This window comes from Archocentrus centrarchus, chromosome 6 (assembly GCF_007364275.1).
Source record: "Archocentrus centrarchus isolate MPI-CPG fArcCen1 chromosome 6, fArcCen1, whole genome shotgun sequence".
Classification (NCBI taxonomy): domain Eukaryota; kingdom Metazoa; phylum Chordata; class Actinopteri; order Cichliformes; family Cichlidae; genus Archocentrus; species Archocentrus centrarchus.
In genome coordinates, this window is record NC_044351.1 from 14,647,140 (window position 1) to 14,718,419 (window position 71,280).

The 71,280-nt window shown below is 40.5% G+C and overlaps 4 protein-coding genes across 7 annotated transcripts; 3 read left to right on the forward strand and 1 right to left on the reverse strand.

Annotated features, from left to right (window-relative positions):
* The first annotated feature begins 4,310 nt into the window (after nt 1-4,310).
* Nucleotides 4,311-27,144, forward strand: prickle1a (prickle homolog 1a). Of its 2 annotated transcripts, none has more exons than XM_030732498.1 (8): nt 4,311-4,577; nt 20,502-20,705; nt 22,495-22,608; nt 23,410-23,547; nt 24,093-24,296; nt 24,465-24,651; nt 24,740-25,603; nt 25,706-27,144. In XM_030732498.1, exons 2-8 carry the CDS (start codon nt 20,517-20,519, stop codon nt 26,551-26,553), a joined length of 2,544 nt encoding a protein of 847 aa, XP_030588358.1. In that variant the 5' UTR covers nt 4,311-4,577; nt 20,502-20,516; the 3' UTR covers nt 26,554-27,144. The 2 variants fall into 2 exon arrangements, with proteins under 2 accessions (XP_030588358.1, XP_030588359.1); XM_030732499.1 differs by lacking the exon at nt 4,311-4,577 and adding an exon at nt 15,129-15,369.
* A 150-nt stretch (nt 27,145-27,294) lies between these two features.
* On the reverse strand, nt 27,295-41,680 carry LOC115781797 (periphilin-1). The gene is made up of 10 exons (XM_030731655.1): nt 41,495-41,680; nt 41,207-41,272; nt 39,737-39,813; nt 39,229-39,459; nt 38,982-39,043; nt 36,859-36,915; nt 36,271-36,440; nt 34,175-34,251; nt 33,608-33,742; nt 27,295-28,053 (listed from the first exon to the last, which is right to left on the reverse strand). Coding segments are annotated over exons 2-10 (999 nt in total). The 5' UTR covers nt 41,208-41,272; nt 41,495-41,680; the 3' UTR covers nt 27,295-27,864.
* A 1,914-nt stretch (nt 41,681-43,594) lies between these two features.
* Nucleotides 43,595-47,974, forward strand: LOC115781929 (YY1-associated factor 2-like). Its single transcript, XM_030731870.1, has 4 exons — nt 43,595-43,727; nt 44,038-44,163; nt 46,911-47,063; nt 47,171-47,974. Exons 1-4 carry the CDS (start codon nt 43,702-43,704, stop codon nt 47,409-47,411), a joined length of 546 nt encoding a protein of 181 aa, XP_030587730.1. The 5' UTR covers nt 43,595-43,701; the 3' UTR covers nt 47,412-47,974.
* Nucleotides 47,975-50,494: 2,520 nt separating this feature from the next.
* Nucleotides 50,495-58,610, forward strand: gxylt1a (glucoside xylosyltransferase 1a). 3 transcript variants are annotated; one of them, XM_030732518.1, is made up of 9 exons: nt 50,495-50,576; nt 50,711-50,853; nt 51,334-51,426; nt 52,105-52,288; nt 53,058-53,189; nt 53,286-53,537; nt 53,979-54,102; nt 54,304-54,476; nt 57,600-58,610. In XM_030732518.1, exons 1-9 carry the CDS (start codon nt 50,574-50,576, stop codon nt 57,747-57,749), a joined length of 1,254 nt encoding a protein of 417 aa, XP_030588378.1. In that variant the 5' UTR covers nt 50,495-50,573; the 3' UTR covers nt 57,750-58,610. The 3 variants fall into 3 exon arrangements, with proteins under 3 accessions (XP_030588378.1, XP_030588376.1, XP_030588379.1); XM_030732516.1 differs by having other exon boundaries at nt 50,501-50,853; XM_030732519.1 differs by lacking the exon at nt 51,334-51,426 and having other exon boundaries at nt 50,501-50,853.
* Nucleotides 58,611-71,280: the final 12,670 nt, after the last annotated feature.

Consider the following 71,280-nt stretch of genomic DNA (forward strand, 5'->3'; position numbering starts at 1 on the left):
TCTTAGATGCACCCATCTGTAAAAGAGAGTGAGACCACTGAACTCATTAACTAGAATGATGGAGTTTATCTGGATTGTAGCAAGAATTATTTGGCTTACGGGGGATGCTAGTGACACAAACAGGAAGTGCAGAGGTCACAGAGGACAAAGTAGAGCAATCAGTGACTACTGACTGTAGTCCTGTGCCATTATGGAGGTTGGTTAGTGACTTGAGGCTGTAGTAACAAAGGCTGTTTCCTGAAAGAGCATGTGGGCGACGAGAGCTGGGAGGATACACCGTCGCTAAAAAAAGGAAGCTTGTTCCAAGATAAGATTAAAGTTGTCAGAGACAAACAGGCACTCTGCCTGCAGCCTTTTGTGAAGTGGGAGCAGCCGACTAAAATGTCCAGAGCCCCAGTCTCAGGTCAACGTGTGGATAAGGTCTGAGATTAAAAAAGATGTCCCAAGTTGTTGTTGTTGTTGTTTTGTTTTTTGTGGGTTTTTTTTTTTTTTGACTGCAGCTTGGTGATGATATTTGCACCAGCACAAACGATACCATTATGGACACAGGGTGTAGACGGTTGCTGTGAAGGCACAGGATCTGCTGCAACATCTATAACTAAAGAACCTGGTAGGCAATGTGTTGCTACAATTTTGAATTTGATTTATCTTCATGTAATCTCTAATTATCAAAGAGGCAGGAACCTGCACTTGAGGGCTTGCTGGAAAATACATGATTTCATCCCAAAAGTGTCAAATGATCCTAATGTGCTCCAGATGCTTGGAATTACCTTTTATTTATATTTCTATTCACCATGTAGAACATTAGCAAATGATAACACTAGCAAGCCCACAATAGTTAGACTGGAGTCCAGTGGAAATCATGCCACCTCTATGAGAAGTTCTTCACTACTTCCACTCTAGCAATTCCATAATTAACAGTTTGCCAGTAAACGAGCCTTCTATCGTTTCAGTTTATTTTGGGAGACAAATTAGAGACTATAAAAGGCTTTGATTAGAAAAGTGCAGTGTATCACTTATAATAGTCTGGTATTAACAGGATGTGATCAACAAGCCAACCAGAATTCCAATAACCATTGTCGCTGTAACACTCGATTGTTGCTTTTCAGTGGGACAGGGCAGGCAATCAGGATCTGAGTGACTTTCAGGAGCTGCAGCTTAATAAGTGGATGCCACTTACTAGTTTAAGAAGAGATATTCAGTTTGTCAGTCTGTGATAAGGTGTACAATTACAAGTTCAAGTGCATTCCAGTGCCTTTTGGAGCCCTGGAATGATCGTTTGTCCCATATTGGTTACCAGTTTTTGAGTATGGCCAGCAGCCATGGACACTGGTTGAGAGGTAGCTTCTCTGTTGACTAGTCCCGGCTTTGCCTTCAGCCATCAGCCATCAGCTTTTGTTCTGGTCAGTTGTTTGTTTGTTTGTTTTTCCTGCCTTTGTTTGGACTGGAGATTTCCTGTGTAAACTCAACCCATCTAGATCGCTTTAGAAAAAAATAAAAGATCCCCTTCCAAATTTTTTGGCTGCATCTCAGTGTGGATTTGTCTTGTTTTGTTTTTCTCTATATGTGGCAGTAGTGGACCAGGAACAAACACTTGCCAGATATCTCAAATGGAAGTTGAGGAGAATGTGCGTGTGCAATATGTTTCTGGGGCACACGGTTTCCTTCTCTATCTCTTAATCTCATGGATTCCAATATGCAAATATCCCAGTAGGCTGCAGGAAGTCATAACTTGCATAATTAAAAAAGGAAACCATCTCAGCAAAATTAGTTTACACATGCACTGCAGCTTTATGTTCACACACCCTGAGCCCAAGCAAACACACAGCCACGCATATAACAGACAAAACATGAAAAGCAAGCAGCTTGATTAAGACCATGCTAACACTCTAGCAAATATCCTCAGCCACCCTGGCAACCACACTATAACTATATTACTGTCGGCTTGTGGTCCCTCTAAATAAAGACTCGGACTTATACAGAAACTTACTGTAATTTCAGACCAACTCTCAAATAAATCTAGTTTTATGCTCTTGAATCTGTGCCACTGTTTACTGCACATCCAAACGCATTCATGCCTCCAGAAAATAAAATCAACTGGGATTCACCAAAGCCAAACACAGAAATCCTGCAAGCGTATAGAACTAGATCTCTGGCTTAACTTTGACACATACTCAAATATTGTTTGTCCACAGCTGAAAATACACAGTTTCACATTAAACATTTTCTTTCTATGATAACAATAGAAGATCATTTCAAGTGAAAGATGTTCTGAAATACATCAGCATTCAGAATTGCAAAGTGAGTAGAAAGACAGAAATATAAGTAAGTCTACATACAAACAGCAGGCAGTGCAAAGAGAAAGAAGGAAAGAAAGTAACACTGTGAGCTCATATTAGAGGGGTTCAGGGCCATAAGTTCATAAACTTTTTAAGAGTTTAAACATCCTATCAACACATTAATTGCTGCTCCGTCACCCAAATGAATAAAAGCGAAACAGGAAGAAAAACTCCCACTTAAAATATTTGGTGAGCAGTCGATACCCCGGTGCTCAGTCACTCACCACCATTACATCTCATGCATATCAGTCAGAAAAAGGGTTTACAATAGGAAAAAAATGTCACATCAACTGAGATAATAGCTAGAAAATATGACAAGCATCTTTACAGTCCACTTATTAAAGTAAGGCTCCTTAAAGTGTTTTGTTTTGATTTTTACAACACCACCATAAATATCTCATTATGCTCTAAAGGGGACAAGATGAGTGACTAAAAGAGGCTTTAACATTCAGGTCTGACCAGTCCAACGTTTTTGAACTAAGGCAAAAAAGGCTCTTCAAAACAATTAGTTGGCTGAAATTATATTGATCAGCGCTGGCACTGGGCTGAGAATGGTGACTTACACTCTGTTCTCCTCTCACATGCTGTCCTGTAATTTGTGGGCTATTTTTTTCCTCTCTCTCTTTTGGGCCTATTCTGTCTTATTTTCAATTCAGTTTTGAAATATGAGGGAGGAAAATATAGACCAAAAAATGGGTCAAATATCTCTAAATACATCTGAGACTCTTAAAATTAGCCCTGATGCTAAAATGAGACACGTCACAAATAAAGACAAGAAAGAAGAGCGTATAAAGGTATTCTTTGGTATAGCAACTAATTACCAAGTGTGAGATCATGCGATGCCTCATTTAGAAAGCTTGAATTCTATAATATTAAAACATATGCAGCTCTGATAAATAGATGAGAGACTGCAGAAAAGGGTGACATCATTAAGCTCATTGTGCACTGTTCTCTTTACTAATGCCAAGATTGTGAAAAGAAAGGCTGACCCCTTTGATCTCACTCAACCTGTTCTTACTTTAGATGCATTCAGACAGTCAGATCTGCGTGCTGGTCACTCGTAACCCAGGTCAGCCAAAGATGTGGTGTCTATTTCAGTAAGAGCATGAGTCATAAAGGTGAAAGGCCATGCAATCAAATGGATTCAAGTTGTCACCAAAGTCTCTCTAAAACATAAGATTCTGTTTTCTGTTTTTAATATTCCCGTATGACACATAGTTGTATTTATGTTGTCAACGCATACATTCATTTATACTTCTGATGAGTGTGCAAAATAGGTCTACATAAAACTACGATCACTCCACAAAATAAGCAGGCAGACAAATGCACGAATTAAATACAGTCATCAACCTCTTTGAATAACTTTAAGAAGGACAAACCTGAATCACTGACTGTTTTCATGGGTGGCTGCTCTCTTCACGTCTCTTGCACATTTTGTCTGACTTAATAGACAGGTAGGCAACAGCTTCTTTTCAGTATTATGCACATAGACTTACTTTTTATGTCCCACTGCAAATAGGAGTAGTGTTACGGTCTGTGTGAGAGAACATAAAGCACATTGTTTGTTTGTTTTTTTGCATCGGTGGCAAGAGGGACAAATGGGTTTCCAAAAAAGAGCATATATCTGCACCAGGTTAAACCTTTAACTTTCGATGACTCAGTGGAATGCCTGATTATTTTGCAGCACAGAAATAGTGAAATTGAAAGGTGAGCTTTCTTAATTAGTAAAAACAAAGACAAAAGTAAATGCGTAGGTAAAGACGTTCTTTGGGTAAAGCCGACAAAAGTTTCAGCCACTTAAATTAAGAGCTCCCCTTAAACTAACCACCGCGGCGGTAAGAGTTAAACTCTCAGGAGCATTTGTCCACTATGCTGGAGAGACGAACCCGTCTCTCCTGGAATGGTGGGGGCTGCTTGTTTAAGCCAATAAGCAGGAAGCAACGCTAATGTCATTTTACTGTGACCGCTGAGAGGAGCACCATAGCGCACCGTGCGCCGCTGAAATGACTGGGATGTGGTGACAGAGGAAGTCAGACCAGGCTCTCTCAGCGCTGTTCTCCAATGCATCCAGTATCTGGGGTTTAAGCTTATCGGCCTGCACAGCTCTTGGTTCAGCTTTGCGGGACAGCGGTGTATCCTCTCTGGACTGTGCATCTAATACCAATGAGACGCAGCTTTTCTCACTTCGGAAATATTGGTTCTGGATACTCGGTTTACTGCGAGTGAACAATTTTGGAGGTGAGCCGTCCAAGTCATTTTGAGCTTTTAACTCAGGTCTACCTAGTTTATAAACAGTCGCACTATAAACCCCTCTCCACCCAGCCCACTCTGGTTGTTTCTAATGACCATATTATTTTTTGAAGTTTTACGCTAATTCCTCTAAATGGAGCAGTGGCAAGGGAAAAGCTGGTTTTGTTTTACTTAAGTGGCGTTACTTTAATGAGGTAGAAAAAAAAAAAAGCAGCACATTTAAGAATATTTGAAACGGTCTCCGTAGAGGAATATGCTGCTTGTGTCAGCCCCCAAAGTCAGCAAACTGGTTTGAATTTCCCTGCGCTACTTTGGGGGGGGTTTAACGCAGCAACATCTCCAAAGAGACACGTTTCACTTTCCCTGTGCGTATAGTCACAGTAACCTAATTTCTCTGACGCTGAAAAAACTTGACCAGAGACGTCGGACGTGGCGTCCCTGGGGCCTCCAGATGTATAGATTCAGCTGTCGCCTGTCACTTCGGTGACAACTGGTCGGCGCACCGTGACCGCTGCCTGTCCGCCACCACAGGCTCCACAGCTGTCAAGAATGTTGTTGAGTGAACCAGAACTTAGTCACACATCTCGGCCACTGAGAGTATGAGAAGTTAGTTCCACTTTTGCCTTTTGTTGTCTTTTTGTTTAGTTTTTTTTTTCTTTACCATGATGTATGAGGTGAGGACGTCAGCCAAAAGTGAAATTCAAGTGTTGTATATGAATACATCTGGGACCCTATTTTTAATGACTTGTTTTGAGAATATTTAATAGTTAATGTTGATCTCCTGTTATGATCTGTCTTGCTCTGTCTGGTATTAAAACTGAACCTGAAATATGAATAGAAAAAAAAAAAAAACTTTTAAAAAGAGGGAAACCATTGAAACGTTCATCACTCCTTAAGGACCTCTCACTGAGCTAAAACATGCCATAAAGCGTTTCCTTTGGAGAAGAATGACACACCCTCAAGTTTCACATATTTCCATCCTCAGCTGTGATACAAGGAGCTAAACCTACGAGACACAGGGGAGCAGATATTGTTTATATTTAACCAGGCCTGCCTGAAATAATAATTTATTCTCAATGGACCACAGTAAATATCGCCGCAAGCCATTAAACCCTATGCATGCCTTCTGGGGAGCTGACAGACCCACTTTTGGCGCAGTGCAAGAGCAAGAATCAACCTGGCCTGAAATCTGTCACTATGGGCACAGCTGATGAAAACAGAGCACTCCTGAGCCTGGGACAGTTAAGCATGTCAAGCTAGGTGGAAGGAGTGGCATGGTCTTTATTTGGACGCTAAATTGGTAGTTTGTGGGACTGATTTGAGATGTTGCATTGCAATTTAAGTAAGAGTGCATCTGAAAAGTAGGTAAGTTTACTGCAGGCTCTGCACAGTGTCATCAGTATGGCTTCACAATATGATTCCCTAGGTACAAAACTTGATATAATTGTACAAGAAGCTATTTTCAGGCAGGTCCCACCCATCTATTATTACAGCCCTTTAAAGCCCCCCCCCCCCCCCAAACCCCTGCTTGCCAGTCCAGCAAAGCATCAAACAAAGAAGTAGTCTGAGTGAGATATAACTGTTTAATGACCAGTTATAGAAAAGACAGCACAGAGAATCAAGCTGGTGGTGTCACCTAGTGGCCAGATTGCAGGTTGACAGCTTCACTCCCTTTGAGTCAGGAGTTAGGCAAATAAGGCAATCTTTTGAATTTTTAAATAAATAAATACTTATTAGCCCTTTATTACTCAGCTCAAAGTAAAAACCATGCTCTATCCTTGCCAATACAGCCAGTGGTTAAATAAAAGCATGTAATTCTACATCCACAACACAACATCTGATACACATTGTCATGCTTTTAAACTCTGAATTTGCTTTTATTCCTCTGCAAATGCTATTTGACATGTCAGACAATGCTGCACAGCCACTACAATCACTTACTTCACAGCTGCAGGCATTAATGTTTACATGATCGAGCAGAAGGGCTGAGCTTAATGCTTACAATGATCTGCTGAAGGTGAGAATTCTCTCAGAATATTTTAGGTTATTTATAGACTAAATGATTTACAAAGTGGTGTTTTTGGAGCAGCTCCACATGCCACACGGCGCTTGTTCACGTCTCATTTGCAAAGCCTCGAGGTGCTTCAAAGGTGCCATTAATAGAATCAGAAGACTTTTAAAGTTTGTTGTGCAGGATTGTGTGTGAACATAAGGGGGGAAATAGCTGGCCTTATCATCATTTTTTGGACTCTGCAGTGGAAACAGATTTGATCCTTCACAGCAAGCTTCATGTTTATGAGCACTTGCTTAATAAATGTGGATTATGTTGATGGTTTATTTTAGCACTACAGTGTACTGTTAAAAAGTGAAGGTTGTAGGACTGGGCAGCAGATACAGATAGGTCTGTTTTATGTACGAGCCCCTCATAATACAGCTTTTGACTCGATGAATGAGCTATAAAACATCAGCATACTTAGTGCTGGAGATTGAAACAAATCACAGAAATGAAAACAGTTTCTGACATAAACAGTGGCGCATGTCTTGCTGTGCATGTGTTTTTCTCTGTGATGGATAGAGACAAAGTGCTCACCTATGTGTGCGCATGAGTGTCAGTGGGTGTTGGAGAGTGCGAGAGTCTGCACAGCTGTGTGTGAAGGAGCAGAATGTAAGTCCAGTGCCCGTGTGTATATGTTTCTCACTGTTGATTTAAAAGCCCAGTACAAGTGAAATTTACACAGAGGCCTGTTTGTGCAAAGCTAGAATGAATCACCTTTGGGTCCGTGTAAATTGCCTGCAAGCCAAACACTCTGGCAGCCTTTTATCCCCAGACGTGGTCCAGCTCACCGCAGTGGGGCTAAAAGCAGAGCAGGACAGGGCCGTGTGTTGTGAGGATCTGTCAGAGGAGGCCAGTCTTTCATGGCTCTGGATGGGGAGATGTGGCATGGAGTTGAGTTGCCATAGACAAACTCCAGAGAGCAGAGTCCACTGACTGTAAACTGTTTGTGGTAGGTTGGCAGGAGATTGGAAGAAATACGGCTTGTTTAAACTCTGGTGGTCCCTGAAACTGTGGTCACTGGGCCTGGCTGAATGGATGGTGGCTTAGATGGTCAGATTTAGGGCACTGTTACAGTGTGGTTGTAGAGTGTAGGATAACTATTGTGGATGCTGCTCACCGTAGGACAGAATATATCTTTGTGCTTGCTACGCATTAAAGTTCCCTTTCTGTAACATTCAAACGGCATCATGTATGAGAGTGGGATCTGCCTGAAGCAGTGGCAAACATTGGATCCACATGTTAAGCATTATTCTAAAGTGATTAGAGGTAGTTAGTGATTTAGCGCTTCCAGGCACAACTCTGTTTATTAGGAGCTGCAGGATGATGTTAGAGGAAAACGGGTTTGGCTCACACACTTTAATGCCCCAGCAGATCTTTTGCAACCGCACAGCAAAATTGTGCGACTAACCATCAGACCACCAAGATGATGAAAGTCATACTCCACACACATGTTTCATTATCATCACCATCTATAGGCATGATGCTCAGCTTTGGATGTATACTGCTTGATAATCATGGGGCATTGCTAAGAAGCTGATTATCATCAACATGCCTGAAGGAGAATAACAGATGTAAAGATACCAAATGTCAGCAACTTTAGTGGTGGAGATTTCGGGAAGTTCGTCTGAGCCAGCCTGACACAGACCAGGATACCTGCAGGATGGCATGATTTTCCTTTGTCCTATACTTCTATAGGGATCCATCCAAGCAATCAAAGCATCACAGGACTAGAAGCAAAAGAAAACATATTACCCTGAGTTGTCATTAAAAAGCCCAGCTCACTTCCCCAGCACACAACAGGGGATTCAGTTAAAGCTTTCCGGACCCCCGGCCGAAAATATGCAAAACACAAACCCCCAACTCCCCCCTTCCTGTGGCTCTTGTTCCTCCTGTTGGCATTGTCACAGGGGTGTAGTCAGTGAGCGTGGATGATATGGAAAAGGTCAACAGGGTTTAAAAATGGACGCTGCAGGGCTGGGCAAGAGATTTTTCAGCTGACAACAAAGGTATTTCCTGAGATTTTTTTTCCCCAGAAAGGTTACAGTAGGGACAGTGGCTGAATGCATCCCAGAATATTCCTTTAAGAAAGTTTAATCAATAAAAATGTTTCCTCACTTTTTCCTCCGCCATTAATTAGATTGGAAAACAAATGTATGCACAGAGGCATATTCCCAAATTGCGTAGTGCTGACTTTGACTTTAATCATAGTCATTCAAAAATATTTCTTAAAATATCATATATACACAAAGCAATAAATCAATGCATTATCCCATTCAAGTTTTCCTAGGGGATGATTTAAAGAAGTGTTATCTTTTTAACAGGATGTTTCATCCAAGGACAGCGAGTATTTGAACGCTAAATATGTGCGCCTTACATTTGTAATGACACTCTACATCTGTTTCATCTGGTGTATTACATTGTTTCTGCTTCAACGGCACTGCTCAAGATTATCATCCATTTAAAACAGATACAAGAAAAATTTGACTCAGACTGAAGTTTAGAATAAGAACTGCCTAATGTACGCGCCCTCCTCCCCAACCACACTCTTTGCTTCTCCTTTCAGTTTAACCGCTCTCATGACATTTACAGTATCTCAATTTATGCTTAATATTTGCTACCTTTATAATCTTCTATAATCTGCTCATACTGAGCAAATGTATTAACTGAAAATGCATCACAGTAAAGGTGAATTATTGTGCGTAACATACAGATGGGTTAATATTGGCAAAGGCCAGCTGAGGACATATCTTGCAGAGCAGCAGCCTGAGGCCCACAGTGGGCTCACTGAGCTGACACAGAAACATTTCATTTGGCCGCAACAACCTGATGGCAGCTCCTAGTGAGAGGCCAGTTGAAAGAGCCAGGTTTTTGTTTGCTGTGCTCGCACTGTCTTCCTGTTAGGGGCTGGGTTCCCAAAGAAAACAAAAGCAGAGGCTCAGCAGATGTGTGCATCGTTGCATGTGACCTGTTCATACACTCACTTCAGAGAGTTTGTTGGATGTTTTAAGATCTTGAAAAGAAATTCTAATGAAAAGCCTGATATTGTGAAACTCTGTCACATGATCCATTGCTGAAGATGGTTTGGTGTCATTAGTGACCTCAGTATTAGCAGCTCCAAAAATAACACACTGCTGCTGACAGAAACAGACATATTACATGCAAGGTTTCTAAGAATAAGCTCTTCCCTGGAGGACTGGGATCTGTAATTTGGAGGGTGATAATGCAGCCAGTTGTGTCCCGTTTTCCATTCCACACATTGTGCCAACACATACATGCACACGCACACACACAGGCTGATCCCAGGCACTAATGTCTGGTCTGTATAGCTGATACAGATGACTGAGGTCCCCAGAGGGCTTCAGATTGAACCTCAGCATGTATACAGTGAAACATTCACAAGCTTTAACTTACCTGTTGGTAAGCTGGACAGGTCACTAACTCACAGAAAGCTAAACCCCCGTCCCGCTACAATGTCTTGCAGATGAACTTTATTTTAAAAAAGAAAAAAAAATTACAAGACAAATATTTCAATCATGAGTCTTTTTAGTATTTTAAAGACTTAAGTAAAAAAAAAAAAAAAAAAGCAGAGGAAGAAGTCAAATGTCAGATATCACCATTTACGGTAGTTTGTCATTCAGCTTGTCAAACAGTATTCATTATGTCAGCAAAAAGATCAGATGGAAAGCTTATTTAGAGAACACATCAAAAGTCAAATTAACACAAGGAATACAGGTAAAAGCAGTGCAATGTGGCAAGCACATGCAAAAACATCCACATATAACTTTGCCTCACAAGATATAAGACCTCCAAACGTGCATAACCTCTTGGTCTACATTATACATATTTAAATAACAAGTCAACATGGGTCTTTCTGGACTGCATTTAGCTTCAGCTGTACATTTCCCCCCTTTTTTTATGTGAGTCACATGAGGAGGTGAAAGGGTCAACAACAGCAGAGCAATGGGGAGCCTTACAGGGGAGATCATTGGGCCTCTCCTTTGCTGTTTCTGCTGTTTTACTACCACCTTAATGACTTAAATTGTGTCCAATTAAGCGGAGTTGGAAAGAAGCATCCCTGCTTGCAGTTGTAAGTTCCCTCTGTGCTGTGGCACTGGAGCATGTGTTTAATTAGAATGCTCTAAAAAAGACTGTAACAGAGCGTTTCTTGAGGAATGTTAATCATTAGTGGGATCCTGACTGAGCAGCTCTTAGCTGTTTCAGAGTATTGTTGGATGCCACGGTTTGCCTTTTGAAGCCAGGCTCAGGAAAAATGCTTCCACGTGTGGGAGTTGTCGAGCACTTCTTCTTTTCTAGGGCGCATCGTCTCCTTCTACAAGAAGGAGCTCGTTTCCCTCGTGCTTAAGTGTTGCCTGTGTTCATTCAGGTGACAGTTTGAACCCGAGGAAGTTGGGAACACACAGGAAATAGTTCTGTTCCCAAATAAAGGATATGCTATTGAAGTGGAGAAAAGCCCTTTAAGTGTGAGGCTTGTGATATGTGTGTGTGTGTTTTAGATTCAATGAAAATGTGCGGTCATAAATTAAGTTTATGGATGGATGGATGGACATCATATAAATTAGCAGCTTTTAAGGTCATAGAGATTATATTAAAGCTCAACTGAAAAAATAAGATGGTGCTAAAGCCGTTTTTTTTTTTAAAACACATTGGTTTGAGGTGTTAATAGGACTATTTAGTGATTTTTATGTATATATTCATCACAGTTTGTCCATGTAGACCACACATGACTGACTTTGCCCTTTGCTGATCCACTGCTTTTGTTAGCACAAGTGTGTAGTCTAAGAGCAGCCCATTCATCCTTAGCCTGCTCTGTGGGTTGACAGCCGCAGGCTTTTGTTGAGTTATAGCATCCTCAAATAAAGGGGCTTCCTCTCTTTAACAGGCCCAGGAGCTCTGTCGCTCCACTTTCCATTGTTCCCAATGAGGTCCGGCTTTTACAACTATGTGAGAGGGTGTCAAATTGAGGGTGAAAAATGAGGCGTCCCGATCGTACGCGTCTGCAGTGTTTGACAATAGTGTACGTATGATAAAGTGAAGAAACAGCAGGTTGATGTGGCATGCCGTGTGGTGGTTATTACAACTTGAAAACATGTTGCATTACATCATGCATGATGCAATACCAGAAAAGCAAATAAAATAAGGCAGAAATTAATGAGAAGAGAAATAGCATGTTCATAGATTGTTTCCATACAACCAGGTCCATTCATATATCATCCATTAAGTGTTATGTTATTGGTTTTAGACAATAGCATTACAGTAATCTAATAAATAAAACCAGGCGCCTCATTATAGACATTATTTAAGTGTCGTTAACTTTTGTGTTCCTATTTGGTAGATTAGAAAATTAGAATTTCAGCTGAAGTGGAAATGTTCACATGTAATCATATCTCATTAGCCATTTAGTCCAATAAATGTTTTCCAATTCAGCACCCTTGAGAAACACATGATCTCTGGGGTCAGGTATCAAGTGAGTCGATATTTCTCTTTCATTTTTACAAATGTCTCCTGTCAGAAACTAAGCTCAGATCTAAGCTTTGCCCTCAGCTGCCTCCAATGTGTCAGACTGAAACAGTAAAAAGGGGTTATGTGAGGGTTATAGGGCTAACAAGCCCACAGTCTGACCTGAGTTTGTCAGCGCCAATCTAGCTAAGTCAATATCAATGCGCTGACTGCTCCACCAGTTGACCTTTTCCTCCCTCTTTCAAGGCGTAAAAAGGATTGTTGTTACAGTAGGGTGATAGGCTTTTATTGGTCTTTATAACAGAAGCTTTTGTTGGGCTTGTGTCCTGCTAATACCCCTCGGCAAGTCATTTAAACCTTGAATGCCTACTTTTTATAAGGTAGCTCACACACTAGTGAGAGCAGTTCTCAACAATGGTCCTCAATAACAGCAAGTTAGAGACTGACCTTCCATTTGCCTCCTCTGGTAGTACTCTAGTTTATGACATGCCTTAAGACCAAAATTTGACTAATTCAAGTGGATTATATCAATGTTTGTTTGTGCTAGCACCACTATAAGAATTACTAATGGAAGATATACATTAATATTTGACTGGATTCTTAGTTTTATTTGTTTTTGGCTTCAGGGGCATGTTTGGACCAGAGAAGAATGCATGGGTGTTGGTTCTGATGATGCTCACCCCTGTCCTGTCATTGTCAGGGCATGCTGGTTCTGGACTACCTTGCCAGTAGCACAGGGTGTGTTTTTTGTTCTTCTTCTTTTACAGCAGTGAGAAGATACAGACCAGGTGTGAGATGCTGTTCAGGTCATTGTAGCTATGACAGAGGAATTGGGCTGTAAATCCCTAAGGCCATAGATTTATGGGTCATCTGGTGTTCTCAGAGGTCAAGGGTCAGGGATCCACGACTTGTCCAACTTTATATTTTTCAACTATCTGAGGCGAACCTTGAATTGCGAACAGCTAGCTACTTTTAACTTTAGAGTGATGTGATCATAAAGTAATACTCAGGTTGTCACTGTTCTTATACTCGTTCCTGTGTAAGAGACTGCGGATAATCTGTAGATGGCTTTAATAAGATGTCTCCAAATATTTATATTTCAGTTTCTGGTTGTGTCTTATAAATATGTTGCTAGACTTTCCCCTTCAACTACAAATGTGAAAAACTCTTGGAGGAAACACGCAGGTTATTCATTTCTGAGTGTTGAGGAACTAAGACACAATTCAGCTCTCATGGTGATGCTGTTGCTCTGCAACTTTTGCAGACATTAGAGGACCATCTTAGCTTTGTATTTCATGAATCTTTCTTTTAGGGGACAGGATACATTGTGTTGTTCCTCCCCTAAAAGACATGCTAATGGAGCAGGGTGCTTAGTCCTTCGGATCAGTACAAAAGCCTGAAGTTTGCTGTGAAAGGGTGCCTCTCCTCCCTGGCCTTGACTGCAACAATGGCTTTGTCCATGCACCCGAGTGGAAGAGTACTCGCAAGATCCAGGGGTTCGTTCCCATACTTTCTAAACAGAATATTTACAGATGTAAGCTGCATTTTGCTTTCATTAAATAACAGCCATTCACCACTCAGTGATATTAAAATGGTGTGAGGCATGTAGGCGTGTAGAAGATGGAAAAGGTTGCTGTCAGTGGTGCTAGAAATACGTTTTTGACCTTCTTTTCATATCATTTGTTTTAAATGATAACTGACTGACTATTTAGACAATGATGTTCTGCTGTATTAAGTTCAACTAATCACTTAAAACGTGTTTTACATCAATCCTCAAAGCAAAACACCGTTCACAGAATTAGGCCCTGACATCATATCCCCAGAAATAAACAGCTGCTAAAATGTTTATAAAGAAACCATCCTAGCTGTTTAATAGATTCATTACTTCCTAGTAAAATGGCCTACTGCTTTGTTTAACAATCTAAGTGTTTTTATACTCTAAAGCAAAACCTCACTGAAGAGGAAGAACTTCTGGTTCTCTGGCAGTTATGTCCACTGCAGTCATGTCCTTTTGGGCGAAAGTAACACTTTGACATTGCAACCAAACAACTGCAAAAGGATGCAGAAGGTGCAACTGTCCGGGGTTTGACCTGAACTGGCAACTTTTATTTTCTGAGGTAACAGGAAGACGATCACATTCTGACATTCCAGCAGAGGTGAAGGAGAGGCAGAGGTCAACCGTGCCCTCTCTGGGGAGTTTCACTGGGTTGGTGGATCTGTACATTTGGGTCATAGAGATATCTGTCATTTTAGTTCCTTCTAATTTATAACAGGCAAATAGTTAGCCAATATGGATGTATTGTCATTATTAGTAATGATTATTCTGTGTGTTAAAGATGTAATTGACAATAGATATAATATTGCTAATTGCTTAATTATAGGCAACTAATTATAAGACTTTCAAATCATTAAATAATCAATTAATTGTGAAAATTGGACTTGTTTGATTCACAGCCTGATGCTGACATCATGATGAGGTCGTGAGAAAAGTTGATCCAAAGCAATCTTTCTAGTGGGATAAAAAAAAGCAAAAACATTTTTGTTCATTTGCTCTAACAATGAGCCTGTAATCAAAATCTTTTGTTAGCAAACAGCTCTCCATAACTTCACATGTCACAAAGTCAAACCAAATCCTGACTCTTAGCGTTCACCATTGTCCACCACTGCCCACATCTTTAAGCCGCTGATAGGGACGAAGAAAGAAGAATGTCACGTGAAAGATGTTGTGGATATGGGGTGGTTAGCATGGTAAAGCAAACTGTGCCATCACTGATGTCCTGCTGAAAACAGTTGAGATCTACCAGTGGTTCTCCTTTGGTGTGTTTGAAGTATGAGGGGAGGTTCACTGAAGCAGAGACGCCTTGCTCTGCCATAGCCTGCCGTGACTCGCTGCTCTGATTTTAAGGGGCCGGGCTGAGGTTAAGAGGGCTGGGTTGGAAGAAAGAGGAGGAGGAGGAGTGTTCGATAGAGACCAGGGTGGGATGACCATCTGGTTGGGCTGCTCGGTGTACACGCACATGCACACACCTCTCTCACTCTCTGACTTTTTACGCTCTGCTCTGATATGGGCTGTTACTATGCTGACAGCTCCAGTGGAGAAGGCTGGCTGCTGCTGTCCTGGATTTAGAGCTTAGAGGAGCTTGCATAGATATGGAGCCCAGAAACTGGAGAACAATCTAGGACTGGATATAGTGGTGATAAGATCCATTTTCTCTGTTCACCTCAGGAGAGTCGGCCTACACTGAGGTAAGACCAGCAGGAAAATGATTGAGATGTAAACCAGTTCCTCTGAGAGCTTTGCTCTGGTTGTAGTGATGCTGAAAGAGAAAAAATGGAATTGAAGAAATGGAAACGTTGCAGCATAACTCCTTGATTAAATGTCTTTCTGTAATTCCACATGAACATGAATGTAAGGATGGACTGATTGTTACTATTTAATGTTTTGCCTGTAAAACATGCAGCACATCACAAGTACAGGCAGTTTCTGCTCTTTGTTTAAGTTTCCCTTTACACTGTTATTTTCCAAATAAGGTAACGTATAGAGGATCAGTGTTCAGAATTGAGGCCTCATGTACCAGTAAATGCAATTTGAAGCCTGCTGTGTGACAACAGTCTGTGTGTTGAATCTTAGTTCAGACTGGCCAGCACAGTAGTGTATATCTCTGTGGGGATGTCACTCCCATCCATTTGGTCTTGAAAAAACACTCCCCGGGCCACAAGAGGCCTCCATAAGCTGACCAAACTCCCAACTCCTTGTAGCAGCTCTACACTGCATAAATAAGTTTCGCTTTAAAAAGTGATTTAATTAGGCATGCACGTGAGGTTTCTGGTTTTCACAATGATGTAATTTTTCTAATAAATCTGATGTGCCCCACAGGTTTTTTTGTTTGTTTGTTCATTTTTGACATTACATTAAGGGCCAAAAAGTTGACAGGCAGTCATTTTTAAGTTTTGTGCGTGCAGAAAGCTAAATAATATTTTGCATATTTTTCTATCTTGTCTGACATAAAAAAATAAACTGACTTTGTCTGAGTTCAAGTAAGCAGGGACACTGAACAGAAATTCTTGTTTTTCTCTCCAACTACGACCTATCCTGCATTACTGAGCTAGCAGAAGCCAAGTTAAACAAGTCAGGCCTGCCTAAACTGACAGAGAACACTGTGTTGGGTTGTGTGCATGTCCATCATCCACTTCCTAAAGAAATAGACAGTAATTCAGACCAGAAGCTGCTTATTTTTCCTGTGCACTCTCTCAAGGGCTGTTAATCCAAGGCTCCAGTGTCTGGATTTTGGGGGACTATGGTTTAAGTGTTGTTGACCACTATTTAAAAATGTCACTGTTGGTTGTATTTATTGGTCAGTCGCAGTATGAGGTCCTGTGAGATAAATAACACATTGCACTGTAGTTACACATGCCACCGTGTCAGACAGTACAGTCAAACAGGACTTTCTTCAGGGTGAATACAAATAGGCGGTTGTTTTGTTCTTTAATGAAACACGTTTGAACCCACTCATTCGCTGAGCTCTTGTTATGTAGTGTTTGTGGGAATGTAAGCTTCAGTGTCTACTTTTCACAGAACACAAGGCTCTTCAGCCTTCATAACTTATGAGATGCTTTAAAATCAGCAATCTCTGAAAACCTTTCAAAGCAAGCATGCCTGTTAAAGCTTGCCTCTTTCACCTGGCATGACTTAACTTTTCTCTCCTTTGTGGAACAGAACATTAACATTTTCATACATGTCAGTCACCCCAGTCTTACAGCACCCCCACTACCCTCTGTGGGTAGATCAGTCAGATATGCAGGCCTGCAGCTCCCCAAAGCCATGTTAACAAGCACCTTTACAAAGGAGTGAGGGGCTGTTAAACATTCAGGACTGCAGGGGTCTGGCTAGTGTGGGAGGAGGACAGGGCAGGGGGAGTGGGGTGAAAGGGGGGGCGGGGGTTAAAACTAATCTCACAAACCATAGATCCCTTGTTAGAGAAAAAAACTATAAAACCCAGCACAAGCGATGAGTTAGTAGTTGGCAATTCAGTATGAGCACGGTGAAGTTAGCAGGCTCAGTGCTTCTGTCATTCAAAATGTTAAGGAAGTGTTCCAGGTAAAGCCAGAGGAAATGAACTGCATGACATCTAAAGGAAAAATTAGCATGCAACCAGCTGTGGTTGTATGAGAAAGGGCTTTTGCCTAACACTGAGCTGCGTGCATCCTGTATTGCTTTTGATGGCCTGGCTAAAGTTCAAGCCTGACATTCCTGTGAGTCAGGTTTGGCTGTGTGAGAGACATCCTTGCAGATGCTCGGCCAACATGCGAAAGCAAACAGCTTTCCAACAAATGCAGCACATGAGTGATTCTGTGCCTGATAAAATGTGTGGCTCTGAAGTGAGCCTCTCGGCTCTTGACTGAACCTGCCTATAGTTAGCTATCTCCCACGTGAAACCCAAGCTGTTCTCAAACAAGGCCACATTTTTGTAGGTTATTTTGGTCTCATTTGCAAGTCAATAGATGTGAATAGAACAACAGAGTGCCTTATTTTATCCATAGCTCTCTCATCTGAAGACAGGTTATCTGAGTTCGAGGGCTTCAGCTGTCATGTATGATGAGATAAAACGTGACATCTTTTTTTGGGGGGGTGGGGGGGGGGGTGCTTAAATAGAGATAAACAGACTCTTGATGGATCAAGCCTTCACTGAGTTCATTCACAAAGGCGCCATTGTTTAGGACATCGGAGGCATTTTAATGGGATATGTTATAAGCCGGTCCGCCTGACCTGACACTTTATGGTACAAGGCAGTCGCAAATTTGCCCTCCTAAAAGCCCTTGAATCCTTTACCACCCCTATCATCACACTTAACACTGACAGTCTATGACTGGACAAGCTTCACAGGGGCTTGTCAGTCATTAGCAGAGGCAATGCCACAGTGGCTCACTTGTCCTTGAGAAAGATGAGCTGATTGCGAATAGCCAGTAGCTGCCTGGACCTGCACGTGGATCAGTTAATTGTCCAAGAATAGCTAATATGCCAGAGTCTTCACTTAAAAGAATGAATTTACATAATTCTGACCAGTTATTGATAATTATTTCTGGGTCTATGTGAAGCACATTAGGTTACAGTAGCCTGTAAGTGCATATTCCCCAAAGCAGCTAGGGATTTACCAAAGCATGATAAATTATATGAAAAGCTTGAACCCCTGCCCTCTATAGGGATGGCTCTGTTGTGCTATTGGTAGCAGTTTGCTGGAATGACCTGGGTCTACTTTTCACAAGGGAAGTTAAGGGTCACAGCAGAGTTGTTCAAAGAGGTTCTGATCACCTTTGTTTTATGAAGAAATATTTCTATCATGATGGGAGTGGTCTCTTCCACAGTCGCAGTGCCTCCACCCTTGGGGCAAGACGGATCATTGAATTTGGTTTGATGACTATAAAAATCACACACTGTGGCTTTTGCAGTCAGTAAATACCTATGGGAAATTTGGACTGATATTAGACAGTGCTATTCAACACCATCATCAAAACTCAAAATGACAAAATAATGCTTTTCCATTCCTCCTTTAGAGTTCAAGAGACTTCAAGAAATTAGTCCCGAAGCACACTGAACCGGTTCTAGTGGCACTGGTGGTCATCTGTATATCATTTGAGCAGAAAGCCGATTTTAAGGCTCTGTCATCTCTGTGTTCAAAAGCTGCCCTCAAGTGTGTTTGGTTTTCTCAGCTGTCTCTCTGTGCCTTTGCTGTCCATAGGGGTTCAAGGCTTGGGGGGGGGGGGGGGGGGGGGGGGGGGGGGGGTGTAAGGGCCAGGCTGCTGGATGCTGGCTGGGCTTCCATTTGATCTCAGCTAGAGCTCTTGGCCAGTGAGAAATTACCACAACTGCGCACACATTCATCATCGCTATGTTTACTTGGTCCTAAATGTTTGCAGCAGTTCAGGAAATAAAGTTAAGGGATGATTGGATAGGGATGGATAGAGATCAGCCAGGTGGGGTTGCCTAATGATTATTTATACAATTGGCTCCATAGTTTTTGGATAGTGGCACATTCCTTGTCATTTTAACTCTGTACACCACAAAGGTGGGATTTAAATAAAACAGCGTCACTGTGATTGAAAATTTGCATGTTACTCTGGGCATCCATCCATCCACCTTCTTAAACACTTATTCAATTCAGGTTTTATTCTGCACATTAAAGACAAATAATATAAATCAATAAGTAATTGTATATTTTATCCTGCTATGCACAGATTTATTTTGTTTCTATCATATGTAGTTTATCTCATCATCATGACTATAGTCATGTCTGCAAAAGCGTGGATTTGTGGTGAGACATTAGTGACTACAGACACCATATGTACAAGTCAACACAGTTCGAGTCTTTGATTTCCCTTCTCCGTTTTTTGCTTCAGGTTACGGTGTCAGTATCAGTCAATTGTACCCATCCATGTCAGCCTCTATCATCTCTATTCATCCAACTGCTTCACCTGCCTGGCATTTCCCTCCCTGTCCATCTAAAAGATAAAAGAATGATCAGACATTCACTGCAGCAGGTTGGAAAACAAACAATCCAAAGAAAAAGAGGAGATGAAGGCAGAGAGCGGGCTTGTGGACAGTTCCCATATGGTGGCCCTGTCTTAAAACCAGACCTGTGTTTATACAGACTTCAGGCTCAACTGATCAAGCTAGCATCAGATCCCATGTGTTGTCCCCAAACGCCACCCCCGCCCACCACCCCCCACCCCTTGGTACATAGCATGACATAGCCTCTCAGCAGGGTTAAATGATGACTCATACAGACATAAACCCAACAAACACTGTGAAATGCAAAGATTTAACATGCTGATCTTCCTTTTAAGTTGACAACAAACTGAATACCTGCTGTAACTGTTATAAGCAACTTTAAAAAGTGCATTTCTGAATAGCTTGTTATTGTCACTATAATGGAATAGGACATCACCTCATGAAGCTTTGGGAATTTCCTAACGATCTCTTCGTCCACAAAAACCACATGAGTAGGGCACATGTTTAACTGCTACCATAATAGCGGTGAAAGGATGGAGTTGTCTTTATGAGTGTCTTTATGTAGTAGACTCATCACCCGAAGTAAACCAAAAAAAGCTTGCTCAAATACCATAATGGGTTTTTGAGGGGGGCTGTGAGCCTCATGAAAGAGGCGGCGATGGTGTGATTCAGCTGGTGGTTAACAATCAGTGGAATGGCACTGACATGAGAGAACCGGATAAGATGTGAGGATAGCACTGCGTAGGGACTGATGTAATGGCTTGATAACAAACATTTTGTTTTGTTTTCCTTTATATTTCAATCCTTTTCCTGTCCTCTCCAAATTCCTGGTACTTCCTCTTCTTCCTATCCTTTCATCTTGTCTGTCTAGTGAAAAGAGAATCCGATGAGCCTGGTGAGTGCAGCGGGGCCAGTGGCTGGCTCCCAGGGTGGGGCACGCAAGCGAGACTTCATGATGGAGCAGAAAATCAGTAAACTAACATCTGGCTTCCAGCGGAGCTCAACCTCTGATGATGACTCAGGCTGTGCACTGGAGGAGTACGCATGGGTACCACCTGGCCTGAGACCTGAACAGGTAACCACAATATGGTTTGCAAATGACTATTCTTTGCAGTGATTCAAGATGCTGTTCTGACCGGCGCTTAATCAAGCCTGCTCAGTTCAGATATTACCCTCTTGTACAACGAAACTACAGGACACCGTTCTTTTTAACTGTGGTATCTATTTCGTTGGTCCACAAATCATTTCTTCCCTAAATCAACACCACGAATAATGGTGTATCCTCCTGACAGTGAGTAAAAACAGACCTGACCTGATTCTAACTCCCTTATAGCCCATTTGCCTGGCCCAGATAAATGCTATTCAGCGCATTACTGAATAACACACCAAGTCTCTGGAAAATGGCACCTATGGGAGAGACAACATATTTCATTAAACCTCCGTGTACTCTTTGCTTGAGGCAGACTTTTCAGACTCTATGAGGCTGCCACTGATGGGCAGCATGAGTATACCTTTATTTGCAAACCGTGGTATGGCGAAGTTAGAAGCAGGACGTAGTGTGGCGAGCTTATTTCTGCTGGCAGGATTAGGAATCAGGGGGGCGTCATTTAAAGAGTCTTCTCCTCCACAACCACAGGCAGAGATGTTAGCTGTGTCCGCAGAGCAGCCGGTGTGATGTGGCGCTTTCCCAGATCCTCTGAATTTTTCTCCACTCTCACCACTGCTTGGTTTTCTTGCCTCTCTCCCTCTCCCAGTCTCTATCCAGGCCTTTGCCCCGTGTTAAACAACACACATGGAAGCAATGAGTGGGTGATGGGCAAGAATAAATGGGAATGCAGCAACAGAGAGACCCAAAGCCTAAACACGCAGGCTCCTTTGTTTTAGGAAATGCATAGGTCAACTGTAATGCCTTTACTGCAGCCAATTCCCTAAATGGGCTGTGTATTATGGCTCATCGTTGCAGTGTCAAAACACCTAGGGCTTCAGTGCTTGTTGTCTGTTCCTCAGCACTAGGGAGCTGGACAAGGGGTAATAGCAGCATGAAGATGTGCATAATTTATGGTGGTAGTGGTGGTGGTGGAGGTCTGAGGGTGATTGTCAGGGTAAATTGCTGTGCTGTTACCCCTCCTCTAGACAGCCAAATCTGCTGGAAGTCTTCTGACACACAAGACTACAGCATCCCACCTCTTTATCTAGCTGACTGTAATGGGCCCTCCCTCATAAAGTTTAGTCTTCCGTGGTCAGCCCCAAGGGTCAGGGTGCTACCATTATGGCCTGCTTTGTCTTGTCCCTATAGAGAAAAACATATGACTGGAAAATATAACCCTTAAACTCATTTGACCTGTTGACCTGTCTTGGCTTGTTTAGCACAGATTTATGAAGATGATGATTCTCGCATTGCCATCATCAAAGACCATCACTGTTGTGTGTTGTACATTTGAATTAAAGCTGATTTGGGGATTAGGGAAAACTCCTTGATTCCACAAAGTCATTCTTCCATACATTTTACATAGAGCTGTCCCAGAATGTGTCTCATCGCAAATTAATGTGTTCGTTCTCCAGTTTCTTGGAAAATAATTTGTGTTAATATTGGCATATTGGGTCTGAGGCAATAATGATAATATATGGCTGCAATAAGATGGATGAAAATTTGGGTTTAAAATTACTTTTGGGGGGACCAAAAACAACTATATGCTACTGCAAATAATAATTCTGAGCTATTGCTCAGTTATTGCAAATGTATTAGTTGGAATGCATGTAGTTGTCTAACCCTAACCCCTTTCAGTTCAACCAAACATATTATGTGTGTAATATATTTAGATTATTTTTTTTATTTTAATATCCCCATGCTACGATTTCCACAGGTCCAGTTATATTTTTCATGTCTGCCTGAGGACAAGGTCCCCTATGTCAACAGTCCAGGAGAGAAGTTCAGAATCAAGCAGCTTCTCTACCAACTGCCACCACATGATAATGAGGTGAGAATATTTTGCGCACACGTGTGTAAATGCGTATCTCGTGAAAATTCATCCCTCCTCTCATTTGCACCAAAGTTGCAGTAAAAATCCCCTCTCCATTTTGTTTGAGTAGCTGCTGTTGCCCACTTATCCCACAGTGTTAAAGCCTCCGTGCCATCCCACTAAAGTAGCATTTCCATTGACATCACACTGGGGGATTTTTGTTCCACAATCTTGCGGACATGTAGCGTGGGTACAATGTGACTTTTGACTTGATAATTTTATGATGTTTGCCGTGAGCCCCCACCAGTCGGATTCCTGTCATAGCAGTGGTTTTTATGAGGACTGCTCAGCGAGAGAGAGGGATGCTGGTTAAAAGAGGCTTTATGTGATGCCACCACTGCAGTGGCACCACAGTCCGCCTTGGCTGTCTGTCTTCCTTTGTTGCCCATCATCTTGATTACACTCTAAACACAGGCCTTGTTTGTGTAAACGTCTGCTCTCCCCTTGTTAAGGCCTGTTGTTAAAAAAAAAAAAAAAAAGATTTTCAATCAGAGACTGTGGGTGGAGATATGTTGGGTGGTGCAGGAAGGGAAAGTTGGGGTCAAGAGTACCTTTTGTTCAGACTGCTCTGATAAGCACTCCGCCCTCTGTCCAAAAAAGGTCACTTGAACCACTGAGCAAAATTCACACCCTTCCCAACAACTATATATTTTTCAGTAGTGGACCATAGGGAGGCATTAATCGTCCCATTTCTTGAAATAAAAGTCTGTGGTTGTGAAACTAGCCGTCAATTTCCTAACTGATCACCTTCTTTCCCAGGTTCGTTATTGCCAGTCCCTCAGCGAGGAGGAGAAGAAGGAGCTGCACATGTTCAGTGTCCAGAGGAAGAAGGAAGCATTGGGGAGGGGCACAGTGAAACTGCTGCCTCGCAATTTTCTGAACAGCATTTGTGAGCATGTACGTGTATCCCGTGCATTTTTTATAAGATGGCGATGACTGAGAAATAAACTCTGGTAGAAAGTTTTATGGAACCAAGGATATAGTCAGTATTCTTATATAAAATGATTTTCAACTATGATATTAAACAAAGGTTTGCTTCCTTTCCTTTCTGCATCTCATCATGGCCATTTAGCTAATCTAGATCTGAAGGAAAACTGGAAAAAAAGAGAGAAATGCTATCACATGCTTTCAAATGGCCTCTCCTATCCAGTCCTGTTCTTGTCAGTTAGGAGGACAGACAGGAAAGATATTCTACTAATCTGGAACTGCAGTTAGGACAACCAGATGGGATTCCACATCCTGATGAGACACTATTTACCCCTACATCAACAAAAGAATTGTAGCTAGAAGGCATATGATGTTGCAGTCACACTCAGGCTTTGTGTGAAGCTAAATCCATATCCACGTGGGACTCAAAAATTCTGACAAAAAGTACAACTAATACATTTATAATGACGTGTGTTGTTTTTTTTATAATTGATAATGAGCTCTTTCAATTACAGTGTGGCGAAAACATCAACGGTGGAGAAATGACGGTGTTTGCCTCAAGGGCGAGCACTGGGCTGTGCTGGCACCCGTCATGCTTTGTCTGCTCCACATGTAGCGAACTCCTTGTGGATTTGATCTACTTCTACCACGATGGAAAGATCCACTGTGGAAGGCACCACGCTGAGCTACTGAAACCACGCTGCTCAGCCTGTGATGAGGTAGTACTAAGAAAAAAAAAAGTGTTGCAAAGAAAACACATCTGAAGTTTATGGCCTTTCAAAATTCCTCTGGAATAGCTAGAACATTTATCTCCACTGCCTCAAATACATCTGAAATAAAGGTGGATGAGCATTTTTTTCTCACCCAGTGCACATCTTTGTCCACAGATCATCTTTGCTGATGAGTGCACAGAGGCAGAGGGGCGCCATTGGCACATGAAGCACTTCTCCTGTTTTGAATGTGAGACCATTCTCGGAGGTCAGCGTTATATCATGAAGGACGGGAGACCATACTGTTGTGGCTGCTTTGAGTCTCTCTATGCAGAGTATTGCGAGGCCTGTGGAGAACACATTGGTAAGATGAGGATTTTCTGGAGTTCAAACATTATTTGAAACAGCAGAGAAATATTATCCATTTGATGTCAATATTTCCCCTTTAACAGGTGTTGATCATGCTCAGATGACCTATGATGGGCTCCACTGGCACGCCACTGAGAGCTGCTTCAGCTGTGCCCACTGTAAGAGCTCGTTATTGGGTAGCCCCTTTCTGCCATACCAGGGTCGTATTTACTGCTCCAAAGCCTGCAGTCTTGGGGAAGATGTGCATGCCTCTGACTCCTCTGACTCTGCCTTCCAGTCAGCACGCTCACGTGAATCCCGCCGCAGTGTACGCATTGGCAAAAGCAGCCGCTCGGCTGACCAGTGCCGGCAGTCACTCCTGTTCTCACCCTCTGTCAAGTTCCCTGGCTTCAGTGGAAATGCTGACGACACCTTGACCAACAAGCTTGCCCATGTGAACTTATCTGATGAACATTTCTGGAGAGGCCGTGGTGAAGAGACAGAGGCACCTGAGGACCAGGAGGAAGAGTGGGCTGAGCATGAAGACTACATGACTCAGCTGCTGTTAAAGTTCGGGGAACAAGGGGTTTTCCAGCAAGCCAGTGACTTTAGACCTACAGATTTCTGGATTGCTGAAAAGGACACCAAGTCAAAGCAGGAGTCCTCAAAAACTGGCAGTAGTGGTGGGGGAGGAAGGGGAAGCCTTGCCTGTAAGAAGTACCAGGCTGACATGTACTGGGCGCAATCACAGGATGGCCTGGGGGATTCTGCCTATGGTAGTCATCCAGGTCCAGCAAGCAGTAGAAAAATCCAGGAGCTGGAGCTGGATCATGGGGCTGGAGGAGGTTTTCAGGGAGAGGAGCCACAATGGTACACTGACTCTTTGGAGTGTATCACAGATGAATTTAAGAAGACAGATCAGAGTGTCCGAGACTCTATGGACTCACTTGCTCTTTCTAATATTACTGGTGAGTAGACAGAACAGATATAAAAAAAAATAACAGAATTTTAAGCTATGACAATGGATGGATTTTAGTGCAGATTTAATAAATTCTCTCTCTCATTTCTAGGAGCCTCAGTAGATGGTGATAATAAAGAAAGATCTATGGTATATTCCCTGCAAGGTTTCCATGAACTGGAGACAGAAGACTGTGAGAAAAGCAGTAATATGGGAACCCTCAACTCCTCTATGTTACACAGAAGTGCAAATTCGTTAAAAAGTCTTGCATCTGAGCAGGAGGTGGAGAATGTTCTAGAAGAAGCACCCCTGGAGGAACGGCCCAAACCTCAAGTCCCTGCCCTCAGGAGGACACGTTCACAGTCTAGGCCGCAACAGGTCAAATTCTCTGATGATGTTGTGGACAATGGCCATTATGGTGATATTCAAGTGCGGCAGCCACCTATGAGTGAACGGACTCGGAGGAGAGTGTACCACTTTGAAGAGCAAGGCCAGGAACTTCATTCTGGTCATCAACAGCACCACCACAGGAGGCGTCGCAGTCGTAAATCTCGGTCTGACAATGCTTTAAACCTTCTACCTAAGGAGAGGGCTCAAATGTGCAACAAAGTGGACCGCAGAGGGAATGCCTTTGGTTCCAAGGGGCACCACGCCTTCCACGGTCACCCCCATTCTGCTGCCATGGCAGACTACAGGCTACAGGGTCAGGCAATGGGAAGGTTCTTGGGGTTGTATGAAGATGATGACGACTGGTGTTCCACATGCTCCTCTTCCTCCTCTGATTCTGAGGAGGAAGGGTTTTTCCTGGGTCAACCCATTCCTCAGCCCAGGCCGCACAGACACTATTACACTGATGACTTGCCAAGCCCTGTAGCAGGCATGTCCGCTCCTCCTTATGGCCAATGGACAAAGTCCAAAAAGAAGAAAGGCCACAAAGGGAAAAACTGTATAATTTCATAGGCTTTACTCGGCCGAGCATTGGGTAATGATTCGCCACTCACCTCAGCCCCTTTGTTCACGGTTTAAAATACAAAACCAGTTTGCTTCACAGCACTCAATTTACCAAGGTGGTTGTGTAAGACACAAGTCCATATTTGGATTTTTCATAGGTGTGTACGCTTGTATAGCATTACAAACTGCCGGTAAAGTATAATGCATATTTATAAAATATAATCTAAACTGTGTTTATTTAACAGTGCAGATATTATGTATATATTGTAGAAAATTTTTAAAAAGTGCTATTTTTGTACCTTTGACATTCTTTATACAAATGGCATTAACATTAAACAATTGGCAGTTGGTGCAGCGCCATTTTTCTTTTTTTTACAAGGGTGTCAGAAATTTAAAGACAAAGTGAGTGTGACCCATGCTCTTCAGATGTGTTTTCTTCTAGGTTTGTGCAGCACCAACATAAAAGCACAGCATATTAATTAGGCTGAGTGAACAATGTATTTATGGGTCACTGTACTGTAAGAAAATCATTGCAATCTGTAAAAATGTATAAACTGGAATATAAGGCTAAAATAGGTGTTAATTGCAATAAAAACCTCTCTATATCATTGTGGTTGTTTTGTGTTGCCTTTTTTATAAACATTTACCCCCCCCCCCCCCCCCCCCCCCCCCAAAAAAAAGAAAAGAAACAGGAGACAATTTAATTCCTGGCCACACGTTTTATTTACAAATGTTTAATTTTAAAACAGATGATATTCACAAGAGCTTTATTTCAACACAAAATTAAACAATAATGCATGATCTAAAAATGCAGTCTCCTGCCACAGGAAAAAGCACTACATAAACTTGGACCCTTTGATAACTGTTGGACAATGCCTGTGTTTGAATTGGTGTCTGTTATTAACAGTAATGCTAATCAAGCCCCTAGTTGGTGTAAATGCTCAAACATTTGGCTTTACATCAATTATAAATGGAATTTTTACTTCTCTGGCAATACAATTAATGGTTAAAAAAAAAAAAAGCATTTTAGAGTTATATGTCAGTTCACAAGCTATTTCTGATTTCACTTATTCAGTTTAGTTTTATACAGCCTCCTTTCCATCACAGTAGATCCTCTTTGTGCATAATACTGTATATGAGTGTTTTTTTGTAAATGCATTGCCTTTATTATTCTTTGAATATAGAACATGATACAAATATAAAAATGTAAAATATTATAAACTCTTATATTTTTATGCTGAACATTTTTCCACTCAAACAGAAGGTGTTGATGCTCCATTCTGTCCCCTCCTCGCCCGGTTTGTAATGTGTGGTTTACACTTAGGTGTCAGGCTGCTCTATTACTTCATCCAGCTCCTTCACAAAGTTCCTGAGAGCATCTAGGCAGCGCTGTTTGATCTCCAGCAGGTTCTTATCTAGTGGCGCTTGCAGCATTTTATCCAAACTGGGCTCTTTTTCCACCAGCATATTCACCACTGTGCGAAATGTCTCACAGTCCTGTCTGTAATGCTGTGAATGAAACAATCACATCAGGAATGTCATTATCATGATACAGTGTATACAAAAAAACAAACAAACAAAGTCACATCATAAAGACATTAGGAATTGTTCTGTCCATCTGAATGTTAAAACTGTTTTCATTGGGATTGACCAGGATGGACAGGATTAGAAATATCAAGAGGGACAGCTCAGACTGAGCAGTTCAGGGACAAGTTAGAGAGGCAAGGCTGAGATGGATTGGATGTGTGCAGAGGAGGGATAGAGGATATATTTTCCAAAGGCTGTTGAATATATAGCTGCCAGACAGGAAGAAAAGAGGAAGCTTGATGGATGTAATGAAGGAGGACATGCAGAGGGTTACTGTGACAGAACAGGATGCTAGGGATAGGGTGAGATGGCGACAGATGATCTGCTGTGGTGAGCAGCTGAAAGAAGAAGACATTTTTTTAAAGGATGATATTTATAAAAGTCTTCATCTCTTTTAGTCTCTTCAAATTTTAGCTTCGTTATGGTTTGCAAAAGATGTTTTACAAATGTACAGTTGCACTATGAATTCTATCACAGGTAAATCTAATCTAAGTGTTGCACATTTTTGTGCATGTAACACATATACTTTGGTCTTCAAATTAAGACTAAAGTCTGCATTTGTGAGGTACTAAATGTAACGTAAATAGATCGTTGGTACTTTTGGCACATACAACACTATTCTGATTCAGAATCCACTTAAAGTACTGACATATTTATAGATTGCTTGAGTAGAAATTATTAAGTTAACTGACCTGGTACACAAACGTGCCCCTTTATTTGACCTGTTTGAATTCTACAGACTAACTCCTGTACTCACAGCTAACTGTGAACTTAATGAACCCAGTCCTGGAAAATTGGTGTATTCCATGAAACAGGTGCGTGAAAGTGAACCTACATGCGTGTGTGTCGGCGTATAACTAAATGGGCACAAGGTGTCAGATTATGTTAGTGGGACAGCAGCATTCTTTCACACCACACTGCAACAAGCTCTCATGTCCAACAGAGATTTTACTGCCAGCCCAAAACAGCTATTAAGTTCTTTATTGGAGTCCCAGGTGCAAGCTGACAACACCTTTATCACCTGGGGGGAAAAGGCTAAATGCAGGGCCCTTCACTGAAGTGGTTTAGGGCTTTACCAGCCTGTTAAAGAGGAATATGGGACATTAGAGTCGTCCAGAGTTTAGCCCGAATCGCCTTTAAAATCAAGTTAAAGTCACTGAAGAACTTTTCTGTGCCTTAAAACAGCTACTCCATAGGTCAAACAGTAAATATAGTTAGTTTTCAATATATATATTTTTAAATCTGGATAAACGATTGATAACCACTTGATCAAATAGAAAACAGTCCTTCCTCAATTCTGCACAAGTGTCTGGAGACATGACCTATTTCTTCAAAGTAATGACTTAATTAAACAGTTGCAGCGTCTTTAGAGGTACTACTTATCTGTGCCGTGTCATTTTAGGATTGTGGGGGGTGTAGGCAGCAGTTGTTAAACTGAAATTAGTTAGCTGTATCTCATCTGATATTAACTGCCTGTTAAATACAATAAAACACACACCATCAGCTTTGCTAACTCTGAAAAGAAAAATGCTGCCTGTCAACTTACATGAGTGTCCAATGCTTAAACAGAATGTGAGGTTAACCGGTTAAACACTATATTCCAGGGCTCTGTCAGTCCTGGGGAAATTAAAAACCACAACTGCTGTTTCTTTGCCTAGATACATATTATGTAATGTGAGTCTAACTCAAGATTGTGCATCCATCAGTCTGCATGGTGATCACACAAGCATTTAGAAATTCACTGCCATAACCTAACCTCACCTAATGAAAGCTATAAGTGAGGAAAAAAGTGTCTCCAATATGTAATTTACTGAAGTTTTTGACTGTCATTACTGCAATCTAGAATATTGTTAAAAATGTAACATTTACCACAGTCAAAATCTGAGAGGGAGTTCAGCAGGGTGGGGCTAGAGTAGGATAAAAAAAATCCTACGTGAAATGGTAAAATTACACACAAAGATTGGTGGGTGAAAATTAACAGTCTTCATTGTATACTGTTCTTGATAATTGCAATGATGTTTAAAAAAAACTGCAATGCCTCCAGCCTCTTTAGTTACCCCTTTTATATCCCTCCTCTCTCATATCCCAGCTGAACCAGCCACAGCATGTTCAGATAGTTAATTCTCACCTATTTGTTCATTCTTGCATCTTTAACCCACTTTCTCTTCTTCAGAACATTTTGAGACAATGCTTGCTCCAGCTAAAGGGAAAATTAATCAAATAATATGTAAGAGTATTAATGCGATAAAGGTTATTATCACTGGATTTCAATCTGCATTGTACACATCCACACAAAAGGAAAGCCATTCAAGACGACTCCCGACAGAAATATCCCAGACTGTGGGAGATGTTTGGACTGCGGCGGATGCTTTAATGTTTGCAGATCATGTCATGTGAATTTGCAACCCCACATAATGACAGTCTTCAGCCCGACCACAAGGAAGTGAGCGACTCACGACACGTGTGGCCAGCTAAGCTCAGGGTCAACTTCATTCAGCAGCGTGGGCCCCTTTCTCTGTCTACCTACAGCATCATCTGTCCTTCTAGCAGTTGCGACATTTTCTATTAAACAAATTTATCTTGCAAGAAGAGCTCTGTCCTTCTTAAATATTTGCACAAAGTAAAATATCATTTAGAAGAAAAAGCTGGTCCAAATATGCGAGGAAACACGGGCTGAATGAGACACAAACATGTGGTATATTGCCCAACGCACCAATACCACCCCTAATCACCTTGGGGTTGATTATGTTTGCCATCTTTCAAAACAAATCCACGTCTAAGCACTTCCCAAGTTACAGCCTTTCTTGACAGTGATTACATTTTGACTTTATTATATCCCACACTGTTTTACACAGTTGAAAGAGTCAAAATAGACTTGGAAAAAGTGTTCTTAAAATGAACTCAGAGATTTTTCTAAAGGATTAAAAAACTGTGAGCTATCATGGCTACATGTACAGTTGTGTGAGGTGAGGAGGATCACTCTAACATACTTTGGGATGACTTAATACAGCCTATTCTTTCTGTAAGAAATGCTCCTGTTTTATATAAACTAATAGGAAGTGTGTTTTTGACCTTAGCATGCTCTTTATGTTGTGAGAATAGGTTGTGAGGAGGTTCTGCCTAAATTCCCTCCCTGGAGTGGGAGCCATTGGCTGATTTTTAAGCCTGATAATATGGGGCCACACAGGATGGACTGAAGCCCCAGGAGAAACAGCAACACTAGGGGCCTTAAGGAGGAGCCTTAAAAAGCAGGCTTCTGCCCAAATCGGATGTTTGTGGAGGTCCAAATTGTGAACATACCGACAGGAGTGTGCAGAGGAATACTGTGTGGGGGCTGGGAAGTAAAGACTTTGAGTGAGATTATACATACGACTCTCACATGGATGTTTAGTGAGGCTCTGTTCAAATGAGCACTGATGCAGGCAGGGGTCCTGCATAATAAGGGAAGTAGGGTAATGACTTGAGGGCTGGTACACATTAGGGGATATTAAAAGAGCCATTTTAATCACTCAAGCTGCAAACCGGACCTCTCAATGGAGGGGCTAATAGTTGAAATGGATATGTTTCATTTGGGCTGATTGAGATGATGAATGTACATCTCTGAAAATCACTCCCAGGCACTGAGCTTCAGTGTGATATTGAAATATGGATGTTTTCTAAGGTTTTACTCTGTTGTTATTTACATGCTTAGATTTGTTCTGTGGTCAGTTGTAAGAATAATGAGTTGCTCCCCTGCCCATCTGTTACACAAGAAAAAAAAAAAAAAAGAATGAGTTATGGTGCAAACAAAATAGTAGTTATTCCACCTGTAAAGACATTTTAAAATGTTATGACAAGTAGTGTCAGGAATAATAACTATTTACTGGCTGTTAACCCTAAAATGTTAAATGGACTGGTACTTATATGGTGCTTTTCTACTAAATTTAATCACTTAAAGCACTTTCTTACAACAAGACTCATTCATCCATTCACACACATTCATACAAGTGCTTTCTATATCTCACACACTCACACTCTGATAGATGCATAAGGGGGCAACTCGGGGTTCAATATCGTGCCCAAAGATACTTCGAAACGCAGGCTGGAGAAGCCAAGGATCAAACCACCAACCTTCCAATTAACAGATGACCCACTCTACCCCCTGAGTCACAGCCACCCTCTAATGCCTTCAAACAAAAAAAGGAGCTGGTATATTAAATCTATTTCCAACTGAATGTCCACACGTAATTAAAACCCTGTTGAAAAAGTCCATTTTGAAAAGCTAAACATTAGAAGAGAATGCATTTTTTTTTTTTAAACCAGTTTATTGACTCCGTGGCCCGTCTCTGCTTGCTACCTGATCGGCTCATTTCGGCATTCCTTAAGAGTGACCGAGCACTATGTGGTTTTGACTGCGCCTGTGGCAGATGTTACAGTAAAGGTGCAGTCAAGGTTTCTGCCTCTCACCACGTCTTTAAATGGCAGGGTAAGCATGTATGTGCTAATGCCAAGAGATGTACCACACTGTGTGTGGGCCGCCTGCATCCTGCAGGGCAATTCCTGCCCTGCTTTAACGGGAATAGATAAGTAGTACTGTAGCGTAAAGTGATGAAGGGGATGGAAAAAGTGCAACTCCAAATAGCAGGCCACGAGAGGCGTCACAAATTGAGGTGCTAAGCATTTTTCTGCTTACTCATCCTTCTTTTCTACAAGAAAAAAAATGATTCTCAGATATTATGTAGAGCAAGCCAGGGCACATTTATATAGCTTTTACCTATTAATCCATGACTTTCAGCCATATTGTAAAGTCAAGTTAAAAGGGCGGTTTGGATGCATAACCCACCTCGAGATCATGGTAAGGTTCAAACTACAATGTCCTGTCTATAAAGTACAAAATAGGTTTTATGTAAACAAAATTTAAAAATCGTTCACTATATTTGTTATTTCATACTTTAGGGCACTACCTTCATTTCTTTTAACAACCACCCATTGGTACACTACTGAACCTATGCTAATACCCTATGTAATTACCTCAACCAGGAATATTAAGGACTGCCAGGAGTGGCTTAAGAGTCAGTGATGAGTCAGCCTCATATTAGAATACAAAGGCTGAACAAAAAAAAAAAAAAGCAAATGTGAGACAATGACACAAGTCTGGAGGTTTCACTGCCTGCCTCTCTTGCTTCAGGATTTTTTTTTATCTTCAATAGGAAGTTTGATATCCTGAAAGAAATCACAATGAAGCTAATTTCTCTTGTTTTAGCTAAAATCTTGGAAGCATAATCTCAACTTTTTAAGGAAAAAAAAGAGTTTAGTTGCTGTCTTGTTAGAATCCATTGTTCACAGTATATTAAAGACCCAGAGATACTAATGAATGAATAAGGAACAAAGGGGTAAATAGGCAGTTATGGTTACCCTGAGTTATGTTATTCAAAAGCAACAAATAGTAAAGTGAATTAACAGAAGGTAGACAGTTTCAGGGAGGAAATCCTACTACCGTCTCAATTTCCAGAGCCTTAGCCTTAATGGCCTCCAACCGGCGAGCCTTGATGTCCTGCTCTGGTGTCAGCTTTGGCTCCATGCTGGCAGCCGCCACCTCTTCCGACTCCGCTGCAGATGCTGAAGTTTTTTCCTGGCGGGCCAAAGGTTAAGGGGTTAGAGCCGAGGGCACCAGGTTTAGAAACTGGCTCTGATTTCAAAGTGTTTCGGATAGAGACAACTTTGCTTTCTTACAGGTGTTGAGTTGTTTTCGTGTGTGTCTAATTATGCATGCCACATGTCAACAGTAAACAGAAATGAGGTTACCAGACAGGGCAGAGCTCTCTGATTACAAAGATAACCTAAAGGAAACCCAACCTTAATTCCCATGAATCCAAGAACACGTTTTGCTTATTATTTTTACAGTAATGTTGGTAAGTTACTGTAAATTTACCTTTATGACTCTTTGAGTTACTGAACTGAAATCAAACCCCAAGAACAGTTACTATAATCATGTAAACTGATTACTAAAGCTTACATTATGTGTGACTTTTTTTCAACTGTTACATTGCTGCACTGCTTTTACCTTTGAAGATCCTGAACTACGAGGAGACCCCTCCACCGAGCTGCTGGGAGTGTGGCTTGTCACCAAATTGGGTTTATCTGTAGAGAAAAGTAAAATTATAGTAAACAAAAAAAAAATAAGCAGATATGCATCCTGAGATAATTATCATACTTCTGACTAACATTACACACAAAAAAAACAAAATGCCAAAAAAAAATAACAGAGGGTGACCCAAAAAATACATACTTTCAGATCTGTTAAGGAGTCTTTGTTGTTGTTTAGTCTCCTTTTTCTAAACACACAGAACTATCCCTATTATAAAGTCCAATAATGGTAAAATACCATGAAATATTATTTTTTTAAAAAGTACCCTGGAGGGAAGTCATCAAACAATACCTCACTTATCACAGTGAACAATTTACCGCAGCATTATGAAGCAGCTGAAAAATAGAAGTCAAAGTTGTGTTTTTTTTTTTTTAATACTCCCTTGTTGGTGCCTCCTACACAAAAGTGGTCATGGAGTTTAGCTGTGCCTAAACTGAAATATTGTCTTCTTTGGCTCCAGTGTGTCTACAAAACAAAACAAAACAAAGCCTAGCTGTTTGTTTTAATGAAGGAAATTTCTCAGTGATTTGAGTGATCTAAGGTAAAAGTTCATTCGAGTCCCGCTGTGGGACCACGGAGTCTCCCGATGACACCGAGTTTCACGGATATCAAAAAAAAAAATGTTGGATACTCCGATAACGTGGTTTGGAGCAAACAGAAAAACAACAGTGTAAAAGTCAAGCAGTTGAAATGCTTTGCAGTTAATCGGATGTGTCAGTGAACCATGTCAAAGGCACGGTGGCCTAAAGCTATTATGACTGTTAGTTGGGGGCCAATGTGCCATCATCCATATGGGATTAATGTGATAACTGCTCATTTAAAACAACAGCACAAACATTCATGTAATGGAAGTAGCTTAATACAGATTAGCTCTCATTTTTAGACTCACAGCCAATACGCACATAAAGTGGGCGTATTTATATTGTTTATTTCAGAATGTGAAAAAATTGTCATATGTACCACCCCAACAAGTTATTGTGAAAATGATCCTGTACTAAGTTTTTGTGTTCATGACAAAGCCTGGTATGCCCTATGATCAAACTCCCCTTTTGAGTACTTTGCTGTGCTACTCTAATTAGCATCCCAGATGGCCGTGGAGCAGGGAGGTGCATCTGTTTTCTCACTGTTTTATTACATTTTCAAAGGCCTGTAGAACATGAAGCTCAGCTTTTAACGCATAAATACATTTATGCCTCTCAGAAATCAAAGGAGTGGTGAAATTACTGTCCGCACTTCTTACTTTAAATGAATAACACTGCTTGTGTCAGATCTCTTTAAAACATTTGTAAATTTCACTGGCTCAGCACTGAAAATTTAATTTCTGAAGCCTATAAAAGTCACAAAAGACATTATGTAAAATGACACACCTCAAAAAATGTGATTCTGGATACAATTTTATGCTAGTGTATTAAATACCTTCCCGCTGAAGAAAAGGTCAGGGGAGAGCTAAAGCCAAACCCACCCAAAGCCAAGGGTACACCTTTTCCCAGCCTCTGAAAGTGTGTTTGGTGTTAGCGTAATTACCGCAGTAACATTTTTCAGCACACACACTACACAATACACACCACCTCTGAAAACAGATGTTTCACCTGAACTGGCTTAATTTGTTTAGACATTTTAATCATCTTTGGAAAATCTGGCAATGACTGGGAAATTATTTTCATTACACAGAAAAAACTGTATTAGGTTATGCCAAATTCACAACTCTCATTATCTACATACTTTCAGGTTTTTCCATGCTATGCCAAATCAAAGAGTGCGCTTTGCTATTAGATGTTCTACTACCTGCTGCCACACCAAGTCGCACAGTCAAGTTCAACTTTTAGCTCTGATTTAGCAAAGCAGAGAACAGCATGTTATATAAAAGGTGTTTTTGTCATAGAGCGACCCTTTGTGACCAATTCTGTCTCTACACACTTTCTTTCACATCTTTCATCTGACCACAATGTGTCATTCTACACATTTTGAAAATCATTGAGCTATTTGGCATCGTCTGAAGATTTAATACTTACGCTTCTGCTGTCCCTGCTGATAGGTGTAGCTTTTGTCTCTGTCAGGAGAGAAGTTCCTGGTTTTGGTGTTTGATCCAGAGCGGACAGGTGGCTGGCCTTCCCTCCTTGCAGGAGAGCGGTCCCGTACGATAACTGTAGGCTGAGGGTTCCTATAGTCATCATGGTCCTTTCTGTGGAGAGCAAAATAATGCGGTAAATACTCGTGACACAACTGTTTGCTTCCAGTATGGATTTAAGAGGATTCCTCTCTAGCTATGGGTCTGTAGTACCCTAAAGTGTGTCTGATTATTTAAAAAAAAGCACACTGGATACTGGTTTCCCTCTATACAACTGATTAAAATGTATCCCAGAAAGTTGATTCTGTTCATCTGGATGTAGCGTTTTCAGAAACACTTGGATGACTGAAGAAGTCATCTGGATGAGTGATGACATATTTCTCCCTCTGAAAACCCTTGAAACATACTTCATATTTCAAATTAGGCATCTGATTTCAAGCTCTGTCTACCTACAGTTAAGAGGATGCCAACACATCCGAGAGAGCCAAAGGCATGTGACGGCACTCACTTGGCTTTCCAGTCTAACACTGACCTTTGAGAAGGGCCTCCCCGACCTCTGTTGCGGAAATGGGATCCTCTACCACTCTTTCTGAAAAACAGAAAAAAAACACAGACTTAAACACTGGCATTTCAAGCAGTTTAGTCGGGACATTTCTAAGTTAAAGTATATCTAAAGTAATCTATGAGAGCATTTATTCTTCAGCGAGCTCTGTCACATGAGGAATGGAAACAGAAACACTCCGTGGGGTACTGCGGCACACTGATAAATTTGTGGAACAGAGGAAATCTTCCACTTCGGCAAAAGCAACTGTTGGCTGGAAAATAGACTGATTATGGTCTTCCCTCACTATGACCTGACCTGTAGCTACAGTTAGAACACACTAAATCTGTTTTTTATTTACCATTAAATGCAATTTCTGAGCATTTTTGTAGCATTTGATAGCCCCAGCATAATTAAATCATCATTGTTCCTTACACATCGGGTTCACAATTCTCCAAACTGAAAGCTTGTGTTCAAACAACCTCCAGAGGTATAAACAACTCAAAGGCACCTGGGTGTCATGACCTCTGCTTGAACCCAATCCTCATCTCAAACAAAAAGCAGGTCTAACAAGGGCTCAAACTTTTACAACTCCTGGCCTGTTTGAAGTAGCAGAAACTTCGCCTGCCATTTGCCAAACACCGACTGTCATTTCATGCAGTACAAAACAAACACTAAATGGCTGTAGGTAGAAAAAAAAAGAACGAAAACATCTAAAAAGAGTAAACTGAGCATTTATCAGACATGCACTCTCACAGAAATTACATGCATTCAAAGGGTCATGCCTGCACGTGAATATTCTTCATTCTAATAGTCAACAGTCTGTTAAATATATAATTTAAAGTAAGTAATAATAGTAATTTGTATATTTATGCACATGGCTGGCTTTTAATTAAGAAAGTGACTAATTAGTGCCTAAGCTGTGCCTTTATTTCCCGTCTGCATGAGCCCTGCTCAGGCTTACAGAACATGGAGTACCTACACTTTAGCTCTTGTGCTGGGATTGTTAGAGTCATTTTAGATTTAACCCTTTGTCAGCGTGGCCACTTTAGTGACTTTAACTTAAAAAGAATCTGACTTCCAGCCCTGTGGTCAGGGCAATATGATGAGACGTGAGAAAATGAGCTGTACCTTGACAGAAGAACCAGAAGCATAAACGTTCTGGTGATGTATTGAAGGCATCATGATAAACTGAAGGTGGGGCAAATTTTAAAACATGATACATGAGCCTACAATTTAGGTTGGCAAAGTGTTTTTTAATGCCACTCATTTCTTCACACACTTCAGATAATCTAAAACAATATGGACCTAACTTGATATACGCCGTTACTGCTGCATACAGAGTTAAGATTTTATAGGAACCCTGGATATCCAATATACATTTTAATTAACTGAGAAAAGGAAAAAAAAGACACAAGACGTGCTGCTCTGAGTGTTTTAGACGTGTGTGTGTGTGTGTGTGTGTGTGTGTGTGTGTGTGTGTGTGTGTCCAGCTGTTTTTCCTCTCAGGGTGGGGTGAGGGGATAGGGTGGGGTTGTCTGACTGAGTAGACACTAGTGGCCTTTGTCCCCTTCTTTAGCCTGGTGTGAGTCCTGGAAAGTGGGGCCTGGGCCTATAAACTGGTGGTATGTCGAAGTGGCCAAAGAGAAAAGCGAGTCTGCTTATGTACTGCACCATATGGGGTACCATTTGAAAAATTTATTTAAATCTATGATTGAAATTAAAATTTAAAATTTGTCTTAAATATATTTTAAAGATATTTTCCCAAGTTAGCCCCACTTTTCTGTGACAGCATCATGCTAAATTCTTTGCTGTTGCGTGAGCGCCTGAGAAAAACATTTTACAAGAAATGCAAATAGATTTTAAATACATGAGCCCGATTAACACATCGTTTCAAATTATGACATGCAAGAGAATCCACAGGCTGCAAGAGGAATAAAAGCAAGTTCACTTTTTCAGACAGAACTGTGCCGTCATCTAGTGGTCAGTGGGATGTATTACACAAAGAATTCAGTGAAGCAACTGATGATTTGATACAAAGTAATGAAAATGCAAAATAAAAAGTAAAAATTGTTAACAAACTGAATGTGTCAATAACAATCAATCAATATTACCTTGAGCTTAACTGATGCCTCAAATCATCTCTGCTGTAACACTGCTGAGAATATGGGCCCTCCTGAAAAAAAAAAGAAAAAAAAAAAGAAGGAAATCACAATTTCAACAACCTTAATGGGAAAAGGCTACACTTGCAGATTTTATTACTGTTTATGACATTCTGGAAATGAAAAAAAAAGTCCCAAAACTTTAACACAAAACAGATTTTGGCTTCTTAACCACACATGCACATCAAGCTCATCCTACACTTCGGTGGGGCGAGGAATTTCTGCGGAAACTGCCAAAGTTGGGATTTTCATCAAAGCATCGTTGATCACTGGCTGAATAACCGCCTTCATCGGAATACCCTCTTCCTTCATGGTAATCTCGAGGACCACCATACCACTGGTCATCATTAAATCTTCTCTCTAATTCCATGCCCGGTCGTGACACATGGGACCTCTTTTCGACAATATTTACAACCCGCTGAACTGTCACCTGAAATAAAAGCACGAGACATTTGACATTTCAGTGCATGAGCCTAAACACATAGAACAGCAGACAACATGTCCAAAGGTTCTGAGTGTCACAAGATTTAGAAAGAACACTGATATCCTCCTAAGGAGTGACAAAATACTCATCACTATACTATATACTGTATCTATATTGTATTTACAAGACTTTAACAATATAAGCATCATAATACCCAAGATTTTTACTAATACAGTTCTTTTCAGTAAGTACTTAGGGGCCATGAAAAAACATATCCTCTCACCTCTCTTGCGTCCGCTGGTAAGAAGCGCTCTTCATATGCTTCTCTAATAAATGACTTTCGTCCATGTCGAAATGCCACTGCAAAAAAAAAAAAAAAAAAAAAAAAAACCTTAAAAAAAGAGGACTGAATAGCTATGTTTATTGATATAAGAGCTATTACTGCATTGTTCAACAGTCAATCAAAATAAAGGCAACTTTTTAAAGACTGGTGTAACATATGATGCTGTTTCATCATCTCTGGTCAGCCTCTTTAGGTGAAGCAGCAAAATGTTTTGACTATTAAGCGCACTATTCTTTCATTATTCACTATTCCTCTTACACTCAGACAGCATAGACGGGCACGTCTCTGACATCAGACTGCAGGCAACCGTCATTATGCCACTGTGATATAAACACAGAATGGAAAAAGGAAACTGATGCCTAAAGATCTCTTGAGCTATTCTCCAAGCTAGCAGAACTAGCCTACAAAATTCAAATCATGGCGTTTTGTCAGTTCTCTAAAGCTGTGTTCTTGGCACAGACATTATTTTAAGCAGACTGTACAATAGATCTTTGACAATTACTCAAATCAACATTTGCTGGGGCATCACTCACTAGCATGCATTTTTTCCCACTCACTTTCAAACTGGAGAAACTCTGTAGCAATTCTTGACTGTTTCAGCTGACCTTAAAATTCTGCATTAATGAATATGTGGTGAAAATAGGCTATAAAGTCATGTAAATGTCAGATAAGTACTTATGTATTAGATCAGATTAGATTATATGATTTTTATGACCAAAGTGATGACTCGTGACATAATCAAGAGACCCGTTATTGAGGCCTGCAGCTGTCCTGCACAAGAGACTTGTGTTTTTTTAAAGACTACAGTGTTGTAGCATCAAAGACTCCTGGAATTTTGGGCCTTTGAGACAAAACTTGATGATTGGCAAAATCCTATCTCACCAAAGTAGAGGAAATAATGAAGGAGTGCAAGTCAACACATTGGATGGCACTATAAGTAAGAAGATTCTGGGATGAAAGCCCCCAGGTCAGCTGGGGTCTTTGTGTGTGGAGTTTGCCTGTTCTCCCTCTGCTCCAGCTTCCTGCCATAGTCAAATGTTGCCTGTTAGGTTAATTGGAGATTAGTAAGTGTGGATGCAATGGTGTGTTGTTGTCTGTTTGTCTATGTTAGCCATATGACACCTGGTGACCTGGTCTGGGTACACCCTGCCTCTCATCCTCTGTCAGCTGGGATAGGCTCCAGCCACCCGCGGATTGGTTGAGTTGGATAAAAGGTTAAGAAAATGGATGGAAGTATTCACAGACAGAGAGAGGAAATGTGCTACAATATTTCAGAGGCTCAAATTAACTTGCTCAGCATCAATGTTAGCATGCTGAAGACAGCAGAAGAGGCAAAACTGTCCAGTTATAAGTTGAGATCTTTACTGAAGTATACCAATAACATGCAGAAAAGCAGGTCTATTCGCTTACTGCTGAAAGAATTATTTTCGTTCTGCGTCTGGTATGTTCAAGATGTTTCAGCAGACAATGACGACCCTGTAGGAGAGAGAAAAAAGTATTTAGGTAAAGTTTAGGGATGTAAACAAACACAGTCCGTGGAATATGCACAGATCACATCATAAGGCCACTTCTGTTACAGTCTAAATACGTGACTCTGCCCGTTGCTGTATTATGCTGCTGTAATTCAATGACAAAGATGTTATTACCAATGCTAGCTAGCTAGCCTAGCTAATGTGGGAAACATCTTAAGAAACTCGCCAAATAATGATTTCGACGATTCTCACCGCGACGTGCACATTATAGAATCCTCCTACGGCAAAAAAAAAAGACTTGCATACATAAATATAAATTATACAACAGTCCAGACTATTCCCTTTGAGAACAAAAGTAAAACCAAAACAACCCTTAGACACACTGCAAAGCAGCACCCTGTACTGATTCTTATTTTCGTACTTTGAACAAATTTAACACCAACGTTCATACCAGTTCATAGCGCCACCAAGCGTGCCGGAGTACACATATCAGGATACAGTTTACATTTTATTCAAGCCTGGTCCCAGACCATACACTTATTTAATAGAGATCTTCATTGATTTTTTTTTTCCTCCTTTAAGTCTTTGACTAGGATTAGTCCATGTTTGTTAAACTTGCTGAAATGTTTAATAATAAGAAGAATTTAAGATAAGAAGATCCTTAAATAGCCCAGTCACCCCAGACACTCTCTCTCTTCTTGCTGCTCCCATCAGGGTGACATTTCTCCTGCCTGCGGACTAAGACTGAAAGGTCAACTCTGAGCCCTAAACTGCACTATGCAAATTATTCTGTTCTGTCTGACTTGCTCTATGCCATGCACTTACTGACACAGCTGCAGTAACATGCCCTGGTGCAAATACCAACAACTAGAATTTTATATTTATATATTTTTATCTTGTGTGCCGTGATGTGTGAATTAGAAAGAAGAAGAAGAAGAGAAAGAAAGATTACATATTTTATTATTATTTACATCTTTTTACTACTTACAATTGGCTGCAGATATAAAATACTTTTGCACATACAAATAAACCTTATCTCATCTTATTTAAGTTATATTTTACTAAACTAAGAAATATAACTTAAATAAGATTATTTCAGCTCTAAAAGAGGTGACAATGGATAGGCTCTTCGAGTATACAAAGCAGCTCTTTTTTCTTGTTTTGTTTTGCCAGGTGTTATTATACCCACTTTTGACTTTTGAAGAAAACAACTTACTGAGATGCACATCTGGAATCATGTTCTTTTATGATTACTATTTAGTGCTATTGCAATGATGCACAATGCGGTTGTGAGAAACAAAACACAAGATGCATTTTTGCATCAATTTTTAAAACAGTTAATTAATTTTGTCTGCTTTTTAAATTTTTTTGTGGGACATTTTGGACCGAAAAGACAGATGGTTTAAAAGAGGAGTAAAACAGGTCATCTGTGTCCACTGTGAACAACCATCACTGAACAGAGGTTGTGGCTTACAAGGCCAAATCTCCACCATCCACAATGCAGCCCTGAGCTCCCTTCCCAGGCGCCTCAACCCCCACCCACACTTTACTTCAGGTGACCTCAATAGGTCACGTGACAGAGTGAGGTGAAGTCCCACACTGGCTTCACCAAAACCACTGACTGTAATGACCCAGGGCTTTTTTCACACCTTGGCTCATGTGATTATGCACAAGATCAATAACAGGTCAACAACCACCTCCAGGGGACAAACCCCACTGGAGTTTAAATACCTGGGAGTCTCCACCATTTAGTTTATAGAACTGAAGAAGCCTTTTCTGATGAGGGCTGAAACATCTTCAAGAAACTTAAAGACGTCCAGCTGCCTTTTTTCAAGCTCCAGACACTACTGTGGCCTGGATGATTGAGAACCTACACAGACACATTGCAGAATAATGCACACTTGATATGCGCTATATAGTTATTCGTTTTTGACAGCCATAAAAATCATCCTCACAGACCGTGTTCCCCATAGGCTATTTCTGGTAATTTTACGTCTTTACATAATCAACCAATAATCAATTAAACAAAAAGTATCTTTTGTTATGTAACATTACAGATTTATGGGCTTTTTGGTTGATTTTATCTTATAAAATGGAAACATTAAACTGAATTACACTTAAAGGAACTTGAATAATATCGTTAATTTTATCAGTTCTTTTCTAAGAGAGTCTAGTCACGGACGCTTTGTTAATATTAATAATGTGCTATATTAAATATGTCTGATCATTTATGCAGTTTCTCCATCATTGCATTGATAAGACTTTTAATCGCGTTTATAGCGCTTGTGATTACATTTAAAGTGATTGGGTAAACGCGGAACACGTGACCGCGCTTCGACAGGAGTTTCTCCGACAGCTGAGCAGCAGCTAAATGCGTCTTTTCACCTGTAACATCGGCGCTTTTCAACTCCTCTGAGACCGCGATTCGCAAAAATGGGAGACAAGAAGAGTCCCACAAGGTAAAACTCACTACTATGTCTAAATTTAGACGTAAACGGGACCATTCGTGAATAGAAAGCTCGTTCAATGGATAAAGCTGTTTTACTGAAGTGTTCATGGCGGCTGGCTGCTGGTTTAATGTGGGGCAACTGGCTGTGTCAAGTGAAGGCTCCCTTTGCTTCATTGACTGCTTTCTGGGCAGAAACTACTTCCTCAAAGAGTTTATTGCCATCAGCGGTAATCTTTATCGCACACGTAGTTTGTGAGATCACCATTCCCGCTGTAAAACCTGCCGCTGTCCCTCTGTTTTTGTTTTGTTTCTGTCTGAAGGCCAAAGCGGCAATCCAAGCCCTCCTCCGATGATGGGTACTGGGACTGCAGCGTGTGCACATTCAAGAACAGCGCTGAGGCGTTCAAGTGCATGATGTGTGATGTCAGAAAAGGCACGTCTACTCGGTAAGAATAACTGGAGCTGCTCATTTTTACACCCCCAGAACTACTTTAATTACGCCCAGTTGTGCGAAACCTCATTCACGTGGTCACCTTTTCTGGGAGTGCTGCGTGACGTTTGATGTTAATTGCGTGATAATTTTATTTAGGTGTTCTTTTTGGTAGCTGGGTTTTTGACCTTAGTTTTTCCGATTTATTTTGCGTTCTTACAGTGCACCCCATTCATTGTAGTAAGGGTACACCAAATATTAATAATGCCTCATAAGAGTACAGCTCTACATCCTTTTACTACAACCCTAAAACTCTTAAAATATAATGCAGCCAAAGATGAGGCAAGCGTTTAGCACATTTTCAGACCATGCAATAGGCCTGTACTAGGAAGCAGGAATTCGTCTTTCAGGTAACTACAAAGGTGGTTCACTTCTTACCTGGGTATATTGCTTTGGTAACCTAACCTGCACCGGAGCAGGTTAGGTTTCAGATTAGCGATCAACAGGTATGAAATCACCAGCTGCTGACCAATCAAGTCTCCAGAAAATAGTGTCACCATTCATAGAAGATCAGCTCTCATTTAATAAAATACCTGATTTATAATACATCAGATTCTCCTGTGTCTTAATGATAGAGCTGTGATATTGATAAGTCTGGTAACTTTCATGGTTGGACAGCTTTCTTTACAGGTTTCAAATAGGCTAAATTTTATCATTGTAGTAGCTCTTTTCCAGTCTTATTGACTTATTGACTGCTGGAGCCTATCCCAGCAGCTGCGTATGGCGAGAGGCGGGGTACACCCTGGACAGGTCGCCAGCCTATTGCAGGGCTAACACACAGGGACAGACAACCATTCACACTCACCTTCACACCTATGGGCATCACCATTTAACCTAACCCCACTAAGTGCATGTCTTTGGACTGTGGGAGGAAGCCGGCGTACGCAGACACGGGGAGAGTATGCAAACTCCACACAGAAAGGCCCCAGCTAGATGGTGAATTCAAAACCAGGGCCTTCTTGCTGTGAGGCAACAGTGCTGTCCCTCTATATAGTTTATTCTACCTTTGTAAATCAGCCGCTTAGCTGCTGGTACAGTAATCAGTGTGATTTGGCCAGATCACATCTCCATCCTCGTACCCAGATCGGGAATCTCTGGGTTAACTTAGCAAGTTGATGACCAGCTTCAGATGACTGCTTATCATGATCGCTAGTGTCAGGGTAAGCGAATCCAGGTAACGGAAAGATCCTCTGGGTATGTTGATCTTGCTTCTTAATACAAGGCCCAGTTTCTACACTGGGCATGTGTCTGCAGGTGTAAACATGAAGCAGAGGGTTTGTTGCTGGTAGAAAACACTACAGAGGAAGAAAAGTGATTTGCAAAGACTAGAAATTCAATTGCTTGGACCAAGGGTGAGGTGAATCCATCCAAACACTCACCCGTGTCCAAACTTTTAACTGAAACTGTAAGTCTAAAGCGATCATGTCATTGGCAAACATAGACTGGGCGTTGTCACAAAGCAGCTGCCACAGAGTGTATTAGAATTGTGCCAGGTGCATTATTCATTGCCAGAAGAAGCCCTGGCAATGTGAACGAGCAGCTACAGAAGAGAAAACCACAAAGTTTCTGAGCCTAGCTTAATTTTGTGACTGAAGAGGCAGGGATTAAACTGAGTTGTGGACACGGACAGATGTGCAGTCATTTCTGTTACACTTCCACCTGAAAGGTGCATGCATATATGGTGCATTGTAAAGTCTTGGCTGGAAAATGGCACCTCAAGCCCATCCAGGTGGATCCCAATATAGCCACTGCCATGTCATTAGGTCCACTGAGGTAGTGAGTGTGACTGTCTGTGTCAGAATTAGGCAAAATAGTAGTTAAACATATTAGTGTGGCTGTACCCTGTGAGAGTGACCATCTTTCCCTGCATTTTCTTAATGACTTATCCAACTGGCTGGAGTCTGTCCCAGCTGATGTAGGCTGAAAGGCTCCCTGGAGGTTACCAGTTGATCTCACACACACACACACAGCTGATTTACAATCACCAGACTACTGTCAAGCAGGAGGTTTATACTGGGAACCTTCTTAGACGGTGAACACAAGAAGATAAGATCTGTTCCTTAGACAGAGAAGAGAACCTTTCCTAATATATTACGAGATGAGGGGTGAAAATCTACAGTTCTTGTTCTGTGTAACATACTTTCTCTACTTTATCTGAAACTAATATGAAACTTGAAGTTAGTTCAGCCAGACTGCTATTTTGTGCAATATTCTAGCTGAGCTTCAGCAGCTTAAGACTGTGACTTTGAAAGATGGCCACTTGTTCAGATAACATCAGGGCACATGTGTACACACACACACACACACACACACACACACACACTAGAATTATGACTTTAGCACAGGAACTCTTCACAGCCAGGAAACTGAAACCAGTCACTTGACTGCTGTTTTTAAGTGTCAAAAAAAAAAAAAGGAACCGTTCCTATTGTCATCATTTTTGAGGATTCTGGGAAATGCAGTATCAGTTTTGCTGCAAACTGAACATGCATTTTTATGCTGCATTCTAACATCTTACAGCTTGTGGAGCCTCTGACCACACAATTCTTATACAGCGATAGCAAGAATTCCACACATTCAACTATATAACTGTGCAATGACGTAATATTTACCAGACTTACAGATTCAGTAATCTAAATGAAACTCAAAGTTGAAATAATCTTTTTTTTTTTTTTTTTTTTTTTTTTAAACTGTCTTTTTAAGAAAACCTCGGCCTGTTTCTCAGCTGGTTGCACAGCAAGTAAATCAGCAGTTTTCCCCACCACAACATCCCAAAAAGGAGAAGAAAGAAAAATCTGAAAAAGACAAAAGTGATAAAGAGCCTACACTGAAAAAGAAGAGCCATAAAAAGATGAGGTAAAGATTTTGTTTTCCAATGAAATGGCTGAACAAGTCACTGTATTTGGTCATCTTTGATTTTGTTGCTGGTTTTAAAATGCTCGCTTTCGTTGTCAATTCAACAGGCCCAGGTTAAAAAACATAGACAGGAGCAGCGCCCAGCATCTGGAGGTCACAGTTGGAGACTTGACTGTAATAATCACAGACTTTAAGGAGAAAGCAAAACCCACGTCCACCTCAGTGACTGCTGCCTCAGCAGACCAACACAATCAAAGCGGCTCGAGCTCCGATAACACTGAACGAGGCGTCTCCAGGTGCTCTTCGCCCCGCGGTGAAAGCTCATCGGTCAACGGGGAGGCTCACTAACATTCGCAACCCATTCTCCTGCACCCTCAACAGCCTCAACCAGAGATTAAACTTCAAAAATGCACATTATTTTAATAATACTATAAATGCCACTATGATAGCATTCACATCAATTTAGGGCTTTTTTTTTTTTTTTTTTTTTTTTAAGTCACTGCCTTCCAATGATGAGAAATTCAGGAGTCAAGATGTAAGCTTGTCTGCTTGGTTCAAAGAACTGTTGCAGCAAAATCTGGCGTGATGAACTGAAAAAAGGAAATGTAGCATTAAATCCTGGACGTCAGTGGAACTGCGCCACGTGTTGTGGTAACGTGTGTTTAACACCCCAGTGTTACATCAGCATCGCCTTCAGTTTGTCTTTACTGATTAAATGACGCATTATGAAAGAGACGTGTTGTCATCTCAAAATTGTAGCTCATTCTCAAAACTTTTTTTTTTTTGCACTTAATGTCATTTTTTTCTTGTTCATGAGAATGTTTTAGCATTATCATTTCACCATTATCATAACACTGTTGGTTTTTCTGGCCTTATCCAGCTCTTTTTTTTTTTTTTTTTTAAATGCCATTGGATGCAATAACCGTTTACTGTGTAACATTTTAGTACAGATATTGATGAGCTATTCTCAGTATGCTTCTCCTTGGTAGAGCCGAGCATGATTTAATCTATAGAATGGTTTATATTGTAAAATGATGTTGAATAAAGGAAGTTGTAGATATTTGGCTATTTTTGTTTTTAATAGGCTGGAGTGCTGTGCAGTGTATCTCTGTTTGAGATGGGGTAAGAGCTGCAGTCATTTCGGAGGGGCTCAGAGTAGAGTGGGCAGTCCTCCACATCGAAAAGAGACGGCTGAAGCTGTTTGGGCATCTGACTAGGATACCTCCTGGGTACCTCTTGGGTGAGGTGTGCTGGGCATATCCTACTGGGAGGAGGCCCTGGCGCAGGCCCAGGACACACTGGAGGGATTATACACTGCTCAAAAAAATAAAGGGAACACTTAAACAACACAATATAACTCCAAGTAAATCAAACTTCTGTGAAATCAAACTGTCCACTTAGGAAGCAACACTGATTGACAATCAATTTCACATGCTGTTGTGCAAATGGAATAGACAACAGGTGGAAATTATTGGCAATTAGCAAGACACACTCAATAAAGCAGTCGTTCTGCAGGTGGGGACCACAGACCACTTCTCAGTACCTATGCTTTCTGGCTGATGTTTTGGTCACTTTTGAATGTTGGTGGTACTTTCACACTTGTGGTAGCATGAGACGGACTCTACAACCCACACAAGTGGCTCAGGTAGTGCAGCTCATCCAGGATGGCACATCAATGCAAGCTGTGGCAATAAGGTTTACTGTGTATGTCAGCGTAGTGTCCAGACGCTGGAGGCGCTACCAGGAGACGTGTAGGAGGGCAACAACCCAGCAGCAAGACCGCTACCTTCGCCTATGTGCAAGGAGGAACAGGAGGAGCACTGCCGGAGCCCTGCAAAATGTCCTCCAGCAGGCCACAAATGTGCATGTGTCTGCACAAACGGTTAGAAACTGACTCCATGAGGATGGTATGAGGGCCCGACATCCACGGATGGGGGTTGTGCTCACAGCCCAACACTGTGCAGGATGCTTGGCATTTGCCAGAGAACACCAAGATTGGCAAAATTTACCACTGGCGCCCTGTGCTCTTCACAGATGAAAGCAGGTTCACACTGAGCACATATGACAGACATGACAGAGTCTGGAGACGCCGTGGAGAACGATCTGCTGCCTGCAACATCCTTCAGCATGACCGGTTTGGCAGTGGGTCAGTAATGGTGTGGGGTGGCATTTCTTTGGAGGGCCGCACAGCCCTCCATGTGCTCACCAGAGGTAGCATGACTGCCATTAGGTACTGAGATGAGATCCTCAGACCCCTTGTGAGACCATATGCTGGTGCGGTTGGCCCTGGGTTCCTCCTAATGCAGGACAATGCTCGACCTCATGTGGCTGGAGTGTGTCAGCAGTTCCTGCAAGATGAAGGCATTGAAGCTATGGACTGGCCTGCCCGTTCCCCAGACCTGAATCTGATTGAGCACATCTGGGACATCATGTCTCGCTCCATCCACCAACGTCACGTTGCACCACAGACTGTCCAGGAGTTGGTGGATGCTTTAGTCCAGGTCTGGGAGGAGATCCCTCAGACCTGGACTGGCATTGTAGGGAGGTCATACAGGCACGTGGAGGCCACACACAATACTGAGGCTCATTCTGACTTGTTTTAAGGACATTACATCAAAGTTGGATCAGCCTGTAGTGTGTTTTTCCACTTTAATTTTCCACTTTAAATCCAGGCCTCCATTGCTTAATAAATTTGATTTCCATTGATGATTTTTGTGTGATTTTTTTTTTTTTTTTTTTTTTTTTTTTTTTGTTGTTGTTGTTGTTGTTGTCAGCACATTCAACCTTGTACAGAACAAAGTATTCAATGAGAATATTTCATTCATTCAGATCTAGGATGTGTTATTTGAGCGTTCCCTTTATTAATTTATTGTTTTTAAGCAGTGTATCTCTCGGCTGGCTCTGGGAACACCTAGGTGTACCCCCTGGAAGAGCTGGAGGAGGTGGCTGGGGAGAAGGAGGTCTTGGCTTCTCTGCTTAGCCTGCTGCCCCTGCAACCCTGCCGGATAAGTGGAAGAAAATTGATGGATGTTTTTAATTATCAAAAAACCAAATGCATTTTTTTTCTTTTTGTAGTTATTGTACACAAATACATCTTTGAGGTCCTCTCATATTTCCGACTGCTGATTTACACTCACATTTCTCTGCTTTTCAGAGAAGTATTGCAGATTTTACTTAACATTTAACAAAACATTTTAGCTCATAAAATATACATAAGTAATTATAAGTGATTTAAATACTGTTAATTCCACTGATGATAATTCTTTAATGAACACATTTAACAGGGGTAATACTGTTTGTAGAAATATTTTTTTTTATTCTATAATGTGTGCTGTAATTGTTAATGATTTAGCTACTTGTGCCCTGTGCACTTATCACTGTATGGGCAGATGGCTGATAAGAAGAAACACGTGTAAGAGAAGTGGGTGGGACAGGAACTGTAAACACCGACTGTGCCTTTCTGTCTACTTTGTGACTTATTGATGGGGTAGTTAGCTGATAGTAAATCATATGGTAACTAGCTAAGATCGACATCAAAATGTTTCTTTAGCTCATAAAATCTGATGCGCAAGATGCGATGCTATCTTCACACATTTCTTCTGTGCATGATCTTCATCTTCTTTTCATTGTTGTACGTGTTCAATCAGCTAGCCTCCACCTTGGAGGACAGAGACGAGTGGAGGGTGAAAGAACACGAAATACCTGACGGGAGAAGTCATGATACCGGGCACCTGCTCAGGAAAACGCCAGGCCTGGCAGGCCTCCGAGACCGTGAAGAAGGGCTCGACAGGTAGCTTAGCTAGCTGTGTTACCTAATTTTACATCACAACTGCAAAAATATGAGTAGAAGTTAGCTTCACCTATCAGCTACAGCTTCATTAGCGCCATTCGCATATCACTGCAGTTTAATATTAGTTTACTTAAGCTGCTTGGTACAGCTAGCGTTTACTAGCCAATACATATGTCGTAAAGCCTAGTTTACGTTAGTCAGCTAGCAAACAAATAGTAATTTAACTTATGTGGATCACATAAAAAAAATGTTCAGTGTTAATTGTGCTGTTTTTCACCCACAGTCTGTAACCTTAAAGCAACTATTAGCTACCACCTGTTAGCTTGCTAGATAACTGATCAGCTTAAGGTTAGCTTTAGGCAGGATTTAAAGGACCGCCACATGTTAAACAAATCAAAGAGGTAATCGTAAATCAGTACCGATGTCCGAGAGATCAATTTAATGCTGAGGATCCAAAAGATCATGTTTCTATTCTGTCAGGTGTAAGTCACTGTCAGTTTCTTACTGGAATCCATATTGGAGACTGCCTGCTGATGTTTGTGGAGTGAACTGCTTATTGGAATCATCTTTTAGGTATGCCTGATTTTGTGAAACTATGATACGATACATGTAACAATAATTTCCTGCCTTCAGCTTACACCTTTCACCTACTGGGTGCACAGTTCAGAGTACACGCTTGACAGTTGCTGCACCCACAGTGCTCCTTGTGACTGTTAATGAGTATAGTTTTCAAAAACGTGCTTAATTGGTGTAAAGCCATCTCATGATAATTGGTACTTAAAGGATATGCTGGTTGTCGATACTACATTGGATTTAAGTCTTAACTCTCTTTTTATTTATAATTGATTGATAATGGAGGTCTGTCTTGGTCTCATTTAAATAGTGCTGGAAAGATCCAGAGTAAATAAATAGTTTTATTTATTGTATTTGTGTATATGGGCTTGCCATACAGTATACATTATCTGTGTTTACGTGGAAAAGATTGAGTGTGGCAGGTTATATTCATTATTTCCAAATGTGAAAGCAGTAATTCACAAGGAGCACTTGAAGGCAGCAAAAAGCATGAATGATTGTTCTCTGCATCCCTCTGTTAAATCTAATGACAGTTCCAACCCTACAGGGCTGAGTACCAGTCAGCTGAGACTCACTTTGTTTGTTTTTGCACTTGACAGTGTATCCATTCTGCTGTAACAATAAAAGCCTGGGTTAATTACTGATTTTTTTTTCCCCTACTTCTCTCTTGGCTCTCAGCGAGCAGTCAGGCTCTGCAGTGAAGCAGCGCAGGGATGAGAGGAGTCACCTGGCTGTTGTGGCCTGTGGCCCCAGGCTAGAGGAAACGGTCACCATGTTGAAGTCTGCTGTTCTCTTCAGCAAAAAGCCTCTGCACTTTTATATCTTTGCTGAGGATGAGCTTCACGACAGTTTTAGAAACACTGTAAGTATGTGTATTTGTTTGCTACAAAACAGTGCAGTTATATTTATACAGTGCCACTTCACAACAGCAGCCATCTCAGGCCCCTTTATAGTCCAAGTCATAGATATTAAAGTAGTGTAAAGAGAAATCAATTAATTTTTTTTGAGAAAACAGTTGACAACCAAGGAAACCAGCAAGGGAATAAAACAGTAATTTGGCAACTTGAATTTAGGGATACCTGCAGAAAGCCTGAGAGAGAGGAGAGATGACCTCAAATGAATGAAAAACAGCAGTGGTGAATAAATGAAGAGTGATAGAAGAGTTACTAAGTGCTTCATGGGAGGTACCCCTGCAGCCTGAGCCTGTAGCAGCATACCTGAGGGATGATTCAGAGTCACCAGAGCAAACTATAGGAGCACAAGGCTCAACAGACCTGTGACTTTTTGTCAGCTACAGTGCTGAAAATAAACCTGGGATTGGTCTTGTTTTCCTTTGGCCAAGTACAAATTTTCAGATTTGGTGGAATGCCACTTTCCTTCCAGTTTCTCACAATGTCTGCTTTAAAACACACATTTGCAAATTGCATCAGGGAGCTAGTCTTGTCGGAGTTGCTGTTTTCAGAGGAGAACTGGTTTCAAGTGTCCAGTTATGTCTCAAGTATGAAAGTAAAGTCTTTACCTAGTTCTTGGTTTGTCCCAAAGGCAATGATGCATCATTTAGGAAAGAGCTGAGAAAGAGACAAAATTATACACTATTGCTTATAGATTTTTGTCTTCACCCTTTCTTGAAGCTGGGATCGTGGCCTCAGATGATTCGGGCCACATTTAACTTCACCATCTACCCTATCACTTTTCCCAAGGACAATGAAAGAGAATGGAAGAAACTCTTCAAACCTTGTGCCTCTCAGAGGCTTTTCCTGCCAGTAGGTTACAGTCTTATTGCATTCAAATTGCATTCAATAACAATTAGACTTTGTCAAAAATATGCTGATCATTTTTGTCGTTTGTTTCTTTTCTAGCTGATTCTGAAGCAGGTGGACTCACTGCTTTACGTAGATACAGATATTCTTTTTCTGCAGCCAGTAGAAGACATCTGGGCCCTGCTTTCTCGATTCAGTTCAAGCCAATTAGCTGCCATGGCTCCAGAACATGAGGAACCACGTATTGGCTGGTACAACCGTTTTGCCCGCCACCCTTACTACGGCAAGACGGGCATTAACTCAGGAGTCATGCTCATGAACATGACGCGCCTCAGGGAGAAAATATTCAAGGTAAAGATAAATTAGTTGCATCTGAACCACTATCAGCTGTTTTTATTGTTGTACTGCATTGTTCCATGAAGGTGCGACAGCTATTAAAAAAGGGTTTGTTCATGATATCCATTCATTCCATCCAAGGACTACAATAGCTGTTAAGAATTTTTTCACAATTCCATGTTACATTTAGTTTTACGTTTTGACTGAGACCTTGAGAGATGTGTAATAGTCTGAAATCCCTGAGTAGCTTTACTGCACTACCAAAATTGACCAGCTGAGGTCACTCTTGTAATTTGATTCTAAAGCTTCCTAGAGCGCTCACCGACAGACAAACTGTGCCCTTTGAGTGAATGGGAAGTGTTCACCAAATAACTGATTGGTCAGAATTGCAGGTTTATGGTTTCTTGAATCACAATGACACAGATCCCCTCCGATTGCTGTGTTTTGTCCTTCCAGAATGACATGACAACAGTTCCCCTGAAGTGGGAGGAAATTTTGATGCCCCTTCTTCAGAAGTATAAACTCAACATCACCTGGGGTGACCAGGACCTTCTTAATATCATATTCCATCATAACCCAGGTTTGTACGGCCACATATGTTAGTCATGAATCATGATTGTTAATGTTAGTTCAGCAGACAAACAAAGGTTAACTAAAGAAGCTTATTGGTTTGGACGTTTACTAAATTTGTATACTATCAAATACATATTTGAGGGATTTTTTTTTTTTTTTTGTTTGTTTTTTGAGTCTTTGTCAACCTGCTCATCTTGCTGTGTTACAGAAAGCCTATATGTGTTTCCCTGCCAGTGGAACTACCGTCCAGACCACTGTATCTATGGCAGCAACTGTCAAGAGGCTGAACAAGAAGGTGTCTTCATTCTCCATGGTAACAGAGGAGTTTATCATGATGACAAGCAGCCAGCATTTCGAGCTGTCTATGAAGCAATTCGAAAGGTACGGGCATCTCCACAAAAATCAGTGTTTGTACAGGGGAAAAAATATTCAAGTGTCCTTCCTTCTTACCAATAACTCTGTTCTGCTAACAGCCGGCCAAAGACACAAACCGACAATCCAAGCTGTACGCAGAAACAGCCGAGAAATGATGCTGCTAAGAGCGACGAGACTTTCCAATATTTTCAGTGTTTGTTAACTTCACTTTACTGTCTGCAAATATGTCTCAAATCGGTCCAAAAAAATGTAATGTACTGAATAGTTTCTGATGCATGAACTCCAAATAAGCAGCGCACTATTTTGCTCCAGATCCTCGTCCAGAAAACCTCTCAGCTCAGGTGAAGGTAAAGCCCCCGCTTGGTACAGCCTCACACACCTGGGGGTGGGGTGGGGTATGGGTGGGGGGCAGCGATACCTGCCTCCTTAGTGATGCTGGCGACTCTTCTGTCTTTGGCCTGTGGCGATAACGTTGGGCGGATTGTGATCGATCAGTGGTGTCTTATAAAGCTAATAGAGTTTTTATCGGAAGTTTAATAATATATGAATGCGTTACAAGTGGCTATTTATCTCTTTGCATCATTGCTGAACTGCAGTAATTCCAATAACAGACACAGTTTGATAGTTAAAAAATATCATAGATAACTGAAATCATTTTATTTATTTTTTTGTTGCTTGTTAATCTAGAAGTTTTTAAATTTTAGGAAACAAAAGTTTAAAAAAAAAAAGAGAAATTTTTAGGCGGGCTTTTGCTTTGCATAGATTTGTCAGGCACAGTGTCCAAGGTATTGGATTGTAAGTGTAAGGTATTGGATTATATTTATTCTTCCAAAAGTTTTTAACATGTTCCAGAAATAACTGACTGGAAAATTTTATCATAGAAGATCTCATATTTCAGAGGTGTTGTTTATTCTTGCGAGCAGTTGCTCTGGTGTCTTTAGAGGGCAGTTGTGTAGGAAGATCAGACTATTTGGAGCAACATTTGCTAGTTATTACATTATCAATAAGCACTCCAGGTCAGTGCTTTCCTCTTATGGATGCTTCCATGAAAGAGTAGTTAATCAATAGCCCGTTAAACATTTCCATCTTCAGTCTTCCAAACCAGGCATGTCGGCTCCATCCAGTTTGAGTTAGTGAAACGGTTTTTTTGGTATCGTGTCAACTGTAAGGTTAAAAATTCAAGCCAGAGTTGTTGCATCTCAAAATTTTAAGCCATTTATTCAATCGTTTCTGCAGGCATTTTAGACCCAGTCAGAGGTCATTATTGGACACTGTACCTGACAAATCTATGCAAAGCAGAATTTATTCAAGGACTACTGAATATGGCTGCGTTCCACTTTAAGCAAATATTAACAAATATTAATTTAAAGCATAAAGCTTTTTGTTACTCTCTGCAAATTTGGTGAAAGGACTGAAACCATTAATGCATTTGGGTCCCTCTTAATATTTTCCAGTTTAAGACAAGAATGCCACCTGGATATAAAGACAAAATGAAGAAATATCTGCAAACTCTCCTTAAAATGTGTTTCAGCTCATAGACCTTGAAATGCAGTACTTGCATCATCAGTGAGCAAGCAGATCGGCCTGAGAGCTCCTTCACTGTTTCGCTGGCAGCTCGCCTTCAGTCTGCTCATTGTGATTTCAGCTTACCGGTCAACGTGCAGGCAGCAATTGGGGAGAGCAAGGGAAGCTTCATTAGCTGGTCTCCATCCATTACCGCCACAGGGCCGAGCCTGGCCACTATCAGTGCGGGCAATGTTCTCAGCCATTAAGAAAACGAGCAGGCTTCATTATGGGGCACTCGGCCCCCATGCCTCCATCAGTCTCTCAGACAGCACCAAAGCGCATACAGCACATACCATACCCACATGGTTTTAGGAGGAGGAGTGCTGTGGTTTCTCATTAGGAAGCGAGCTGAAATATCTGAGTTGAGAAGATGCTTGTAAGATAAAGGGCCTTGTTTGATAGTTATCACGATAGAACAGAGCTTTGAAGAGCGATTTATCCTTTTTTTTTTTTTTATCAGTTGTGTTTTGTTCAAGTTTTCATCAGAAGCGTTGTGTTGCTTCAGCTCCAGTCTCCTCCCACTTTGTTCCCACTCCATCCTCTGAGGCCATCATCCTAAAGCACAGAGCAGGCAATCCTGGAAGAAACTCTAATTTCGATCCAACCAAGAGCTCCTTAGTCAGCCCAGTTCCCAAGACAGGCTCTCTCAGCCAGCAGAGGAGCTTGCAATAAAGGGCACTACCATTACCCAGCCAAGCCCACAGAAGAGTTGTAAAATTTTTAGTGCTGATGCTAGTTTGAGACATCATGATGGCTGTGTGGACAACGCACCCGCCACATCCACATAAAAATCAATAGGAGGCTGTTAATGGTATTTTATTGCCTTTTGCACTATATGAAAGATAATAAAGAAGTGTGCTTTGAGTAACATAATGCTTTGCCAAACTAGAGTCAAATAAGATGTTGTAAAATAGTAATTTCTTTTATTTACTTGAGCAATAAAAGGTGGGTGCACTTCAATGTAAAAGTGAAAGGCACACGTCCTTATTTGCATACTGTACGTGACAAAAGCCTATTCATTCGCTGAGGAGGTGGAAGTTTTTTTTTTTTTTTTTTTTTTTTTTTTTTTTCTTTGCTGTTTACTTGGTGATACAAAAGCGCACAATAATGAAGCGTATCTGGAATGCTGCAGCTGTAGCTTTCACCAACGCTGTCACGTCTTATTAAGCCCATTTGTGAGTAGTTGTGGTAATAGATATTCATCATCCGAACACACTCTGAATTGACAGACATGAATCAAATGCAGAATGCTATTTTGTCTGGGAGTGACGGTGATAAATGTGGCACTTCATTCGTGTGCGATGAATGTAGTTCTCATTGTCCTGTTTTAGCTGTCACGGGGGAACAACAGGTGTCAAAAAAAACATTTAATTTAATTTAATTTATTTATTTAAAGGCATTTTTCGGTCTTTCTGAGTAGTGTCGGGAGCAAGAGAAGAGCTGCGATTTTTAGTGGGCGCAGCAATGTGGGTGTGCAGGAATGTGATTTTAAAATCTGAGCTTTGTTGTTAAGTGTGTGAAATGAGAACTAGAAGGCCTGAACACGTTTCCTCTTCATCCTAGTACCGGTTTGGCGAGAACATGGAGACCTCGCTGCTTCGTCCGCTGGAGACGTCGCTGCAGACGACCACGCACACCTACTGCGGCAGAGCTAGTCACTTGTTTACAAAGAGGTTAAAGAAGAGCGTCATGTCCATCACACAGAGAAGATGATGAGGGGGTCAGCGTGGCTAATATTTCATAATGTCTCTTAAGAGCAACTTAAGTTATTCCTTTTGATGACAGTGAGCTGGATCACAGACAGACTCAGGTTAACACGGGGTCGTCATTTGTTTACAAACTACGTACTGAGGCGCTGGGAATGGAGTAGGGTAATCTGTTTTTGAGATTTTATTTATTTTCTTTTATTTTTATTCTAAATCTAATGCCGGTACATATCCTTAAAACGAACACAGCGGGCTTATAGAGAACAGTGCACTGAGCCGACTTTGCCCAGCAGAGATTTTGGAGTTCGTAGGCAAAAAGATGTTTTCTGTACTTCAGACAATCAGCTTGTGTTTTTGTTGTATTTTGACGCAGAACCTACAGTCACTTTGGATAATTCTGTAGTGAATTTTTAAATTTTTTTGGGGGGGGTATCAAGAGTATTTTATTAGAGTTTTATATACATTTCCACTCCAGTTTATTTTACAGAGAAGGGATGTTTTCAGGTACTATTTTCAGCTACATGAGGATTTTTTTTTTTTTTACTGAAAGCAGGCACAAACATACAGGATTTCATCAGTATTTATTATTGTTGGACATGTGTATCCAGAAGCACTTTTTTATGTCTGTCTCAATATTTTAACAGGAGTCATTTCATGTACTTCAGTATGGGAGTTTTCAGTGCATTGTGTACTGTATCCTGTCATAACATTGTCCAGTAATTGTTACAGTGAATGGGGAACAGTGTATGGGAGCATTGTTTTTAATGAAAACAGCTGGCATGAATGTGTATTAACAAATGCACAGCTGATGATTGTATCAAATGTGTTGATTTTAACATTTTACTGCAAAACTGGAGTAAACATTTTAAGTGCATTTCAATTGTATGATAAATAAATAATTTATAAATTACATTTTAACGGTGCCTAGGATGCAGTTTTTAAATCTGGTTCAGTTTGATTTAGTTATATAGCACCAAATCACTGCTGTAGACATGTCAATTCACTTCATTTTATAAGGCAAAAGAAGCCTAAAGATCTTGTGGTCCCCACTGAGCAGGCACTTTGTGACCACGGTGAGAAAAAAAAAAAAACTCTTTAAACAGGAAGAAACCTCTCGTGGAAGCAGGCTCAGGGAGGGTGGCCATCTGCCGCTATTGTTTGGGTTAAGGGAAAAGAGAAAAGAAGAACCTGGAGAGACGACAACCTGCAGTGTCTGTCAAATGTTTGTCTGCAGTGAAGTTCAGTTGAAAACACTGCAACATTTTCAGTGTGATGCAGATTTCATTGTATATGATTTGTGGATTTAGAAGTGCTCCATGATACGGAGCAGAACTGCGTAAATTATTGCAGATAAATACAGCAATTACAACACTTCTGTTTTTTGTAATATGACAAGCAAATTCTGGTGTAAGTGCAGGACTGCTGAAATCTTGAGTCAGCCCTCATCTATTTATATTTTGTCTTCCAAGGAGCCGGGCTTTCTTGTCTTTTTTTTTTTTTTAAAGTGGTCTTGAACAATAGTTCTCCAGGCTTTTTCTTTGGACACTGGCTGCTTTTTCACTCATTTTCAGCCTGGTTCTTGTACCTGACCATTTTCAGATGTAATGCGATGTATTTGTTAAGCCACTTAGCACTGACCTATGAATCACTCAGGCATTAAAAAAAAGCACTTACAGGATGAGCTAGTGTTGTGTCTTAACATCACAGACAACAAAGTTGCAGCCTGTTGCAAAACTATAATGTGTTTCCTTTTTTTTCTTTAAGTTGAATCCCTGAAAAATGCCAAAGCCTGACAGGCATAAAATAGTATTGGTGATTCCCAAAGATCCATTAGCCAAAAACCTTGCAAATCTTGGCACGTTGTGCCGTGTGTCCTAAAAAAATTTAGGAAACTGGAGGAGAAGAAAAGTGTCAGGTTTAAAAACAGGGAGAAAAGGCTGAAGTATGCCAAATTATATAAGAACTAGACTGAAAACAGGTGACGTCAGCTCTTAGAGAGTGATGAATTCAAATTGGAAATTTTTTGGCTCAATATGTCCAGAGGAGGTCAGGAGAGAGATACAACAGTCATCTGTACAGCACAGTGGAGTCTGTCATGTCTGGGGGCTGCACTGCAGTCAGTGATGTTAGGGATATCAAAATTGATTGAATTATGAACGCAGGAAAGTACTGTCAGATTTTGATCCGACAGGAATTCCTGTTTGGAAAGAAGCACCTTCATTTTTTAGCATGACAATGATCCTTAAACACACTGCTGATGCAGTAAAAGTATACTTGGATGGAAAAATGGAACGCTATCAGTCATGGATTGGTCTCCCCAGAGTTTGGACCTCGACATTGATCATCAGAACAAAAGGCAGAAACATCCAAAGAGCTTTGAATGTCCCCCAGGAAGCTTGGAGAACTTTTCCTGAAGACTACTTAAAGAAATGCCGAAGAGAGTTCAGGCTGTGTTGAAGAATAAAGGTGTTCCTAACAAATATTGACTTTCAAGTTTGTTAGAATTGTACAAACTCTGTTTTTGCCTTATATGCTGTATTTCCAATTTATGCTTACACATATTTCAATATATCACTTCACCTACTTCCCATTTTCTAGCAAAATATAGGGATATATGGGTGGCTCAAGACTTTTGCACACTACTGTGTGTTCATGTCAGCTGAAAATCCTAAAGGTCTTATTTGGAAGGTGAAGCTCCCACTTTCATACATTTTATTTTATATTCTTTGTTCAAAGTCTGTTGCGTCAGCCGTCATAACCACTTCATATAAACTGTACTTTTTTACCCACTCGCTCACACAAAAACTGAGCCATGTCCTAGAAGGCAGCAGCAAACTGAAAATAATGAATCAATGTGTGAATGTGAAGACTTCAGAAAGTGTTGTTAGAGGCCAAAAAGGAGCTGATGTGTCTGGGTCAGTAGCCCTTGGCTCTTCATTTCACAGGCAGATTGACAGACGTGCACGGAATAGGCAATCGGTCTGTGTGATGAATTTCAAGTGGTCTCTGTGGCAAGAAGCGGTGAGATATATCCATTTTTCTCATGAAGTGTGCACTGAGTGGGGAAACGTTTTCTGTGTTCAAGGAAAGAATGATCTCTTCGCAAGTTTGATCAGTGAACTCTGCAGCTCAGTGTCGTGAAGCTAGTAGGAGCAGATTTGCATATTGAAGGATCAGTGGATGTATTTCACTGTAAACTAACGAGCAATTACAAAAGTTTAAGGTTTTTGTTTGTCTGAAAAATGCCAATGCCTGTCAGGCTTTGGCATTTTTCAGGGATTCAACTTAAAGAAAAAAAAGGAAACACATTATAGTTTTGCAACAGGCTGCAACTTTGTTGTCTGTGATGTTAAGACACAACACTAGCTCATCCTGTAAGTGCTTTTTTTTAATGCCTGAGTGATTCATAGGTCAGTGCTAAGTGGCTTAACAAATACATCGCATTACATCTGAAAATGGTCAGGTACAAGAACCAGGCTGAAAATGAGTGAAAAAGTCTAATGGATTAAAAGCCTAAACTCTAAAAATTGGTTCTGGTTAATATTTTCAATATAAAACTTACAGAATGCATTCTTAACAGTACTGAGTTTGCTACTTTACAGGGGTGAAGGTTTATGTTGGGCCTCCACATTCTCTACCATATATTTGCAGAATATTTAATATTAAATACCCTGAAGTGCAACTATTAGTGAGATGGATTACAACTTTGAGTATAATAAGTTTCATAGGAAAGGCTATTGCTGCTACAGCCTGGTTTCACTCCCCTTGAGGATAATGATGATTGAGATCTCCTTCTGTTTTGGTCTAACAGGAACTGCCAATGGATTATTCATGTTATTTCTTGGAACACTTGGCCTCCGTGATGGTCAATAGCGATTTAATCCCTGGGCATAAATTAAAACAGTCAGGGGCGAGGTGGATCAACACATAGAAAAAAAGCTTTGTAAAATAAGCATTATGCACTCTTGGGTATTGTATAGTTATCAATTTCACTTTTACCAAAATAAAGTGTTGAGCCTACATTGAAAACTGTTGAGGTTTGTGCAAAGTAAGTTTCAAGACGACAGCTGTTTTTATGTGAAGACCATCGCACCTGCTGTTGTGTCTTAATACTAACTTAAAGGGTACTTAAACCAGTGTAGAAATCAAACTGCTGTGATGTAGTCATAGACAGACAGACAGACCATCCTGCGCTCCAGTGGTTGAGTCCCAGCTATCGTTGGCTTTTACTGTTTTGTTCACTCACTTCTTGTCTCATTGAATCTCTGTTTTATTATAAGTTACAAATTGGAATTGAATGAGGGTATCGGTATGCTCTAGCTGGTTACCATACCAGCACTACATTGAACAGACATGTTCAACACAAGCTTTTTTCCTCACATTCTCTTGATAACTTCAAAATATTTCTTAATGTTTTAAACTATTTGCGAAACCAATCTACAAAACACATCTCCGAAGTAGACTTCTGAAGCTCTGTTAGAGAGACAGTTTGGTCGTTGGTCACTTCACTGACTGAAGCCCTTCTTGCTTTAATATTCAATTCCAAACTTTGGGAAAAGTGCTGGCAGTTCCAAACTTATTTCATTTCAGAATTAGGTCGCTTTGCTCCTCAAACCTTAAGAATAGTTTTTTTTTTTTTTTTTTTTTAAATCCATACCATGATCTATGCACTGATGCAGTTTTATAGTGGAGGTCTACAGAGAGTCGCTTCAACTTCATGACTTGGTTTTTGTCCTTTCATTGTTTAATATGTGTCTTGAACTGTGTCCAATCAGTTCAGTTTGCCACACACTGAAGGACACCAGTGCAGCTCAGCACAAGGCTTAAGGATAATTAATTAACGCATCCAGGATGCACATTTTTAAGTGCCACAGTTAATGCTTTTGAAAATGACAGATTTCAATTTTTGTTCCATGTTAAATTTCTAAAAATGTGCACAAGGATGTAGAATGCACAAAAGTGAAGGGCTATGAATACATCCTGAATCCACGGTGCAGTATAGATTTCCTATAAATATTAGCATCAAACTACTTGCAGGGAGACTCTTAAGATCAAATAAAGGGACTGCTGAGGCTTTCATAGCAATGAATTGCATATACTGTATTACGGGGATTTTTTTTTTTAAAGAATGGCTGTTCATCGGTTGGCTGCTGGTTGCTTGGTTAGACAGCACTTCTCAGTGAGCATAAGAATCCAGTAAGTAAAAGCAAGAACTTGAGAGCCATTCATGTATTTTTTATTGATTTATTTTTTTCATTTTGATAAACTGAGCAAAGTGACCTATCAGAGCAGGAATGAGAAGTTTATTACAGCTGAATGGACCGGGTAGAAAATCTGTTTCTTCCCCACGCATTCATCTCCCTGCTCCCAACCCTTCACGCTGCAAACGGATATCATTTAACGAGTGAACATTTTGATCAATAATACATTTGCCTGCACTGCTGAGACAGGTATAATTGTGCTGGTATGTCAGGGTTTAAAACAATTAGGGTAATTTACCGTTGAGCATTAGCTATGCATGGATCTTTCAGTATCACGCTGAGAAGTAAATTTGCCGCTGTAAGCAGAACAAGATAAGAAATACGCATATGCAAATAAAACTAATTGCTAGTTCAGTGCCTCCAGTATGGATATCACCTTGTCATGAAATGAAGTTCCGTTTATGATAAGGTATGGCTCGGATGCTGACTTCCTATGCGCTTCATTAGGCGTAAAGTGACTTTTGAAAGTATTGATTAACTGAACTAAGATTCTTAGAAGTTCATTTAAGCTGAAGATGGGTAAAGATTCTTGTGTTTTCAGACTGTGAGACTATGGACAGTGCTTTAAGAGTAACTCCTGATAAGATCGGCACATGTGCGGCCTAATACATACAAGCAACAACAATCAGCAGTGAAAATATTGAGTAGAAAAGGGTTCATTTTAACCATTTCTTATGGAATGCAGATACATTTTTGATAGAAACTAAAATAGGACATATTGATGTATATTTATATGGTTTAAGTAGACTCGAGAGTACAAGTAGATTTTGGTGGGCGTGGCCAGAAGTTCAGTGACCACACCCTCTACTTTGAGGACCCTTTTTTAAATCTGCTGAGGATACCCATAATTCTTTTTGATGTTTTGTAATCCAGTATTGATTAAATGGCAATAACAAAATCTGTGGGATCTGTAAGACCTCCTCACAGGACCAAAATCAATTAATGGATCAAATCCAGGTGATGCTGCTGCAGATCTGCATGAAAGTCCCATAAATTTTTTTTAACAGCTGCATAGATAACACACACAGTCAAAACCATGGGATCTTGAATCAGATTCTAGATCATTCACTATCAAGATTAGTGTGTTAGTGTGTAAAGTTGTGGTAAATAATGTAGGTCGATACGTACTTCAGCAGTTTTGTATTTTGCCATAAAGTATTTTGGACAAATGATAAATTTCAGGGCACTGGCATCGGCAAAAGTTACAGTTAATCTTAATTAAGTGTAACGTTCTTATTCAAAATGTTTCACATCACCAAAGTCAGTATGTCCTTTCAGGTCACCATTAACGCCTACAAATGTTTACGCCAGTCTGTGCAGTGGTTGTTAAGACAGACTGGACTCGTTATTCTGAGCCCACGAAATAGCTAAAGATTCTTCCTGGATTAACTTCTCTAAGCTAATCTTGATCTTGCAAATTCCTTCAATATGTTTCTCGATGAACATAAGGTTATCTGTGCGGATCAGTGTTTCGACTAACAATCAATACCACCAGCTACTCAGGTTGACGGCTTCCCCCACGTCATTCAGCAGCCATAAACAACACTTGAACAAAGACCCTAAGGGCTTTGGCATCACGTGCAATATATCCACGCAAGCTTTATAAATGTGCAACATCCAAATACACAAAAACAAGCACATTATTATTCAGTCTCACTCATTGTTTTTTAATGGCCAAGTTGTAGCAAATGCCACTGAGATTGAGCAGTCAAAGTGCACAACTAATACCATCCATATTACGGCCCATAAAAGAGGAGATCAATCACTCAAGCTGACCTTTTTCCCTGATAAAATGTCTCATCAATGAGCTACATCCTGCTGCCTGAGGGCCAAAGGACTATCGGTTGAAATCAATGCCATGCCAAGAATGGTTAGTGAACTAAACGCTCCACAATTCAATATGCTTTCTTGATTGTTGACACTACCGACAAGCGGCATTAACGAACTAAGAGTTTGATTAACTGAACGACTGTGCAGGCATCTGGACAGACACTTTCATGCACCGACATGGCTGTATTGTACGTTGTGACTTGACCAAATGCCAAGAATGTGTTTCTGCTGTCTGTTTGTATACAAATGAATGTGTAGTTGTGTCTGTGTGCATGTCACTGACCTTTGGGGGACACCCCAAAGACTTAGAGTTTAATTTGCTGAAGTTTTGCCACCCTATAAGCCCTTCTATCATGATAATGACTTCAGTCTCAGCATCTGCCATTTTCTTTTTTTTTTTTTAACCCAAAGCCTTTGCTTAATAATTGCTTAATAATTACAGTGTACTGTGCAAACTTTGTTCCAAGAACTTGTTTGTCAAACACTTGGCTTTTCCCTTCATCTTTTTAGTCCCCCGAGTCCTCAGTCTCCTAAAGTGTAGGTCATTTAATTGTCTTTCACATCCATCCCTCCTCCAATGGCATTTCCTAATGAATCTATCTTTCCTCGGCCCACACAGAGAGGTTGCCTTCATTGACTACTGAAGCAGCTCGACCTGTGTGTGGAACCTTTAATTGTTTTTCCCAGAGTCTGACAGCAGGCGACACATGATGGATTTGCCAGAACACTTATCTCTGACATGAAAAAGGACAGTCTGTGTATTCTTCAAAAAGCATTTGCTATCAATTGGGACTTTCTGCAAAAACCCAAGTCAGCACAAACAGGATTTTTTTTTTTTTAAATGTATGCATTTCCTAGCTTGGTTTTACACCAATGTCTCATTTGAAATTAAAAGTACACTCAAAGGAAATCCCTGGAGCTACTTTTTCTCAAACTCCACAATTTGCCACAAATCTCTTTCCACCTCATGAACTGATGGCTATGATGGAAGTGTTAAATGAGCTGGGATCTCCAGGAAAAGACGTAGACACGGCCCTCATGTGAAACCTATTATAAAAATCTAATCTCAGAGTAATTTGGCATTATATTTTTTGCACTCTAAGGCATTTGTAACAGTGAAGTAGATTAATCGGATACATTACAGCAACAATGCAATTTAAGGTTACCAAGCTGCAAAAATCCATATTGAGCTGTATAGTTTCAGCTAAGGAATAGAGCACAAAGTACTGCAAGAAAGACATTTTTCAGGCACCCTTATTATTTTCAAGGTCACTTTGACCACAAAAACACAGACATGGTTCCTCATCAAAGCTCCTGTAAGTCATTATCATTACTTATGATGCTTGGAGGATTGAAAAGCCTAATTTATCAGTGATATGATTGATAGCAAGTGGAGGTATCCGTGATTAAGACATGAAAATTTTACAGAATATTACCAAAGTAAAAGCACGTTCTGACTGAAGCAGATGAGACCTTTTACGGTGAACTCTACCCAAGTGAATGGTAATTCCTTCTCTCCTCCACGATGACTTGAATTGTGAGTTTTTCACAGGCTGCTCTTGTATTCAGGTCCCAATTTCAAAGACAATTCTGTTGTCCTACATAGTCACACCCAGAAAAAAAAAAGAAAGAAACAAAAGTAGCTGATATCTGTATATCTGCCAAATAAGTTTAGGGGAGAAAAGTTAAGTGCAGTTCCCATAATCTCAGAATCAAAAAGGACTGATTGGAACTGCCTTCATTTTATAAGTTATCCATCACGAGTAGAGAAGAACTAGATTTCAGTTAAAGGAGGAAAATCTTTACTGTCATGGGATCTAGAGCGAGTTACTGGCATGTGCCTTCAGATTTCACTTAACTCTGTTTCATTATCTCTGTCCTGAATGCATGGATTTCCTTTTAGCGGCGCCCAGCAGCCATTCAATGTTCCACTCAATCCTCTGCCTGTGAAGGTGTTCAAGGAAAATCAGTCAAATGCTCTGATGCACAGTCAATTCTAAAGCGTTACAATGAGTGGAAAGTTTACATTTTGTTCCCTTGGCGATTACTTTTGCTGCAGTAATACCACATACGTGAAGTATGTTATCAAAATACATTAAAAGTCCTAGTCAGTACACTGGCCTATTTCCAAACATATTAAAAAAATAAATGTACAGTCTGTGAATAAAAAGTGTGTAGGTAGCATTTGACATCTGTAATAAAGATTAGTTATTTTGCAGATGGACTGCATCATTATATAACACATGAATGACAATTTAATAAGAAGATTAAGTTCTAATCCTGTTTGAGGATCTCTGAGGTTTACTGTGTGACATTGGAGGATAATCTAGGAGGCTTCTCAAACGATTATCTTACCAACATACAAATACTGATAAGATAATCCTTTGGGTTATTAATGGGGCTGAAAACATTAATCAAGGTGCTTTCATATTAGCTTATACTTTTAGAATAATTTATGCATAGGGTAATGATGTCAGTAGCCACAGCATTAGTCACCTAATCACACTTCTGTAAGGCTGAGAGTGTAGGGACATGGCTTGTCAACCAATCATCGTCCCAACAACCAAATCTATCAATAATCATTTTTAAAAATATTATGCCAAACTGTCTGTCAGTCATAGAAAGTGTTTGAGACTCGGACCTGCAGGAAAAATCTGGGTGAGGAAAGTGAGAGAGCAGCGCTTTCCCGCTGCTTGAGCAAGGCCCTGAATCCTACTCAGTGGCCAGCCGACATATAGTGTGGTTGTGCTGGCCAGCTTCCAGATGTAAATGGATAAGTGCGAGTAAAGTAAAACTCAAATAACAACAGCAGCAGCAGCAATAAAAACTTCCTTCAGAGTTCTTGTACAGCTTCATGTCACAAGGTTACACCAGAATTTGAATTCAGACATGTCTGCCTTGGCTCGGAAAAATGTAAATAACATGGCTTTAAACTCTATGAAGAAATTTTTGTGCCTGTTGCCAATGATGTGTCAACAATCTAGTCTGGCTATAACTCAGTTGTTATTGTTATGATGACTGCAGTAGCTTACTTAAACATGCTTTCCCCTGAATTCAAAATAAGAGAGGATAGAAAATAGATGGATCTTTTTGTTACTGCATTCTATTTTGGATTTCTTTATTTTTCTGTTTAATGTGAATTGCAATTCTGCATCATAAATGCTTCAAGTCTGTTTACCAGTATCTCCAAAAGAGAAACAGGTCAAACTGTTCCATTTCAGATGGATGGATGGATGGATGATAAATAAGCAAGCATCACAGTGGCAAAACGGGGCACCTGTTAACGGCTGCTTTCTCATTATAGCTCTGTGGCAGTAAAACCAATTCCACTGGCAAGACCTTTCTTATGATCCCCCTTATCAAATTATGCTCCTGAGCAGACCCACAGAAGGGCTTAAATTGCTTTCTGACCTTTGTCTATATCTCCCTGATTTAAGTTGAAAATCTCACAGTTTCATTTTTTTTTTTAAAACTCTTACACTGTTTAGAGGCTCCCTGTGTGCCATAATTTCTTTTATAATGAAAACATTTACCATCCTTTTAAAAAAAAATGCTTTTATTTGAATATTATCATCACATTAGCAATATAATGCTTCAGTACATAAGTTTGACGTTCTTCTGATATTAGTAAGCTTTCACTGTGTTTAGCACAGCAGCATCAGTGACTCTATTATCTGGTATTTTATTTGTGTAAAGCCGATTAGACTCCACACATACATTTCGCAGTGTTCAGTGCTATGAGCACGAATAGCTGCTGTTCGCATTGAAACGAGTGAAAACAACAGATCTAGCTTGCAAATACTGTTTGAAAACAGCAGCAGATCTGTGGATAGCCACGTAATTATTTATCATGAGTATGATGAAGCTCACTGATGGACAATAGTTCTCAATTACAAGAGAACACCTGACTATGTCTTTATAAATCAAATGCACATTAATTGAAATTCAGATTAAAGACGTAAACATCCTCCAGGTGCCAGTCTGGAAGGTGACTGGCTTGTCAGCCATTACAACATGATGGCACTTTCGCTGATTGTGTATAATATAGCAGCATTTTCTGTAATGCTTTCTGCGGCAGTCTTCCCTGCTTTGTTTTATAATGAACTGCGCTTTTGATCGACAGAGCAGAAAGCAATGAAACATTTGGCTTCATGCTACCACTTTGAACAACCTTTCGCACCACTGCACTTTCCTTTAATTTCATTAGAAAAATGTATAATTGAGCAGAGATGGGAACGGAACAACTCAGCAGCATGATCTATTTAACATACCCATGCTTTTGATCCAATTAAAATCAGCATGCCCCCCCACCCCCTGTTTTATTTTTTTTTTTACATCAGAGACAAGTTTGAATCACACATCACACATCACACATTCACCTCAGACTAGTCAGAGCTCTATCTGAATTCCTAATTCAATTAACATTTATTGGAGATTCCCTCTAATCATAATTATATGGTCTGGCACTTATATGACTAGTCCACAAAGAGCACCATCCCATTTAATCCTTTACAGCACACTGTCACGATTGTTCCCTGACTCCAAGTGATAGCTGTAATGGAGCTCCACACATGTTAAGAGCAACGATTCAGCTGATATAATATGATTGTTCGGCTAAAGGTGTGAAATGGCGAGAACACATGGCTGAAATGAAGCCAGATCTGGATGATAATCAACAGTGGAGGCTTTATCATTATTATGTTAAACCTTGTGTGACATACATTCCTTTTCTCGCATTTCATTTTGATTTTTCACACTTGAATTATTCATGAGACCACAAATGACTAGCTGGAGAAAACCGTCATGCATAACAAAAAAAAAATGTAAAATATATGTAACTCAAATTGTGCGTCCACTGATTTTATTTATTTATATACATTTTTTTTTTTTTCACGCGGAGGAAAGAAGAGTCACAAATGAAGACTTCAATTCTGCCCATGTTGCCTTCTGGGATTTAACCAGTCTTGCCACAGTGACTAAAGTAATGATCCCCTTTACTCAAAATACCACTATTCTGGTCTCTACTGTGGTAGGGTTGGTTTCCAGAAATCACTCCTCTCTCCTCAGTTATGTGTCATTGTTATTCCGGTTTCACGTCCCAAGAGAAATTCTCCCATCAGAGGCTGCATCTCCAGTTTTTCACACATAGTCTTCAATCATATACAGTGAATTTAAAAAAAAAAAAAAAAAAAATTTGTTTTGTTTCTGGCCACTCCTGCAGTGTGCGACAGCAACATGTATAGAGGCTGAATTTCTGAATATGAATCTTCTTCTACTGGAATGAGAGGAAATCTTGAGTAGCATCAGACTGTTAATGATCACATGTGCATTTGAAATAAGTGATAATTGTGTGACAAAGGCAAAAATAAAAACTGAATATATTGCATCATGCTGTCAATATTCCCTAACAGTATTTTAATTTTGGGTGGTTTTGTCCTTTTAATAGGATTTGATGTATAGAAGTCACCTGACATATTTTTTGAAGGACGTAGATCCCCAAATGCACTGGATGAAAGTGTGGAAACACTTTAGGCGGGTCACCCATCGGTCAGAGACTAACACAGCACATTTTTAGAAATTTAGATGATCCGATCGAACTGACCTCTGTGTGTCACGGACTGCTGGATGACACTGACAAGAAGGAAGAAAAGAAGAAAGACGAAAACATATAAGTCTACTGTGAATATCCACACACGCACAAACACACACAAAAAAGCCCCATTGTACAAAGTCCACCGCATGTGGGGAAATGGTTAATATATGTATTATATGTTTTTCATGATTTATATCATTCATAGAGTGGTTTACTCCTGAAAGTGCCCCCTTTTATATTATTTTCATGAAATGAGGCAAGTATGAATCAAATAAATGTTACATTATATGGCAGAAATTTGTGGCCACCCTCATTAGTTCAAAGTATGAGACATGTATCAAGATATTTTTTTACAGCAAGGAAAATCATACTTGCAGTAACCATCGATAGTCTGCCAAGGAAAGATTTTGTTATTGAAAATCCCGCATATTTCTTTGTACTAAACTGAAATGACCTAGATTTCAATAAGACGTTTTGCTACAATATGACCCTTTCTCCTCCCCATCTATTTAGCTGACTGTTAATCAATATCGCCTCGCCGCAGAAAGCAACAACTTCATAAAATGCCCTTTTTCCCTCGTATATGTATTCAGTGAGTGAAAACATTCAAAGAAAAGTTAGGAAATAGCTGTCTCTGTACAAATGCCTCCAATCCAGAAAAGCTTTTGTACTTCTCGACGCTCGGTGTAGTCATGCTCCGATGGGGATAGAAGCGTGGTGAATGAATTTTAAAAAACCTCAACAGGAGACAAAACTGACTTATTAAAGACAGAACCATTTAACTACTGTGCGGAATATCTGGGGAGCATGTGCACAAAGCAATGAAGGTGGGAGCAAATGGCTCTCCTGAAAAA

Excerpts from the sequence above, each read along its gene's own strand:
- prickle1a (XM_030732498.1), top strand. The coding sequence starts at position 20,517 with ATGAGCCTGGTGAGTGCAGCGGGGCCAGTGGCTGGCTCCCAGGGTGGG. Across the intron at positions 24,297-24,464 it reads GCTGCTCAGCCTGTGATGAG|ATCATCTTTGCTGATGAGTG; the intron begins GTAGTACTAAGA and ends CTTTGTCCACAG. Across the intron at positions 24,652-24,739 it reads GGCCTGTGGAGAACACATTG|GTGTTGATCATGCTCAGATG; the intron begins GTAAGATGAGGA and ends CCCCTTTAACAG.
- LOC115781797 (XM_030731655.1), bottom strand. Across the intron at positions 39,460-39,736 it reads TACCAGCGGACGCAAGAGAG|GTGACAGTTCAGCGGGTTGT; the intron begins GTGAGAGGATAT and ends CTTTTATTTCAG. Across the intron at positions 36,916-38,981 it reads AGGCATCAGTTAAGCTCAAG|AAAGAGTGGTAGAGGATCCC; the intron begins GTAATATTGATT and ends TCTGTTTTTCAG.
- LOC115781929 (XM_030731870.1), top strand. The coding sequence starts at position 43,702 with ATGGGAGACAAGAAGAGTCCCACAAG. Across the intron at positions 43,728-44,037 it reads GACAAGAAGAGTCCCACAAG|GCCAAAGCGGCAATCCAAGC; the intron begins GTAAAACTCACT and ends TTCTGTCTGAAG. Across the intron at positions 47,064-47,170 it reads AAGAGCCATAAAAAGATGAG|GCCCAGGTTAAAAAACATAG; the intron begins GTAAAGATTTTG and ends TCAATTCAACAG.
- gxylt1a (XM_030732516.1), top strand. The coding sequence starts at position 50,627 with ATGCGCAAGATGCGATGCTATCTTCACACATTTCTTCTGTGCATGATC. Across the intron at positions 53,190-53,285 it reads CTCAGAGGCTTTTCCTGCCA|CTGATTCTGAAGCAGGTGGA; the intron begins GTAGGTTACAGT and ends TTTCTTTTCTAG. Across the intron at positions 54,477-57,599 it reads TCTATGAAGCAATTCGAAAG|TACCGGTTTGGCGAGAACAT; the intron begins GTACGGGCATCT and ends TCTTCATCCTAG.